At 46.8% G+C, this 72,089-nt stretch overlaps 2 protein-coding genes and 2 pseudogenes across 3 annotated transcripts; 1 reads left to right on the plus strand and 3 right to left on the minus strand.

Annotated features, from left to right (window-relative positions):
• Positions 1-5,118: 5,118 nt before the first annotated feature.
• Positions 5,119-6,459, minus strand: LOC144098719 (uncharacterized). Its single transcript, XM_077631551.1, has one exon. It carries the CDS (start codon positions 6,457-6,459, stop codon positions 5,119-5,121), a length of 1,341 nt encoding a protein of 446 aa, XP_077487677.1.
• Positions 6,460-15,070: 8,611 nt separating this feature from the next.
• On the minus strand, positions 15,071-21,541 carry LOC144098723 (uncharacterized). 2 transcript variants are annotated; one of them, XR_013307232.1, is made up of 3 exons: positions 21,333-21,541; positions 19,755-19,974; positions 15,071-15,173 (listed from the first exon to the last, which is right to left on the minus strand). XR_013307232.1 is itself a non-coding variant. In XM_077631563.1 (3 exons), the coding sequence occupies exons 2-3, from the start codon at positions 19,833-19,835 to the stop codon at positions 15,097-15,099; spliced, it is 345 nt and encodes a 114-aa protein (XP_077487689.1). In that variant the 5' UTR covers positions 19,836-19,974; positions 21,333-21,541; the 3' UTR covers positions 15,077-15,096. The 2 variants fall into 2 exon arrangements, 1 of the variants encoding a protein (XP_077487689.1); XM_077631563.1 differs by having other exon boundaries at positions 15,077-15,360.
• Positions 21,542-32,240: 10,699 nt separating this feature from the next.
• On the plus strand, positions 32,241-39,309 carry LOC144120305 (uncharacterized; annotated as a pseudogene).
• A 12,412-nt stretch (positions 39,310-51,721) lies between these two features.
• On the minus strand, positions 51,722-52,730 carry LOC144120311 (uncharacterized; annotated as a pseudogene).
• Between the last annotated feature and the right edge of the window lie 19,359 nt (positions 52,731-72,089).

Raw genomic sequence — 72,089 nt, forward strand, 5'->3', positions numbered from 1 at the left:
CCAGTGCCTCAAGCCTCTCAAATGGGGGTAAAAGTCCCACAATCAGTCCCGTGATTCCCTTTTGATTACAATTTTGAAGTCATGAATGTCACAGCATTCAGAGGACATTTGCTTTTGAGACCCCACTCCTGACACCAGTGTGATGACCCCCATAATGCGCAGGTCCACACGGGACGGAGAGGCAAAGAGACACCGTATGGCTCAGTTTAAACAAACAGGTATATTCAATAATTACACATGATTAAGGTTATACATCAGAGGCTGGGGCGTCCGAGCTTACGTGCCGACGACTTCATGGGGGCGATAGAGTGGCTCCGGAGTTGGGCTCGAGCGGTTGCTGGCAGAAGCTGCACGCCGTCGGGCTTCGGCGCTGAAGGCCCTCTTCGTAGCGATGTCGTCCTGAGCGTGGATGCAGTAGAATTTCAATAGTCGTCCGTTTCTTCGAGGATGGATCACAAACCCTTCCTCTAGTGTCGTTCGGCTTGGAAGATGAACAGGAGGCGAGCTTGTAGATGATGACAGCAGAGCATAATTTTACAACAGAACAAACTTTGCACTACTTTACTCATCGACCGGGCAGGTTAGTGCCTAAGTAGCATCACATTACATGCTAAGCATGGAGCCCCAGCTCAGACTGGACTGCATCCGTTTACATGCGCTTTTAAGCACTTGATTAACAAAGGACTAAGGGCGGTCATTTTCAGTGGCCCGCCCAAAGCATCAATTCTCCAATCCAAAATAACATGCGAGATGGGGACCACCCCTTGGGTGGGGCTTAGCCTCGAACCCAGAGTCTGTTAACAATACAAACTAAATAAACAACAAAAACGCCACCACTCTCTCTCAAGTGAGAGTATACACAGGCTCTCTCTTCGGAGCTAATTCACTAGCGCCTGTCTTTCCACATTCTTGGCGAGTCTTGCCTGTCCGCCATGACAGGTGTCCGTCACGGCCCTTCTGGGAAGCTGTGGGTGCCTTCCCGGCGATAGCCCACGACAAAGGGGGGGGAGGGAAAGAATGTTGTCCCAGTGGCCCGGAAATTGGGGAGGATAAAGCCTGTTTCCCCGGGGCGGCGGCGGGTCCGGTTGTTCTGGTCGTCACTCAAAGAGCATGGCATAATGTGCCCGGAAATTGGATAATTGATGATGCCGCTGTCACGGGTCTCCGTCTACGCCGCGCCGTCGAACGTGGATCCTCGTAGCATACACGGAATGTCACAACATAAGGTTCAGCTACAACAGAGAGCGAATAGAAGCATCGATGACTTGCCAGAAACTTCGGATAGATGCAGGCGCGTCCTGCGCTGTGCGATAACACTTGTTAGGTGGCGAAACGTGGTCACCCGATAAAGATAAGTACCCGTGTCATTACCCCCCTCTTGAAAAGCATCGACCCGATGCTGCAAACAAACGAAATAAAGAAAAGCACTCATAGCAAAGAAAACAACAAAAATAAGGAAGTTCGTCAGCGTCCGTAAAAGGGTTTAAGGTGCACCACGTGGACCACTTCAGATCGAGCGCGGCGCCGCTGTGAATGCGAAATGCCGTCTGGCATTCCAGTCCAGTGAGCCAATGCGTCGAATGTCCTTGTAAGGTCTGAAATAGCGTCGCAATAGTTTCTCACTCAGTCCTCGTCGGCGTATCGGGGTCCATACCCAAACACGGTCGCCGGGCTGGTACTCGACGAAGCGTCGTCGCAGGTTGTAGTGTCGGCTGTCGGTACGCTGCTGGTTCTTGATCCGTAGGCGGGCGAGCTGTCGAGCTTCTTCGGCGCGCTGGAGATAGGTAGCGATGTCAAGATTTTCCTCGCCAGTGACGTGCGGCAGCATGGCGTCGAGCGTCGTCGTCAGGTTCCTGCCGTAAACCAGCTTAAATGGCGTGATCTGTGTTGTTTCTTGCACCGCCGTGTTGTAAGCGAATGTTACGTACGGCAGGACCGCATCCCATGTCTTGTGCTCGACGTCGACGTACATTGCTAGCATGTCGGCGAGGGTCTTGTTCAGGCGCTCCATGAGACCATTTGTCTGCGGATGGTAGGCAGTTGTCCTCCTGTGACATGTCTGGCTGTATTGCAGAATGGCTTGCGTGAGCTCTGCTGTAAAAGCCGCTCCTCTGTCGGTGATGAGGACTTCTGGAGCACCAGGTTGCAGCAGAATGTTCTCGACGAAAAATTTCGCCACTTCGGCTGCGCTGCCTTTCGGCAGAGGTTTAGTTTCAGCGAAGCGGGTGAGATAGTCCGTCGCCACGACGATCCACTTATTTCCGGAAGTTGATGTCGGAAACGGTCCCAACAAGTCCATCCCGATCTGCTGAAAAGGTCGGTAAGGAGGCTTGATCGGCTGTAGTAATCCCGCTGGCCTTGTCGGTAGTGTCTTGCGTTGCTGACAGTCTCGGCATGTCTTGACGTAACGGGCGACATCGGCGGTTAGGTGCGGCCAGTATTATCTTCCTTGTATCCTTGATAGCGTCCGGGAGAAGCCAAGGTGCCCAGAGGTCGGATCGTCATGTAGGGCGTGCAGTACTTCTGGACGCAGCACTGACGGAACAAGAAGATAGTTGGCGCGGACTGGTGAGAAGTTTTTCTTCACGAGTAGGTTGTTTTGAAGCGTGAACGAAGACAACCCACGCTTAAATGCCCTAGGGACAACGTCGGTGTGCCCTTCCAAATAATCGACTAGGGCTTTTTTAGCTCCGGGTCTCCTCGTTGCTGTTCGGCAAAGTCTTCTGCACTTATTATTCCAAGGTAGGCGTCGTCCTCCTCGTCACCTTGCGGCGGCGGGTCAATGGGGGCGCGGTAAGGGCAATCGGCATCTGAGTGTTTTCGTTCGGACTTGTAGGCTACAGTGATGTCGTATTGTAGTCTGAGGCCCCACCGTGCCAGCCATCTGAAGGGTCCTTTAAGTTAGCTTGCCAACACAATGCGTGATGGTCACAGACCACTTTGAATGGCCTGCCACATAGGTAAGGGCGAAATTTCGCTGTGGCCCAAACGATGGCGAGGCATTCCTTTTCGGTTGTAGAATAATTGCCTTCCGCTTTTGATAACGACCGGCTAGTGTAAGCTATCACGTGTTCATTCCCATCTTTTCTCTGGACTAAGACGGCACCGAGGCCTAGGCTACTGGCGTCAGTGTGGATTTCGGTATCGGCGTGCTCGTCGAAGTGCGCAAATACGGGCGGCGACTGCATGCATCGTTTGAGTTCTCGAAATGCGTCGGCCTGCGGCGTTTCCCACTTGAACTCGGCGTCACATTTAGTTAGCTGTGTCAGCGGCTCAGCGATGCGTGAAAAGTCCTTGACAAATCGCCTGAAGTAGGCACACATGCTAAGAAATCTACGCACTGCCTTCTTGTTGATGGGCTGCGGGAACTGTGCGATAGCAGCTGTCTTCTGCGGGTCAGGGCGGACTCCAGACTTGCTGATGATGTGGCCTAGGAACAGAAGCTCATCGTAAGCGAAGCGGCACTTTTCTGGCTTCAGAGTGAGCCCTGATGACTTGATGGCCTCTAGTACTGTGGCAAGTCGCCTAAGGTGATCGTCGAAATTTGCGGCGAAGACAACGACGTCATCCAAGTAAACGAGACAGGTCTGCCACTTCAATCCTGCTAAAACCGTGTCCATCACGCACTGGAACGTTGCAGGCGCCGAGCACAGTCCAAATGGCATAACCTTGAACTCATAGAGGCCGTCTTGGGTGATGAAGGCGGTCTTTTCGCGACCTTCTTCGTCGACTTCTATTTGCCAATAGCCAGACTTGAGGTCCATCGACGAGAAGTATTTTGCGTTGCAGAGCCGATCCAATGCGTCGTCTATCCGTGGGAGGGGGTATACGTCCTTCTTCGTGATCTTGTTCAGACGACGATAATGGACGCAGAAACGTAGGGTTCCATCCTTTTTCTTCACCAGGACAACAGGGGATGCCCACGGGCTATTCGACGGCTGGATGATGTTGTCGCGCAGCATTTCGTCGACTTGTTCTCTTATAGCTTCACGTTCTCGCGACGAAATTTGGTAAGGGCTCTGGGGGAGTGGTCGAGCGCACTCCTCAGTGATTATGCGATGCTTGGCGACTGGTGTTTGTCGAATCCTCGATGACGTCAAAAAGCAGCCTTTGTATCGTCGGAGCAGACTTCTGAGCTGCTGTTGGTTAATCGCGGGGAGACTTGGATTAATGTCGTAGTCTGGTTCGGAAACCATGGTCGTCGGGGTAGATGCGGCGGAATCCGAGAGGACAAACGCATTATTGGTTTCCAGAATATCCTCAATTTCGCGATTGTCGTGGCCTTGTTGATGTGCTTGAACTCCTGGCTGAAGTTTGTCAGCAACACTTCTGTTTTCCCTCCATGCAGTCGAGTGATCCCTCTTGCGACACAAATTTCACGGTCTAGCAGTAGACGTTGGTCGCCTTCGATGACACCTTCTACGTCAGCGGGTATTTCGGTGCCGACCGAAATAACAATGCTGGAGCGAGCCAGGATGCTCACTTGATCTTCGAGCACACTCAAGGCGTGGTGACTACGAGGGCTCTCCGGCGGTATCGCTTTATCTTCCGACAGCGTTATTGACTTCGACTTCAGGTCGATGATTGCGCCGTGTTGGTTCAGGAAGTCCATACCGAGCATGACGTCTCATGAACACTGTTGGAGGATAACGAACGTGGCAGGGTAAGTGCGGTCATGAATGATTATTCTTGCCGTGCAGATTCCAGTCGGCGCGATGAGGTGTCCTCCAGCAGTCCGAATTTCAGGGCCTTCCCATGCGGTCATAACTTTCTTCAACTGGGCGGCGATGTGTCCACTGATTATGGAGTAATCAGCTCCTGTGTCCACTAAGGCGGTAACTGCGTGGCTGTCGAGAAGCACGTCGAGTTCGGTGGTTCTTTGTGTGGCGTTGCAGTTAGGTCTTGGCGCCGGATCACGGCTGCGTCGTTTTGAACTGAAGTTGGAACGTCGCGTCGTCAAGTTGTCTTTCGTCGGTGTAGTCTTGGCTTCCTGACTTCGTCAGGATGGCGGTGTGTCGTTATTATGTCGTCGAGATGGTCTCTGCGTCGTCTTCGTCGGCGGCGGAGGATCTTCGTCAGTTCGACAAACAGCAACCGCACCCCCATCAGTTGCTGCTTTTAGTTTTCCGGATATGGGCTCGCAGCGCGGCCCCGTACTGGGCCAGTGTATGGACGGCGCTGCGGCGACAGGTAGCGGCCTGGTGACGGCGACCGGGACGGCCGTCGAGGGCTCCACTGAGTAGCGGCGAGGTAGTCGGCGATGTCACGAGGGCGTTCGCCTCCCCGAGGGCGTGGTGCGCCCACGGCGAACCCTCGCAATCCCAGGTCGCGGTATGGGCATTGGCGGTACACCTGGCCGGCTTCCCCGCAGTGGTAGCAGAGCGGGCGGTGGTCAGGAGAGCGCCAAACGTCGGTCTTTCTCGGGTAGCTGCGCTGGGTGACGGGTGGGCGTGTTGGCGGCGGCGGTCGACGGAATTGCGGCATTACAGGGTCCTGGCGCGGTCCGGGAGGGGGACCTTGACGGCGGGCGATGGCGGCGTAGGTCATCGCTTCTGGCTGGGGCTGCGATGATTGTGGTTGTACCTCGGGAACTCCCAGCGATCGCTGGAGTTCTTTGACAATTTTGGCAACTGAGGCCACTTGAGGTTGCGATGAAGGGAAGATCCTTAGAAGCTCCTCTCGAACGACTGCCCTGATGGTCTCGCGCAGGTCGTCGGTGGCCAGTGACTGAACTCCGGCGTAGTTTGGTGAGTTCGTGCGGCGGTTGAATTGTTGGTTCCGCATTTCGAGTGTCTTCTCAATGCTGGTGGCCTCACGAAGGAACTCTTCTACGGTCGTCGGTGGGCTTCGTATCATTGCGCCGAAAAGTTCCTCCTTTATACCACGCATCAGAAGGCGGAGTTTCTTCTCTTCGGACATTTCCGGGTCGGCGTGGCGGAACAGACGGCTCATTTCCTCAGTGAAGATTGCGATCATCTCATTCGGCAGCTGCGCTCTGGTCTCCAGTAGAGCTTGGGCTCGCTCTTTTCGCAGGACGCTTGTAAATGTTTGCAGGAAGCTGCTTCGGAACAGGTCCCACGTCGTCAAGGTGGCTTCTCGATTCTCGAACCACGTCCTGGCGGCGTCCTCCAATGCGAAATAGACATGTCGCAGCTTGTCGTCGCTTGCCCAGCTGTTAAACGTAGCGACCCTCTCATACGTTTCGAGCCAGCTTTCCGGGTGCTCAAATGTGAAACAGCGGAACATCGGTGGTTCCCTGGGCTGCTGCAGCACGATGGGGGACGCTGGGGCTGCCATTGGGGTTGCCTCGGCCACAATCTTCTTGGTCTTCGCAGGTAGAAGTCCGTGCTCCGGGGGCAGCTGTTGAAGACGGTGGCTTGCTCGATTGTCCGGGACTACGTTGGTGTTCTCTTTGCGGTCCGGGCTTGGATCACGGCTTGTCGGGGGCGTCCGGTACATGAACAAAAAAAAAGAAGCACCTCCGCCAGATGTCACGTGGCGGTGACATTGAAGAACACAGTAGCATTACTGTGAAAGACAAAACTAACTTTTATTGGGCGAACCTGTGCCCACAAAAAGAGGCTACACTTACAGCACAACGGCTGCGGTGAACACGGTTGGCGGTCGTCGAAAATCTGATCCGCGGGTCAAGCGCGTCGGCTGTTATATAGCAGTCGTCGAATGTTCCAGACTAATCGTTGGGACCCGTGTGCCTTCCATAAAGTTCTACACCATTCGCGTCAGGCGATGAAATAAGATAACATAAAGTTCGGCTACAACAGACAGCGAATAGAAGCATCGATGACTTGCCAGAAACTTCGGATAGATGCAGGCGCGTCCCACGCAGTGCGATAACACTTGTTAGGCGGCGAAACGTGGTCGCCCGATAAAGATAAGTACACGTGTCAATATTTCAGGGCTCTCATGGCTAGATTCAGAAAGGTGTTGTAATCCACCATTTTACTGCTCTAAGCCATGAAAGGGTTTACTGCGACTACTTTAAATCAATGTAAAATAACTTTATGCATGAGAAATGTTTACATATTTCACAAGCATCAAGTGCTGGCATACAGAGCTGTAATTACTAGGGGTCTGCGAATATTCGAAATTGCAAGGACGAATACAAATCTGATATTCAGGTCACATTTAATTTGAGGAATTGATATTCAAGATATTCGAATTACTCGAAAATTCCCGAACATTCACCAGCGATCAATTACCGTGCAGACTTTTACAAAAATGACTGTGGTGAAACCACAATATCTGAGCAAATTACCTGAAGATGGAGTTTAAAGTTCCAGAAAGACAATAGAAATGCATCCTCTTCATTTTTTATGGGCAGGTGTAGTGTCTCCCCAACTGCTGCTCAAATGGGGCAGAAGTAGGGTTGGAAAATTTTTACGTTTGCTCCACCTTTTCTTCCATACTTCATTACCTCCATTGTGTACTCACCGACAGGTTTTCTTTGTTCTACTCGAACTATCTCCATATAAACAAGTGCTCACCACTGAGAGTTTGAAGCAAAGTGCTAGATGGCACCCCCACACTCATCTATCATCATTTTCATTTGATTAAGTATTAATTTTAATGCAAAAGCATAACTAGTCCCATTACAAGAAAGTCGGCAACATGTGTTAGTGTATTAATGTGTGCACTCACAGATTGCACAGAAAATCCCAGAAGAGGCAAGAAAAATAGAGCGACATCAAACGGTAGTATGACACACACGGCAAGCTGAGCACCGCCACTTCAGACAATCCTATACATGTTGTTCGGCTACATATACTCGCCACTGGTTGACCTCTATGGGTGCCAGTCTTTCCGACAAGATTCGTACCAAAATTTTGACGCAACTGTTTGCTATACAGCACTCCGTGCTATGTCATACGATTTCTCGTTGCATATAGCTTACATGTGATATTCAAGTTGGAGGCTAGCTTGAGACAGGGACTTGAACCCACGACATACGCACCTTTAATTGTATGCCTTCCCAGAATTTTTATCTTTTCCCTTAAGGCATGGCTGAGGTCTCCACGAAGATGTGAGACAGTTATTGCACCATTTCCTACCTTTCCTCAAAACCAATTTCTGTATCAAAATTGTGAAGCAATGTTGTTCTTCGTGTTCCAGGTGGTGTTATAGGCACGTGTGTGTGTGTCCATGCACCCATGGACAGTAATGCTTTCGCATTACCACATTCCCACATGTAAGCAGTTTTAAGTGTCTGTGCCAAGTTTTTTTGGTTTGTTTTGCAGCCCAAAGAACAGCTGCAGTAGTCACACATAATTCCCCATCACTCCTTCCCCACAGCGGGGCTTCCTTCTCGGAGTGAAAGCTCTATTTAACCCCCGCCAATGATGAACGCTATGCCCGTGACAACTAGTCCTGTTGTCAAAGCGTTGGCTAAACACATTGAGGCTCGCCCCTGAGCAGGCCATCGGCCAACATGGCGGCCTCCGCTCTTAGGGGCTACGATCCATCTACACTGTCGTGGACCGAAACCGTGCCTGCTGCCACTCAAGACACTGCAGAATTGTCGGACGTTATTTCTGACAAGAGCCTCTTTACGTTAATCGCGCTGCGCAAGCGTGGCCAACGCGCCAAGACGGCCGCCGCCGAATTTCTCCTGCTACAAAAGTCAGCACGCAGGATCCGCCGGCACAGAAGCCATTGTGGCGGCTGCACAGGATGCCTCGCTTCGAGCAGGAAGACATCATTGTGGTGGTGAACCCACGAGCCACCATCGACTTCCGCCAAGCTTTCAAGACCGGTGAACTAGGCCTAGCCCTTGCCTCCTATGTTGGCGCTGAGGCAGTGAAGGCCCTCACTATCTGGCCCCTCTGGGATCAGAACATATTTCTCTGCACCACCCAAGACGTCGCCACGGCCAACAAGCTGGCCCAGGAATTCACCCTTAACTCAAGTGAGGGTCAACTTCCTCTCATTGGCCACATGAAACTTAACGGGGAGGTGTGCCGAGGAGTCATCACCGTTCACGAGCGGGAGACCTCGGCTACTCTCCACGACAAAATCATCTGGCGTGACAGTGATATCGCCTTCGCCCGCAAGCTCGGAAAGTCATCTCTTGCGCTGGTCACTTTTGATGGCCGAAAGGTGCCACACTTTGTCCTCTATAACTCAACGGTCACGCCAGTGTGAGAGTACAAGCGCACCATCCCTGCTTGTTACCGGTGTGGAACGATCGAACACCAAGTGGACATCTGCCCTCACCCGGTAGAAGAACGCTGCGGCCATTGCGGCCAAAACGTGGGGACGGCTGCCGACGGCATGGTGCCTCACGAGTGCAAGCCGGCTTGCATGGTCTGCGGGCAAGCCCACCTCACGGGCTCCCAGGCCTGCAAAGGAAAATTTCGCCGCCTCCAGCAAGCTCCGGGAACCCCCGCCGCGCGGAGCCTCAAGGGGCCTCCAGCTACACAGCATTCCGAATCACCGGGCATCGTGCAAGGAGGTGCTTCCGGCAGCAAGGCTGGCAGCACGGCGACCAACGACGCGCCGCCACGCACCAAACGCGCGCCGGCCAACCCGAAGACGCCACATTTATCCCCCAAGAAGCCATCAACGAGGACAACACCAAAAACGTCACATGACCAAGGTGCTACGGCTTTCCAGGCCGGGGATTTCCCAGATCTCGGAGGCAGCGGCCCGTCAACGGCTGCGGCTTCAAAGAAGTCATCGAACAAGGTAGGCAGCTGGGCTGGGGTCGCGTCCTCTTCCGCCTCTTATCCTCCAACTTCCCTTCCCCCTGAAATCGTTGAGATGCGCCGCGAAATGGCGGCACTTCGCGTGCAGGTAGCTCAGCCAGCTGCAGAAAACAAAATTTTACACTCTGCGCTGGCAGAATTACCATACCCGCCGTCGTCGCCGGCGGTGCGACCTGAGGAATCTGAGCCTATGTGAGAGCCCTCAGGAAAAGGTGATGAACAGCCGTTTAACGGCTGTAGAAAACACCCTAGCCGAGTTGGTAGGCCAGCTTACTAAGTTTCGTAAGCTAGGGGAAGACATCACTCAGAAGGTGACCATTGCGGTCACCAGTAACATTAAAACATGGAAGAATGAGACTGGCCCGCGCCTTGGCCGCAGGCCTAGCCCACTCAAGGACGTTAGCCGTCCACCAAAATTTACCGGGAGTATTGACCTGAGCGAAATTGCCGAAGATTCCGTGCAGTCCCTCCTAGTTCAGGGCCTGGGAGGCGTAACTGCGGAGTCTAGCCCAGCTCAACCCCAAATTCAACATGGCAGTGGGAACTAGGCCCCCCCGCCCCCCCAAAACATCAGGCTTTCTCCGTCGTGCAATAGAACTGCCGCGGTTTCAAAAACCATAAAAAATGAGCCCACTTGAGATTATATCTAGACACTTTTGAGCATACGTCAGCATTAGTCGCACTCCAGGAACCTGGGCGGCGGTGAAGCTGTCAGGTTACAACACTTTCCAACAGGACCCGTCCACCTGTTTTTGTCCACAAAAAGGCTTTACCTTGCAGGAGGTCGATCTCCAACTAAATCTATCCTATTCGTACGTGATGGTGACAGTCCTCCCCCTGCATCGTATTGACCCACCTGTCCACATCTTAAATATATACTGCCCCCCTAAACTTAAGTACGTTAAGTTCTCGGAGATCTTTTGTAAAGCACTAAAGATAGCAGGTCGCGACCCCCTTCTAATTGTGGGTGATTTCAACTCCCCCAGTCGGCTGTGGGGCTATCGCAAGGAAGAGTCGCGTGGCAGAAAGCCTGCGGAACTAATCTCCACGCTGAGCATTACTCTCCATACTGACCCTGTCTATACAACACATGTGGTGACCATGTCTATCCAACACGTGTGGGTAACTCTGAACTCGAGACATCTGTCCCGACCTCACCCTCCCGTGCAACATAAGACACGCAGACTGGTTCAACACTGAGGACACCCTTGGCAGTGACCACTGCATTATCAACACTATGATTTACACTCGCCCCTTACACCGCTCCATAGCGCAGGTCCACCTGCCAGGCTGGACGACTTTCCGGCAATCCCTGCCCCCGTACAGTCTGCTCCAAAACGACTATTCTTCCTGGGCCCACACCCTCCTCCGAACGCTACACAAACACGAAAAGCAAATACAACTCACAGATAAGGTGACGGATGTGGACAACCATCTCCTTCATCTTTGGGAAGCGCGGCGCAGCCTCACTAAGAGGTGGCACCGTCAGAAACATAACAGGAAACTCCGCTTGCGGATTCACGACCTCATCCAGAAGGCGGCTGAGTATGCTGCCCAGCTCGCCGATTCCAACTGGGTGGATCGCTGTAACTCTGTTGCTAGACAAATGTCTAGTCACAACACTTGGAAGCTATTCCACAGCTTCACAGATCCAACTCAGACCGGCACAGAAACACAGAAACATCTGCAACGAGCGATTCATAATTTCAAAGGTAATACGGACCAACTTGCACAGACTTTACGGTATCAGTATCTGTGTCAAGTCCAAGACCCCTGTGGACAGGAATATCTCTATGCAGGCAGAGATAATCCGGATCTGGATCGTCCGTTCCAGCTCCACGATCTGTGGGCGGCTCTTCCTAAAATCAGACCGGGTACCGCGCCGGGCAGGGACAAGGTTACGATCAAGCTTTTGGCCAACCTTCCTGAGCCGGCGTATGAGGCCCTGCTAGAATACATCAACGCAATCTAGAAAAACGATACACCCCCCTTAGAATGGAAAACGGCTCTTGTCACCTTCATCCCAAGGGCAGGCAAGCCCATCAATACCGATCATATCCGACCTATCTCTTTAACCTCTTGTGTGGGCAAGCTGATGGAGGCCATGGTTCGAGATCGCCTCTCTCAATATCTGAAGGCCCGTAACACTTTCGCAGACACGATGTTAGGATTCCGGCCTCACAAGCCGGCACAAGACATTTTGCTTCAAATCAGCCACGAGGTACTCACGCCTATCGAGCAGCCTCACAATGACAAGGTGGTTCTCGCCTTGGATTTGAAGTGTGCCTTCGACAACGTGGAACACAGCGTCATTCTCACCTCAGCGAGACACACTGCGGACCCAACACTTTTAATCACATTAAACATTTCCTAACGGACCGCAAAGTCATTATCCGCATTCAGGACAAGGAGCACGGTCCTTACACTATGGGCACACGGGGCACACCACAAGGCGCAGTGCTGTCCCCACTACTCTTTAACCTCGCAATGCTCCATCTCCCTGCCCAACTGGCTGAAGGTGAAGGTGTACAGCATGCGCTGTGTGCCAACGACATCACCATTTGGGCAACAGAAGGCCACATTGGTCAACTAGAGGACCGCCTGCAAACAGCGGCGGGCATAGTGGAACGCTATGCTACGTACTGTGGTCTCCAGTGCTCTCCTCGAAAATCAAAATTCGTACATCTCCGCCCCTCGCAGAGATGCAATACCCCATACTTCTCTCTCTGGCTAGCAGACCCATACACGAAGCCACTGAGATTAAGAGTCCTCGGACTATTTATTCACCAGAACCGTCGCGCTGAGACAACCATAGCCAAGCTTCGCAAGGTTGGCGATCAAGTGAGCTGCATGGTCCGCCGCGTCTCCAACAAGCATGGGGGCCTCAGAAGTAGGGATGCGATGCGACTCGCACATGCTTTTGTGACGAGTCGAATTCTGTATTCGACTCCATACCTGCACTTGCACAAGCATGATGAAGACATCTTGGAGGCTACTCTCCGCAAGATGATCAAAAGGGCGCTCAACCTCCCGATCTCTACCTCCAATGCGAGCACCTATCGGGAGCTGCGCGAGGCGCACCTCACTAATCAATACATGACCATCACATTGAGGAAAGGGTACGAGTGCCAGAACTATGGAGAGGTGCCCTCCGTGTTCGACTCCTTCCTACCAAAATGGACAGAGAGAATCACAATGGACGGCGTCAGGCACGAGCGAATGCCCTGCACCGCCATTATGGCTCCAAACACAGCGTTTTCTATGCAGATGTTGCGGGCCCACATCATTCCAGGGGAGGATGGTACACGGCCGCAGTCGTTCACGAGGGAAGACAGGTGAACGGCCTCACTTTTAGGGCACTTAGCACAACCCACGCGGAGGAGGTAGCAATCGCCCTAGCCGCCTCCCACGCTCAATCTAAATTCATCATATCCGACTCGCGAGGGGCTTGCCAGAATTATGAACTGAACTGGATAACGCCAACAGCGCAACGAATACTTCGGAGAGCAGCTCGGGATCAGGACCCCACGACCCGATTTCTCATTTGGACTGAAGGCCACCAGGGCCTACCAGGGAATGAGGCCGCCAACTCGGTCGCCCGTGCACTCACTAACCGGGCCCCCGACGTAGACCCTAGCGATCTGGGCCAGGACTCCTATCCTCTGTTAACTTTCAAAGATATATCCACTTATTACCGGGACTCGCACCGTCAGTACCCGGCTCCTCTCAAGGGTCTAGGGAAAGCGAACGAGAGAATACTGCTTAGACTTTTTACTAACGCTCTACTGTGCCAGGCAGTGCTCAAATATTTTGACACTTCTTTCTCTGGCCTCTGCTCTTTCTGTGGGGAGGTGGCTGACAAGTTCCACATGGTCTGGGCATGTCAACACAATCCTCTTCCGCCCCTAACCCCTTCCCCTATCCGAGAGGACTAGGAGGCGGCCCTGTTCAGCTGCCTGGACCTACCGGCCCAACAAGCCTTAGTTCAGCGAGCTCGAGTGGCGGCCCAGACCAATGGGGCTCCTGAATAAGGGACTCCACCTAGTGCTGTAAGGGGAGCGGCCCACTAGAGATTGCTCCCCATGCAAACTCTCTGCAATTTTGAAATAAATGCTTTCACCACCACCACCACCACCCCTGAGCACTTGTTCACTTTGCTTTGTTTTGTGTAGTCAAGTGCAAAGGAGTTAGATGAAAACTGCACACCCAAGCAATTCCCAAGGATGCATCCAATGGCAAATCTGCCGCTTCACGTCCACGCCCAAAAATGCCACATGTTGATGCTTTGTAGTTTTGTTGGGTTTTATGGCGTATAAGTGGCGTATGGCTACTGCACGTCAAACACGAGTTTAGAAATATATGTGACTGTTATGCTACGGACAACTAGTTTTTAAAATGTTAGTCTGTTTATGACATGCCCTTCTTTTAGGAATCTAACAACCCATGACAAGTCTACAACTGCATTTACTTTTTACAGCAAGTTCGGAAACAGGACCAAGAAAAAGAGGAATGACTCATAGCAGGGAAGGAACGGAACAAGAACAGCTGTGCCACAACCACCCCTCTGCCATTCCTGCACCAACTGCAAGACCCAAATGGGCCAGGTCCACATACATAATACCACCACAGACAGCACATACTTGACAGTGCTTGCCCTCATTAAGATGAGCAACCGTCAGTTGCGTTAGTGTGTAAGCATGTGACATCTCAATGAAACACCACTCTCTCTATCATTCCCTTTTCTCAGCCACACCATTGCTCTGTCAGAGCTCCTTACCATGAAACAGCTGGAGGTTGCAGCTTCTGTGTTTGTATCATCCATATTGGCGTGGAAGCATGTTTGAAAGACCTGAAATTCTACACATTGTGTGCATTACATGAATTAAGTCTATTTTATGCATTCATATCATAATGAACTTCATATTAGCCACGATAGCACCACTGAAATTCTATTGTATTTCTATTTGAAGTGCCTATCATAATATATTAGTACTGAAGAGTTGTTTATTGTAACGCTGAAAGGGCTGGTGGCGTAACCGTGGCACGAACTGACCCAGCAGTGGCGGCACCAGTACGGACTTCCAGAGCAAGCTCGAACTGTCAAATGCGCGCGGCAGCCGGTCGCCGAGGTCGGCCATACCTCTTCGTCGTTAGTGTTGGCACACTGTCGTCTTCTTCATTGCAGTACATCCATTTATCAGCATTTCTACGTGCTGCATGTCAGTTTAACATGCCATTTTCAATAAAAAACAACAAAATCAGCCTGCAAAAAAAAAGCCTATTCTAATCATCGTAAGGAAAGAGTTAAACTAAAATCAGAAGAACAGATACCATCTCCAGATACATACCTTGGGATCAGCTAGCACCCATAACGTCAGCCTCTTCTCACGAGGTGCCAGGGAGCCCAGTGCCCCAAGCAGGTTGTGCTCCTCTGGGAACCGCACAAGCGCCCTGGAGAGAGGCAGCGCATGGCCTGAGGTTGTGCCAGCACATGCTCCCAGGTCGCGACACGTGCAGCAGCTTCTTCCTCTAGAAGCTCTAGGCGCAGGTCCTGACACGAGAGGCACTCAACAGGTGCCAAAGAGCTTAGTTCTGCCTCCAGGGATGCGCATCGCTCAGCTATGCTCACGCTTTGACTCTGCACACATAAGCCCATCACAGAGCACAGCTGCAGAAGTCATGTGACAACAGTCCCGGTTCCACAAATGCAGTTACACACAGCCGCTAGTACAGACTCATCACAGCTGCCTGGAATTAGCAAAAACCACATTAGCACACCGCTTGCTAATGACTCTGCTGGCCTAGCGATGCATCATGTACCCAAACCAAATGGTGGACAACTGCGCAAACTCAAATATCCCGTCACAAGGCAGTGTGTGGTGTGGGACACAATGACAACTCAGAAAGGAAAGGAATTGAAAGCCCAACATGTTCATGCCATGCCATTACTGGAAACTGACAGGCTACTGCAGTGCTATGACAAAAGATAAGAACGCTGTTTCAACCACAGCTTGGTAAGAGCCGGCACTCTTCTCACAAGCTGCTGTTGTGCCACATTTTTGTGCAAAACAAGTTTACTCAGCTCTCCTGAGCACTAACCATTCTACTTCCAGCACCAAAAGCTACAAATTCATGAAAACTCATTAACTCGCACATTCACACAGAAGCCCGAATTGGCAACGTCAGCTGCTTCAAATTTTTGCAAAACCTACCTACACTCATCTAAAAATGGCAAACGTCATGGTTCTTTTTTTTTCATATCTTCAGGCAAATATACTCACACCTACCAGAATAGAATCCGTTTACTATAAACAGACAAAAGAGAAGGTACTGCAATAGTGCCAGGTTGTTTTAACAGCTGAAGAAACAAAATAAACATTAATGTTTTCCGCACTTGCATATAAATCATTAGATGGCAAGTCAAACTACCACACAGTATACTGACACAATGGTTAGGCCCTTTAGTAGCCACTTACATGCGTTCCAAGTGTTATCTTAACACTGTGATGCCCTGCACACCACATTCAATATGGACTGTACTAATGCCAATACTTTTGACTTCTACAACTAGGAAAATATCACACCACTACAGTATTATATTTCTTAACGCATTTCTCTAAACAAACTCAAATTGTCGGCTGCCCTAGATAAGACCTGCTGTAAGATTGCTCACACCAAAAGCACTCTCCTGGCAAATCAACCTAAAATTTCAATGGATATACTGCTACAAGAAGAGGAGATGGAATGGCTAAAATTTCACTGCTTACTTACTGCAAGGGCTTGCACATGCGTGTATAGTTTTATCAATAAATCCATTCAAAAACTAGCCTAACGTGCTAGCTTTTATTTACACCACTTTTATTTACACAACAAAAAGATTAATGCTACAAAATTTCTATATTCCATTTTCATTGCCTGAGAATTATAGGGTTAAATAGCCATAATCTAACTTATTCACTTTAACCGGTTAGAAAAGTCTTGACCATACTGTCACATAGCTTTTTAATGTCCTTTGTTCATGTGCAAAGCCACCGGCACGCAGCTTTGTAACTTTACTTCTGGTGAGGGATGCAACGAGATTTATAGGAAATGTTTGTAGCTGTGCGCAATGCGTTCTACGTTGTTCGAGAAAGCTGAAGGTAATTACCATGCCTTATCTCAAAAGTTCGTCAGCTTTAAACTGAGCAAGGCCGAGAACGGCAGTGATTGTGTAGTACCATTTATGATGATGTACACATATGAAAATAAATAAGGTAATTGTGAAACCTCGTTATAGCAAATAAGTAAAGAATCGTAAAATAGTTCAGTACAGTCAAAATTTGCAATACAAAACTCCACCAAAAACTCGAGCTCGAGGTGCAGAATTTAATCAATGAAAGCAAGGCAACTTGGAGAGACCTTTTGCATAGCTTAGGCACTGTTTCGAAGCCGCTTGCGGCGAGTGCGGAGGCCGCAAAAAACAGTGACAGACGGCAGTTAAGTTGGCTTTCCTGCAAAGCAACGCAGCACATAATGGCAACAAGTCAAATGTCAGCCAGGGTGGCTTCCTTGCACTACAGCGCTGTCGCGTAAAAAATCGAATGCCTAGACAAAAGCTATTGCCGTTTACGCCACCTCTGCTCCATGACAGTCGACATGAGCAGAGGATGGCTGCTGGAAAGCTACGACAACCAACCATGTCACTGGTTCCGGGGCACTATCAACAAGTCCTCGAGGGTAGCATTGGAATCGTACTTCATATGTGTTGACCACCGGTGATTGATGCATAGTGGTGCGGTAACGAAAGAGTTAAACAACACTGTTTATTAGCACGGAAGTAAATGCAAAGCACTCTTTTCACGTGTTTTCTTAGACTAGTACACCTGGCAGTTGTCTCTGAAATCACTGCAGTGTTTGGCAGCATTTTCATTTTCCACACTCTCAGCACAACTGGTGACATCACCATAGAAACCTTGATAAGCAGCTTAGGATGGTATTTACTATGATTAAAGAAACAGGGACATCAACGTTCTCATCGGAAGTACTTTTATTTGAAATGGTGCATGAGATATTGCTGTGTACCAATTACCTGTGGAATTTACCTGCACCTGCTAATTAATTTATAAATTTTTTCCATGAAGTTGTTTCGGTTTACTGCCAAACAGTGGCCATGATGTCATGCATGAGCCGAGACAACATTAAGGTCACATGAGACATAGAAAAACTGCAATAAAATTGCTTTGTTGTTTTAATTCACTCCGCCTATCACTCCAGCCCTCTTCAACAGCCATAATGACAACAAATGAACAAACTATTACAATAGAATCCCTCTAAGAAAAACTGGAAGGGACCAGGAAATTTATTCACCTTGTCAGTAGTTTGTCTTGACAGAAGAGCCCCTAATAAAAATATGTGAATGTGCTAGGTGTGGCCATATATATGTTATATGAAAACAATGAATAAAATAGCCTTTGAGAGAGAGGATAATAGCAAATGGAGCATTTATCGTAATATGCATGAAGTGAGCTGAAGACAGAGCATGAAGCAAGCTTACGCTATCATACTTGAAATGGCATTGGTATAGTTTTCTTTTCTCACCACTTCTTTTTTCTCACTAAATGCGGCTGCTATTTGTGTGTGTTTGTGTTATTTGGCTGTATAAACCTTACTCCAAGTGTTTCGAAGGTGCGCAGCAGTGTAGCCGTGCACCTCTCTCTAATCTCTCTCCTTCTGCAACATAGCTGTTAATAACTCCACGAGCAGGCACATCTCGTGCCTTTCTGTACTCCGCAGGCAATGTGAGCAGCACTAATATCTGGCTATCTCGGTGCTGGAATCATGCGTGTTGCAACACCGAGCCTGTTGAAAATGCGGCCCCAAAGTTTTTAACCCTTTCTGGAGCTTAATTAAACCTTAAAGGTTTAATTAATTAAACCTTAAAGGTTTAATTAAGCCCCAGGTCGACGAGCAGGTGCACTTTGCGAATATGCTCATTTTATTCTATGGGAGACAATGAGCGGCACATGACAAGCGTGCGATGCCGAGATGTGACATGCAAGCGCAGACATGATGGTGCCATGTCAATTCCACACCAGCAAGAGAACGTTCCCCCAAGAAAGCGTGTTCCTGTAAGACGGCTTCCCCACAGTTTTGTTTGAAGCGCAGAAAGCATCTAGTGGGGATGCTCTTATAGAGAAGCATTTTATATATATTTTTTTTCTTTGCTCAATGCTGTGTGGACGCCCCGTGAGTGCCGTTACACGCAGTCGCTGCGAAAGGTCATCGTAACCAAAGTACACGTGAAACAGTACGTCTTAAGTGGATTTTTTTTTACATTGAGTCCTATGGGAAACCAACCAAATTCTCTCACTTGTTCACCTTATCCAAGAATTCATCTTAACAGAGTTCGTCTTAATGGGAGTCGCTGTAGATAGCAATTTTTGCGTCCTTTACATAACCTGAACATTGTCTCAACACACCTGCGACGCCATAGCCACCATTCAGATGACTAAACCAAAACAACATGAGAAAGAAAACTTTATTGTAACTTATTTCCTGGGCTTAAACGAACTCCACGTCACGATCCACAACAAAAATTTGGTGTGTCTACTACTTTAAGACAGGGTGTTTGGCTCAACTTGGGCATGGAGTGCACTGCTGGACATCCAGCATACTCAAGACACAATACTCAATCAAGGACTATGAAAACAACATGAAATCAATTATTAACGTACCAGTGCATGCAAGTAGTGCCAAATGCAGTGGCAAAATTTTTCTTTATAAACAATAAACAATTAAAAGCTCTCAACCATGATCAAATGGTCAGATGACCTTTTGTCAGCTTATTTTCCAATATACAACCTTAATTCTATTAAGTATGGCATGCTTATCCTGTCAGCGAAGTATTCCATTTTCTTGCAGATTGCAGTTTAAGTTGCGGCATACATGTTCCACCCATCATGAGTGCCTTTAAAGCAAAACTTCCTAGGTTTGGTCAGAATAAAAAAGCAATGAAATGAGCAGTTTTAAAAGCCTCTGCCATCCAAAACAAACCTGGTTGGAGTTCGCACGGATTGAGTCTTTCACCATGTCCTCCACACGCTTGTTTGCTTGGGCCTTGAGATTAAGGATCATGGAATAGGTAACATGGAACCGCAACTACAGTTCTGTTGGCCGACCCAGCCACATGGTCTGCAGCTGCGTTGACTCCGGCACATCCCCTTTGCATAACAGCAACACTGTGCCCGTCTCATCCTTGCCACGACGCCCAGCCCTGCAGAGATACTTTGCACATGAACTGAGATTTCCAGTTTAAAAACAGGCAATGCTTCTTTTTTTTTTGCCACCAAAAATTGCTGGTATGATAGGTTTTCACACAGAAGTGCAAACAGGCACTGTGTTTTTACCTTCATTTCTATGGCCACTAGAACAGGCTTCTAATTTAACATTTGGGGCAGCTACTATCTCTATTGACCAGTATAACCATGCCATTCGTGTCGCACTTTCCACCCTGTAGGCATCACAATGGCCCAGCAGAGTGAATACAAAGCTTTTGAATTTCATTTTCCACACACCCTAACATAATAACTGAAACCTAATCAACATGACTGATTAAATTACAACACCACACTTCGTGTAAATCAACAGAGGAGGAAGCCGATAGACGACGTTACCAAAAGTGCACTTTCATTAGCTGCAACCACTGGACTCATTAGCAATGATGTATCATTACCATAGTGAGTAAAAATTGTCCATAAAATTTACCCACAGAGCTGAAATCTTAACTGCTACTTTGCTGACATATAATAAGCACTGCAATGCAAACATGCAATCAACAGTGCACATAGTGCGCTTGTTCAAAAATCAGTGTGCACAGAAAACATGGAGCTGATGATTATGGATTTTTATGGCGCAAGGGCGTCTATGGCCAAAGAGCGCCATGGCATTTTCCAAGCATTTCACCCCTTACTAGCCGAGCACAAGGCCAGGGGAAAGCTTGTACCCATTGTACCAACGGTGGGTACCCGGCGGCACTGGGGATCGAACCCCGCATGCAAGGCAGATGCTCAACCACTCGGCCACCGCTGCGGTAGAAAACACGGAGCTGGCAAGCACTATATAGTAAATAAAAAGGCATATGACCCACCTCCATGATACGCTGGTGCATCATAAATAATACAGTAAAAGCTCGTGAATTCGAACTCGAAGGGTACTGGACAATTGTTCGAATTATCGAATGGGCGCTAGAATGAGCGGTTATAGCACCCTACCGCGCGGGCAGAACCCGAAGCAGTCGCATCTAGACTAGTTATCGCGAGCTAGGCGCTACTACACATTTGTGGCGGGCATATTCTGAGAATTAAATTCATCCGGTCCTAGTGGCAACTGAAACAAGCTGACTGGACAGTTATGCGCCAGAAAAACGTACTGGAATGCATTCGCGTGAGCAGCTAGCTTTAGTGCTGGATTATAAGATGCTATTTATGCTCCAAAACATGTTTATTGGAGGGGAAGGGGCGTCAAAATTGAAAGTAATCGGCGAAGTGCATTTACTTGCCTTTTTTCTGCAGAGACTCGATCAGCATCATCTGCAGCTTGTCCAAAGCTCTAGTGCAACGTGAGAGTACTCACCGACAGAGCAGTGGCGTGCTGCAACATCGAGCGCATGACACTACTTTATGTGCACTTGACGGTGGCACAGTCTCGTCGCCGGCGTCGGGCTTATCACTGTCGGCTGTTCTCACTGCATGCGAGCCCTGTGACATCTGCTGGCAACATGCAGCCCCAATTATATCGGCGTCACTCAAGGGCTCCAACATCTCCAAGCTGCTGTCCACGTAACTCGCGTTCGCGGCACCATCAAAAGCTGTCTTCACCCGCAGCGCCATACTACGTTGTTTACATCACGTGATTGCGACCCAGCGACCGCAGCACAACGAAAACGTGGAACGGCTCGCGCCTACTCCTGAAGAACATGCAAGGTAGATGTACCGCCTTGGAGCGCAGGCGACCTGATAAAGCCAAAATTGTATGCGCCGACGGGGCCGTATGCAGTGGCGGCGCCATGCGGCGCCTCGTAGAACCCGCAGCGAAAAAAAAAAAAAATGCAGCGCCGGGCAGGCGGTTCCGGCGGCGTGCGCTCAAAGCAGACGACACGGGGGTTTGCTTCAGCGGGCACTCCGTGACGTTGTATTTCTGCGCCCTTTAGTCAAACAGCAACAGTTCTTGTCGGTGTCTGTCCGAGGGCCGTAATACTAACAGCGCTGCTACGCGCAGTGCGGCCTCCTTCGGAATTTGCTAGACTAAGATGAGACGCAGGTGTTTTGTTCGAAATTGACAAAGCGGTTACAAGTGTTGCGGGGCCGAGCGGGAGCAACACGCTCGACCGGTTGCCTTGGCAACCGGAACGGCAGTAGTTTCTTTCCAGGCGGCCAGGCGCCGCCAGCATGATAGTGACAGACAGCGGAGTTTCCACTCCTATATAGTCTTCCTCCGTGCCCTCTAGCAGACGACACACAGGCAGCACAGAATTTTCTTGTGACTGCTGTTGAAGCAAAAAGTATGCCTTCTGGTGCGCTGTTTCTTATATTGTTTGTGTGGTGTATTTAGTGTTACCGTTTGACAAGTGACGCGTCGATGACTGCAGTTGCTAGAGGGAGTAGCAAGGAAACTGCATTGCTGTTGCGTTCCGTTTTGAATGTCCAGTCAGCGGAACAAGAACCCTGGCGTTTCGTTTCATGAAATTTCTGCCGACTTAGAACTCCGGGAAAGAGTGCTCAAGGTAATTAGAAGAAAGAACTGGCAGCCAAACACAACATCAAATTATTCTGCAGTTTGTAGCTTGCATTTCCAGCCAAGGAAATGCTACTGTAGGCAGTTTTACTGCCCATCAAGACAAGGGCGGGCTCTTTTAACCGACTTCAGCGCTCCTAAGAGTGTTACAGGGCCTCAAGAAGTTCGTCGATATCATGCTCAAAGACCGAAAGCATCTTCACAAGACCACTGGACACATGCTTGCTCTACAGTGTGAATAAAATCACGGGTATCCCTGTCCTGATCTGTGGGAACAAGGATAGCGTCATATTATATGCAAGTTCATCAAACCGTTGCTAACAAACCATGCACTTGACATAATAGACAAGAACGCAGTTGCGAAGATGTACATGTGCAACAAGAAACCTCTTTCCCGAAAGTTCTTGAAACTGCAATAATAATAATAATAATAATAATAATAATAATAATAATAATAATAATAATAATAATAATAATAATAATAATAATAATAATAATAATAATAATTGGTTTTGGGGAAAGGAAATGGCGAATTATCTGCCTCATCTATCGTTGGACACCTGAACCGCGCCGTAAGGGAAGGGATAAAGGAGGAAGTGAAAGAAGAAAGGAAGAAAGAGGTGCCATAGTGGAGGGCTCCGGAATAATTTCGACCACCTGGGGATCTTTAACGTGCACTGACATCGCACAGCACACGGGCGCCTTACGTTTTGCCTCGATAAAAACTCAGCCGCCGCGGACGGGTTCCAACCCGAGAACATCAGATCGGTAGCTGCGCCTAGAGTCACTAAATAGTCTTTATTTAGTGACTCTAGCTGCGCCCTAACCACTGAGCAGAAAGAAACGAATTCCGCCGCCTTCATCGCACCGACGCATGTCATTTTTCTTTGTAAGTGCGGACGTGTCTGTGCCTCCAAGCGCAGTTTTTTTAATATTCACACGTCGCTCGCCATGTCTGATACTCCCCTTGTTCCAGTTGTCATTTCATCAACGCACGTATGTGCTTGTCATTTGCAATTGTAGAAATCCGGTCAGTCAGGCCTGCTGTGTTACTCCCGACGTCACTGTGCGCGTGTACAGGAGCCTAGTGAGCTGTGCTTCTAGCGAAAAGAATAGCGATGAGGGGCTTGAGTCTATTTGAAATTTGTCAACGTTATTCAAGGCGGTACCGTTCGGCGAAAGCTCGTCGGAAAAATGACTAGAAACAACGCAGCTAGGCTGCCCTCCAAGATCTGCTTCACCCGATCGAAACATCTCTCGCAATGCTCCGCAGCAAGATTGCGAACAGACGCGCGCTTCCCAAAGTTCCAAGAACATTAGATATGAGGATCGTGCCCCCTGCGGGCCAGCGACTCCCAAGGCAAGTTACCGCGACGTCTCAGCTTCCATCCATTGAGCGCCATATGTAGTCCTCCTATGTCACGGGTCACCTGGCTACAATTGAGAGCTCAAGCAATTCCGGACTTCCTCCTGTCCTTATTCTATCTCATTGATTATTTTCCATTTTTGCTTGTCCGAAGTAGTCTATTTCTTGCCATTGGCAACAGTACAATGTATACGACCATGCATCATGCAGTGTAAATACTTATTTTGCGGCATTTATAGCCACTTCAAGCACTTGCTGCAATATGGATGTTTCGAACACGTTCCATTTGTTGTAAACCGTCCAAACGTTACTGGTTATGCACCAGACAAAAGGTCCTAACGGCATGATAGAACGGGGGCACAGCACGCTGCTAGGTTTCGAAATCGAAACTGATGATCCTCTCACTAATGTTGTAAACCGTCCAAAGGTTACTGGTTATGCAGCAGACAAAATGTTCTAACGGCAAGATAGAACGGTGTGCACCGCACGCTTTTAGATTTCGAAATCGAAACTGATGTTACTTTTTCAGTAATATGTGGAAGTTATCTCAGACTTTTTAAGCATTTGCTGCACTGTGAGAAATTCAAAAACATGTTTTCGCCATTAAAAAATAAAAGTTGTTGCTCAACACCCGAAAAGAGAATGAAACAGAATGATCGGGCGCCGCACATCACAGTCTCCCAGCCATTGAAACCGAAATTGAGGGTCATCTTTTAGCGCCGCCTAGCGGCCAGTCTGCGCAATGTTGAGGCGATCTTGGGGCCCATTGAAATCGAGGAGACGCTTCACAGGCATGTTCTTCAAGAGGCATTGGCTACTACTGCATCATCGGCGCGGGCGAGTACTCCGGCAGCAAAAACGTGCTACGGCATGCACCGGATCGCAGGCTCCGTGAGCCTCGTGCCCCCGGATTTTTTTTCCATAGTTTTACATCTCTGGTAAATTTGGAGCGTGCTTTACTTGTTATGGGTCAACTTCTATCTACGAAGAGCGGTGTCAGCCAGTGGCTCCTGGTTCGAATTAACCGTAGCGGATGCTGACTTGTTCGAATTATCGTGAGTTTTCCCCCATTGCGATTCCCCCATATGCAAGCACGGCACTGTCAGAATGCGCAGTTGTGGGCTGTCCTGGCCAGGCGAGAACTGCATGCAAGCTTCCACTGCATATATGCAAGTTTTTCCCCCATTGAAGGGTAATTTCCGCTGGGATCGCTGCGAATCACTGATCTCGACTAGGTGGCTGGATGCCGCATTCCCGCTTTCCGAAGTAGGCGCAAGTGAAGCCATCGGAAGTTCGGTTGGATGTCCCGGAAGTTCGGTGTCTGTTGTGTATTTCAATGCAAAAAGTCGCCTTTTTCGCCCTTCCGTTCTTAGTTTTTCGCGTTGTTTTCGTGTAACGTCTACTGTAATATCAAAGGAATAAGCAAGCTCAACGCGAGAAATGTGTGCATTGTTTGGGGAACCCTGTAATTTCAGAGAAACCGAAGAAAACAGGCATGCAGGTCTCACCATGCCGCAGCAAAGGGGTACGTGCATTAAACACTATTTTCTGATCTGGTTCTTGTCTTCCGAATGTAATTAGGGGAAGAAGTGGAACGATGATGAGTCTAGGTCATCTTAAAAACAAATTTTCGTGTTGCAAAGAAAAGGCAATGGCGCGGAAATCCTGACACTCGAACTGCCGCTGTCTCAGTTTCGGTTTGGTGGCGGACGATGTCTCTTCTCATCGACGGCAGCTGATGTTTATTGCTTTAGGGTGTCATTTACCTTCCAGACGTTCTTTTAATCTAACTCAATAGCCACGTTTTGTCTACACAGCGCGAGAGAAACGACTGACGAGAAAGGCGAATGCAGCAGCGCATGTGACAAGTGCTGTTAGAAGTCAACTGCACCAAGCATCCCGAATAAAAGCCCATTCAGGCATAATTTGCTACAGTACAAAACAGTACTTGATACGCTCCGTCGAAACAGTAGCACCATACACCTTTTGGACGCGTTAATGCGAACCAGCAGAACGCCGACGGTACCTCACCAGATTGCGGCCTCGCCCTCGCTCAGGTTCGGTCTAAACATAATTCGGTAAAATGGTCAATGCAAAGTCCGCTGCCTAATGAAGGTTTGTACCCATTCTTTCTTACATTTATCCCCCATTGACGGTATAACTTGGCCTTTGAGCGCGACGACGTGCATCACAACAAAGAGCAGAGCTAGCGACGCTAGCGCAACGGGACAACACAGAGCTGAGCAGACGAGGCTCCGTACGTACTGTGTGTAGCGACGTTCAGTCGTCTGCTAGTGTCGTCCCATAGCGATGCAATGGACCCTTATTTTTGAAACGTCTTTCTCGAGGACTTTGCTGCTCTCCTCATGCAGTTGACGGCGCAACAGGTAGGCATTGTCATGAAAAAAGACGAGAACGTCGAAAAGACAAGGTGCTAAGTGGAAAACGAAAACTAAAACAGAAAAACCGTGCTGAGGTCCGAATTCATGCACTGCCAAAGGCTGACTTCCGGGACATGCTGCCCAGCTTGCGGTGGCTTCACTTTCGGCCGCCCGATGCGGCATCCAGCCCCCTAGTGGAGATCAGTGCTGCGAACGTTATCCTTCCCTAGTTACCTTCAATGCCTCCTGACGAACATGCCTGGAGCGTCTCCTCGATTTCAATGGGCCCCGAGATTGCCTCGACACGGCGCAGACTGGCCGCTGGGGGCACTGAAAGATGACCCTCAATTTCGGTTTCAATGGCTGGGAGACTGTGATTCAGGGTGCCCAATAATGCTGTTTCATCCTTTTTTCGGGCTTTTAGCAACATTTTTTAGTTCTTTAACTACAAAAAAACATGTTTTGGGATGTCTCAGCGTGCAGCAAATGCCTAAAAAGTCTAAGCTGACTTCCACGTATTACTGAAAGAGGATCATCAGTTTCGATTTCGAAATCTAAAAGCCTGCTGTGCCCCCCCCCCTTTCTATCAAGCCGTTAGGACATTTTGTCTGCTGCATAACCAGTAACTTTTGGACGGTTTACAACAAAAGGAACGTGTTCGAAACATCCATATTGCCGCAAGTGCTTGAAGCAGCTGGAAATGCCGCAAAATTAGTATTTACGCTGCATGATCGTATACATTGTACTGTTGCCAATGGCAAGAAATAGACTACTTCGGGCAAGCAAAAAGGGAAAATAATAAATGAGATAGAATAAGGACAGGAGGAAGTCCGGAATTGCTTGAGCTCTCAACTGTAGCCAGGTGACCCGTGACAAAGGAGGACTGCATATGGCGCTCTATGGATGGAAGCTGAGACGTCGCGGTAACTTGCCTGGGGAGTCGCTGGCCCGCAGGGGGCACGATCCTCATATCTAATGTTCTTGGAACTTTGTGAAGCGCGCGTCTGTTCGCAATTTTGCTGCGGAGCATTGCGAGAGATGTTTCGATCGGGTGAAGCAGATCTTGGAGGGCAGCCTAGCTGCGTTGTTTCTAGTCATTTTTCCGACGAGCTTTCGCCGAACGGTACCGCCTTGAATAACGTTGACAAATTTCAAATAGACTCAAGCCCCTCATCGCTATTCTTTTCGCTAGAAGCACAGCTCACTAGGCTCCTGTACACGCGCACAGTGACGTCGGGAGTAACACAGCAGGCCTGACTGACCGGATTTCTACAATTGCAAATGACAAGCACATACGTGCGTTGATGAAATGACAACTGGAACAAGGGGAGTATCAGACATGGCGAGCAACGTGTGAATATTAAAAAAAAAACTGCCTTGAAGGCACGGGCACGTGCGCACTTGCAAGAAAAAATGTCATGCATCGGTTCGATGAAGGCGGCGGAAATCGTTTCTTACTGCAGTTTCATGCATTTTCGGGAAAGAGATTTCTTGTTGTACATCTTCGCAACTGCGTTCTTGTCTGTTATGTCAAGTGCATGGTTTGTTAGCAACGGTTTGATGAACTTCGTGCATATAATATGCCGCTATCTTTGTTCTCACAGGACAGGACAGGCGAACCCGCGATTTTGTTCACACTGTAGAGGAATTAATAAGCATGTGCGCAGTGACCTTTGAAGATGCGTTCGGTCTTTGAGCATGATACCGACGAGCCTCTTGAGGCCCTGAAACACTCTTAGGAGCGCTGAGGTCAGTTAAAAGAGTCCACCCCTCTCTTGGTGGGCAGTCAAACTGTCTACGTACAGTAGCATTTCCTTGGCTGGAAATGCAATCTACGAACTGCAGAATAATTTGATGTTGCGTTTTCCTGGCAGTTTTTTCTTCGAATTACCTTGAGTCGTCTTTCCCGGAGTTCTAAGTTGGCAGGAATCTCATGGAACGAAACGCCAAGCTTCTTGTTTCGCTGACTGGACATTCAAAACGGAACGCAACAGCAATGCAGTTCACTCGCTACTCCCTCCAGCAACTGCAGTCATCGACGCGTCACTTGTCAAACGGTAACACTAAATATACCACTCAAATAATATAAGAAACAGCGCACCAGAAGGCATACTTTTTGCTGCAACGGCAGTCACAAGAAAATTCTGTGCCGCCTGCGTGTCGTCTGATAGGATAGATGGATGGAAGGTAGGAGCGTCCCCTTTGAAACGGGCTGATGGCAGTTGCCACCATGCTCAGTTTTTTCCTTTATTTTTGTTTACCTCTTCTGTGTGTCGGTAATAAAATTCGCCATTTTCTTTAAAATACGTCTTCCTACACTTTAAAACTTATGTCACCTCTCTGCTTTTGATCCACCAATCCTCCAATCGCTTTTTGCTAATTTCCACCGGAGATTTATTTGCATGACTATTGTCATCTCTAAACCCTAATGCCTCAGGAAGAGTGACTGTGCCTGCATCGACATCGGGATGGATACCATCACATTTTAGAATGAGGTGTTCTATTGTTTCTACCGATTTATCACACACAGCACATGTGTCACCTTCGTTAAATTTCTTTTTGTAGCTGGGCGTTCTAAGACACCCTGACCTAGCTTGAAAGAGGAGGGCACTGCCTCTTGAAATATCATAAAACGGTTCCTTCCTGATCTGCCTTTTGCAGCATCGATATAGTTCTACACTATGCTTCTTTTTCATTGACTCTATCCAATTTTACCCTCGACGTTTTTAACCTGTCGTTTAATGCTCTTTCTTTCTCCTTCCTCGTCTCTGGCAAACTTACTGGCCAGCTTTCTAGTTCGTTTTTAGCCACTGTGTGTCAACGCTCTTTCTGTACAGGTATTTAAATACCTTAGCTGCCCACCTGTTATCGTCCAACTTCCTCAGGCGTTCCTCATAAATGGATGGATGGATGGATACGGCTGAACCCTTTGCATTGGGCGGTGGCTCAAGCCACCTAGCCATGTCTTGTGAAATTTTACTCCTGTCTTGTTTTTAGCCGCCAATCAGATAACCTTCACTTGGTTACTTCTAACCTCTTAAAATCCACTTTCCCTTCACTATCCCTAAACCCCAATGCCTTGGGTAAGTCAGCCCCGCTGCTTTCTACTGTAGGGTGAAGCCCTTTACAGAAAAGTATCAAGTGTTCAGCCGTTTCCTCCTCCTCTCCGCACGCAATGCACCAAGTGTCTATCTCCTGGTACCTGACTCTATACGTCTTAGTCCGCAAAACTCAAGTCCTGGCCTCAAACAACAAAGAACTTCCCCTACAATTATCATAGATATTTTCTTTGACATTTTCCTGTTTAAAGGTCCGGTATGTTCCCAGTGCCGATTTCGTCAGCATCCCTGTTTTCCACAGAGCTCTCTCTGTTTCTTTAACCTTTTTCTTAACCGATAATTGCTGATTTGCCTCCTTACTGCTGTCCAGATATTTGCTTGTCAATTTTCTAGTTCGCTTTCTCCATTTCGTGTCAACATTCTTTATATACAGGTATCTGAAAACTTTCCTAGCCCATCGCTTTTCCTCCATCTTTCTCAATCGTTCCTCAAATGCTATCTTACTGCTAGCCTCTCTGCTCTCGAAAGACGCCCATTCCATATCACCCTGTACCGCCTGATTTGGTGTATTGCCATGTGCTCCCAAAGCTAACCTCCCTACTCCCCGTTGCCTAATTTCCAGCCTTGCTTGAACATCTGGCATCATACACAGGACCGCATTACCGAAGGTCAGGCTAGGGACCATCACCCCTTTCCAGATCCCTCTTACCACCTCATACCTATTGTAATTCCACAGTGCCCTATTTTTCATGACAGCTGCATTCCTACTAGCTTTATTCATTACATATTTTTCATGCTCTGTCAGATACTCAACACTGTTATTTATCCACACCCCAAGATACTTGTACTCATTCACTACTTTTAGCACGAACTCCTGTATTCTATGCTCGCCGCCCTCTTCATTAAATATCATGACTGCAGATTTTTCTTTACTATACTTGAAGCCTAATCTATCTATCTCTGTACTGCATATGTCTAACAACTTCTGCAGGTCTTCCTTGTTGTCAGCCATTATCACTATATCGTCCGCGTATATTAGTCCCGGTAATGTCTGTTTAATCAATTCCCCTTGCTTGAAAAAAGATAGGTTGAAGCCTAGTCCGCTTCCCTCTAGTTTGGTCTCCAACCCTTGCAGGTACAACATGAACAACAAAGTGGACAGAGGACATCCTTGTCTAAGCCCCCGCTGTATCTCTACAGGCCCTGATACATTTTTTCCCCATTTTATGAGCACTCTGTTACCTCTATATATATCTTTTAAAAGATTAATTACTCCATTTCCCACATCCAATGTGCCCAGTATGTCCCACAAATGCTCCTGACGTTGTCATAGGCTCCCCTAATATCCAGAAATGCTAGCAATAAGGGCCTATGTTCCTTTTCCGCAATTTCTATACACTGTGTCAATGAAAATAGATTGTCCTCCAACCTCCTTTGTTTCCGGAACCCATTCTGTAGTTCCCCTAACACCCCCTCGTTCTCCACCCAAGCCTGCAGTCTATCCTTTATAATTTGCATCACCACCCTGTAAACCACAGATGTCACTGTTATGAGACGATAGTTACTTACGTCTGCTTTGTCCCCCTTTCCCTTATATATCATGTTCATTCTACTTCATCGCCATTCATCGCGGTCTTTCTCATCCACTATCATTTTGTTCACTACCTGTATTAATGTTTGCTTGGATTTTGGTCCTAACTTCTTTATCAACATAATCGGGATACCATCTGGACCTGTTGATGTGCCACTAGGAACCTTCTTCTCTGCTCTTTCCCACTCTCCTTGCTCAAGTGAAGCTATTGCTGTAACCGGTCTATCCTCCTTCGATAAATTATGTACCACGTGCTTTGCTGTAAATTTTTCCGTCATCTTTGTTCCTATGTGTTTTATTGCTTCATCCCCTTCTAGTCGAATACCCTCATCTGTAACAATAAACCTTTGTTCTAGCCTAGTCTTATTACTCATTGCATTTAGATGTTTCCAGAATTTTTGGGCTGCTTTTCTATCCTTTTTATTTACTTTTGACATCCATTGGGCACCCTTTCTTCTAATTTTCTCATTAATCAAATACGATGCGCCCCTTCTACACTTTATGAAGGTATCCCATTTTCTGTCTACTTCGGGCTTTGGTTCCCCCTTCTTCTTAGAATATCTGTGTTCCCTGGGCGCTTCCTGGCGCTTTTCTATTGCCCTCTTGACCTCCTCATCCCACCAACTCTTGGGTTTGCATCTTTTCCCTTTTTGCCTTACTCGCACCTTAGCTAGCTCCAGCTCCAGTAATCGAGTTAATTTGGTATAAGTCCATTTTGTTTCACTATCCTCAAACATTACTTTCTCGATTTGTTTGGCTGCTGCTTCCAATTGCTTTTCTGAGTAAAAATTCCCCCCTGATTGTTCATCTCGCTTCAGTCCTACATTGCTTTTTCTTCTGAAGCTCAACTTGATACGCTTGTGGTCATTACCTAGACTTCTGGAACCATCTTCATCTATGTTCATTACCCCTAATCTATTATACATCCTCTGCGACATTAGTGCATAATCTATCGTCGAGTGCAGACTCCCCGCCTCCCATGTTATGAGCCCTTCACACTTCTCGGTGCTGTTGCATACAACTAAATCATGCCTGTCACACATGTCCTGCAGCATGCTTCCTGTCGAATCCGCGTACCCATCCAGGTCTTCTATGTGTGAAGGGTCATCTGACAGCGCCGCCATACGGCTGACGCGCGCTCTACAGCAGGCAGGAAAACCCTTGACGCTTCAGGCAATGCCTCCTGAAGAACATGCCTGAAGCGTCTGCTCTATTTCAATGGGCCCCGAGATCGCCCCCACTTTGCGCAGACTGGCCGCTAGGCGGCGCTAAAAGATGACCCTCAATAGCTCCCGAAGGGAGCAGAGTTGCGCGAAGGTCCGCCATTTTGTTCCAAGCTCTGCGGGAAAGATGCTCTGCCACACGAGAAGGCTGTTTAGAGGCACCCCTCCTCGTCCCTGTGGGGGCTTCACAATACCCCCTCAGTCGGATAACAAAGCAGACAGCACTCAAGATGGGGAGCCCCTGGCCTCATCCTCGTCCAGGTAAGACCTTCACAATACCCCCCGTCGGATAACAAAGCAGACTGTGCTCAAGATAGGAGGGGCTGTCCCCCTGTGTAGTATTCCTGTGGGAGCATATACAGCAACACTATGCCTGTGAAGTAAGTTTCCCCGCGGAAAGTTGAACACTTGACGTCACGAAAATCATGTAATCGCCTCTCGGCGAATGGCGTTCGGAGCGGCAAGAAAAAACAGACGCGCAACTCTGCTCCCCGCGGGAGCATATACACGAAGGCTCCGTGCGCTGGTATGGTGGCGCCAGCAGCGACCACGTCGCCAGCGCCGCCTCGTGGCACTCGCCGCCTTAACCGGACGCTCAGTCACGGCCGGTCTCTCGTAGGGAGAGCGCGCGCGCCCTCCTCGAGACTGGCCCTGGCGGCCCTGAGCCTTCCTCCATGCCCGATGCGTTCGCGCCAGCCTGGCCGTATAGCAGACGCGCACTGACTGCGATGCCATTCTAAGTCAACGCCTGCTTCTCTGCGGATTTCAACGCATTGAAAGCCTTGACGCCACCACTTCTGCATTTCGTTTCAATTGCTTTCAGGTTGGGCCGATCACTCATTCCAAGCAACCATGATTGTGTTGCATTCCTGACGGCTCTGCAATATCCGGGAGCGCAGTTGAGCTTATTGAGATTAATTATGTACCTTTACAGTTTGAGAAACAAGCCTCTGACCCAAATAATGAATTCAGCTATGTAATTTACATCCACTGTGACATCGACTATGTGAATGGTCGGCTAGAATTGCGAAAAATGCAAAGTTACAGCACATATATATCAAATGATAGGGCTCTATATCCTGCAGGGTCGACAGTGCTTTACTTTGTGTATTCCTCTCAGAGAAGCATAGCTTTAAGCATACAAGAAGACGATGGGTTTCTTCCTAAGTATCTGCCACAGGACTTTCATTTCAGGAATTTCATGAATACACCAATTACATGAATTAATTTGGCTGTATTTCTCTTTTGGTAAAAACTTAACTATAAAAAGGCCGCCGCGGTGGCTCAGTGGTTATGGTGCTCAGCTGCTGACCCAAATGACTCGTGTTCGATCCTGGTTGCGGCGGTCGCATTTCAGTGAAGGCAAAATTCTAGAAGCCCGCGTACTCTGCGATGTCAGTGCACGTTAAAGAACCCCCAGTGGTTGCAATTATCTGGAGCCTCCTACTATGGCGCCCCTTATAGTCTGTGTTGCATTGGGACGATAAACCCAATTAAAATCAAAAGATTAATTCCCGGAATTAAGGGTTTAGTGATGTTGTGAAATCCAAGAAATAAATATAGAGAAATTTGAACCACTCTCTATTTTTCTTTTTATTCGTCCAGAACAGGGTCTGAGATCTCATAAATGCAACAAATAAAGATACAAAATTTTAAAGCACTGAAGGAAATAAAATGATGAATTAATACGCAAAAGCTTAGGTGAAACAATGTGAAAAACGACATAAGCACTCTCAGAAGTACGACGTCGCTCCCACTGCATACACACACGCACGAAAAAAAGCTGGAAACAAAATTGAAACTTTGCACCACAGAGGAGCATAACAAACGAAGAATTAAACTTCAGATGCCAGCTCCAAGAACTTCTCCGTAGACCATTTCCTGTGACTGACTGAGCGCATTCCTTCGCTCTACATAAAGACATAAAGCAGCTCCTACCAATGATATCGCATTCAAAACAACAAAGTCAATGTAAAACCTTTCCCAGTTCACACTCATGAATTTAATTCCACAGTGCAAGCAGTCATAGGACATTTTTTTCCAAACGATCCGTCGCCACACTCTTCTGGGGCGGACAACTGAGGACATGTCTGAAACAATACGTTCATATTTTCTCGTTTGCTAAAGGCTTGTTCCGCAAAAAAATTATGCACATGGTCAGAGTTTCCCCCTGAAAAGTTTTGAATGGACGTTGATTGATAGTACGATGCGACACCTTGCTGATTATTCAGCAAGACATCAGTCGTTTTTATTGGTTTTTCTTGGAAAAAATAAAAAAACGGTACAGTGAAATTTGTAATTGAATAAGGCAACATAGCAACAACAAATTTCAGTTGCTAAGTATACAAAAACCTTAGTTTTTCCTTCCGTTCAAAGCATGAAGGAAAAGCAATAAAAGCGACCGATTCACAAAGAAACCTGAAAATTTCAACTCTAGATTACGGCTTCATTTCAATGCCACTATTAAAGCCCAACTCAACTAAGGGTAGTCGGAGCAACACAGGCCGCCTTTCTCGCTTCAGCGGAATTGTCTGCTCCAGTTGCCAAAAGACGCTGGCTTGTGCCTTACTCCATAGTCGCTGGCCAAGGCTGTAGACCTCTCATTAGGTACTGGTCAGGGCTAGTTGTAGTAAGTGGTTTTATTAAAATAATAAAAAGGAAGGAAAAGATTTGTGCTAGCCCCGGCATCTGCCATCGATACGGAAGCACCTGAGCTGGGCAGCGGAAATAAAGAATAGCAGAAAGACTGGAGAAATGAAATGAAAGAGGTGAAGGGACAGGAGGAGAGGATTTGACTCATGTTGAGGAGAAAGGCGCGCGGCAGGCAAGCTCTCATCCCCGCTGCTGTCATCGAGAAAGAGAAAAGAAAGTAAGCTCCAGGAATGCCTGCCCAGAAGCACGCGTGACGAATTCTGCTTATCTTCTGGCTATACGTGACGGCCACCAAAACAGCATATTTTCCCCAGTAGGGATTTACTGAAAAGCGATACCAAAAATAAGGGGCCTCTTCTTGACGACAGTGTACTGACGCGCTTAAGGTAGGTACGGCGCCGGGATATTCGAGGTGAACTGGCGCCAAGAAGTAGATGGGACGAGAGGGGGGAGGGGGTTCCGAAAAAGTGAGTTCCGGAAAAGTGGGGTAGAAGGTGCATTTTGTACCGAGGTGTCTCTAATCGGGAGGATAAAGGCAGCGGGAAATGCTGGAAACATGCTAAGCCAAGGCGGTAGTGAAAAATTTGCGCGTCATGTCGCGCCCCTTTGGCGCCACACAATCGGGAGAAGTCTATTTAATACCCCTGTCACACGGCCAGTTTCAATCACCCTCGAGTCGAGGGTCTTCGAGATTCTCAATCGCCATCGAACTCGCCGCTGCTACACGGCAAATCTCAATGGCCATTGAAATGGTTCTTGTGTCTTACGCCACGGATGTGTGGCGCCACAATCGCTACTTTGGATTTTGGAAAAATAACAAAAATATTTATTAAATGTATACTAAATGCTGAAATACAGACATACGCGAAAGTCGTTCAAAACCCTTTTAATTACACGTACGCGACGGACATATGCATACACTGCTATAGCCACACTAATACAAGACGAGCCAAAACCAAGCCAGTCCAACTGCGTCGGAGCGCTGCTTCGTCAGGCTTAAGACGTGGGAAATCGCCATGATAGCTGAAAAATAAGAGCTATTTGCCTCTTGAAACTTTATGCGAGGGTAAGAATGGGCAAATTGAAGGCGAATACAACAGCTTGGAACACGATATTGCTTTGAGGGATTAGCGACGAAGCTGTTATCGCTGTGAAGCGGGCGGGCAGGGTGCCGCCATGTTGTCAACGTTAAGTACGCAAGCAACGCAAAGACTGCAACGCAAAATTAATGCACTTAAAACCAGTCTAATATAATTTTAAAATAATTTTACAGGCTGCTTGATTAAATTTTATGCGAATAATGTTTGTTCATGTTTTTGCACCGTGGATGTGTCGTGTACGAAAGTGCGCTTGGCGCCGCTCGAAGCAACGCTAGCAACCTTGGGCAGCGCTCGAAGGCCCTCGAAATCTCGATGGAGTTCTGCGCTACTCCGTTGACTCGATAGGCTATTGACTCGATCGCCATTGAAACTGCCCGTGTGGCAGCGCTCGATCGCCTTTGAGTCGATAGACTATCGGTTCGAGGGCCCTCGAAATGCCCGTGTGACAGGGGTATTAGAGTCCGCGCTTGGGTCTTGCTCTGTTCGTGGCACTACCGATCCGGCTGCTTGAAGTGAGCTCGTGTTGTGTGTGTGATGAAGCAGTCGCTTATCAAGCTATGACGGGCTGTTGTGTCCCCAGCACTAGAAAAGGACAGCGGCTATTTCGCTTTCCTCGAGACAGTGCGCGCAGAAAAAAGTGGGAAACGCAGGTCCAACGAGACGGCTGGAAGCCAACAGACTACTACAAAGTATGCGAGGTAAGGCATGCGAAACGATTCCATTTCAGAACAATATTTGCTGGGGCGGAGGCATAATGCACAACTGAAAAGTTGCACCTTCATAATTACCGAAATTAGCAGTCGTCAAAGGCGACTTGTCGGTCTTCATTTCTTGGCGAGCGAAGCAAAATAACAGGGGATGGAGTCCTCATTATCTATCTATCTATCTATCTATCTATCTATCTATCTATCTATCTATCTATCTATCTATCTATCTATCTATCTATCTATCTATCTATCTATCTATCTATCTATCTATCTATCTATCTATCTATCTATCTATCTATCTATCTATCTATCTATCTATCTATCTATCTATCTATCTATCTATCTATCTATCTATCTATCTATCTATCTATCTATCTATCTATCTATCTATCTATCTATCTATCTATCTATCTATCTATCTATCTATCTATCTATCTATCTATCTATCTATCTATCTATCTATCTATCTATCTATCTATCTATCTATCTATCTATCTATCTATCTATCTATCTATCTATCTATCTATCTATCTATCTATCTATCTATCTATCTATCTATCTATCTATCTATCTATCTATCTATCTATCTATCTATCTATCTATCTATCTATCTATCTATCTATCTATCTATCTATCTATCTATCTATCTATCTATCTATCTATCTATCTATCTATCTATCTATCTATCTATCTATCTATCTATCTATCTATCTATCTATCTATCTATCTATCTATCTATCTATCTATCTATCTATCTATCTATCTATCTATCTATCTATCTATCTATCTATCTATCTATCTATCTATCTATCTATCTATCTATCTATCTATCTAATCTATCTATCTATCTATCTATCTATCTATCTATCTATCTATCTATCTATCTATCTATCTATCTATCTATCTATCTATCTATCTATCTATCTATCTATCTATCTATCTATCTATCTATCTATCTATCTATCTATCTATCTATCTATCTATCTATCTATCTATCTATCTATCTATCTATCTATCTGTCTGTCTGTCTGTCTGTCTGTCGGTCTGTCTGTCTGTCTGTCTGTCTGTCTGTCTATCTATCTATCTATCTATCTATCTATCTATCTATCTATCTATCTATCTATCTATCTATCTATCTATCTATCTATCTATCTATCTATCTATCTATCTATCTATCTATCTATCTATCTATCTATCTATCTATCTATCTATCTATCTATCTATCTATCTATCTATCTATCTATCTATCTATCTATCTATCTATCTATCTATCTATCTATCTATCTATCTATCTATCTATCTATCTATCTATATATATATATTGATACGTGTCACTGTGGAAGAACAAGAAAAAGCGCCTGCATCCGTGGAGAAAGAAGTTTCCCGCTCGCGCGCTCGGACCACTTAGGGACCGCCACAGTTTTACGTCTCGTCTCCGGAGGTTCTCCTTCGAATTGCTTCGTAACATTTGATGGAGGTGCGAGGTATCCCGACTACCGCACTCCGCACAGCATCACAACGGACCTCACACCTGTCCACTAGCGACCCAGCCGCCGTGTCCGCGGAGAGTCGCCCGAATTTGGGCCCCTTCCCCCGCCTAAAAGAACGACGCAGCCTCGGTCACCGAGTCTGACATGGCCACTGGCACCGGGTGCCCGGAGCCGACCCAGCCTTGCCCGGTGAGTCCAACTGCCATGGCCACTGACCCCGGCTCCTGGCGCCGATCCTTTGCCGCCCACCGCGAACACCGCCATCTTTTCACGGTGACGTTTTCGAAGACGCTGAGGATTGGCTGGAGACCTTCGAGCGGGTCGCCCGCTACAACGGCTGGAGCGGCGAGCGCAAGCTCCACAACGTATATTTTGCTCTGGAAGAATCTGCCCGGACGTGGTTTGAAAACCACGAGACTACCCTTCCCACCTGGGAGACGTTTTGCCAGAATCTCCTGGCTACATTCCCCAACGCCGACCGCTGGGAGAAGGCTGAACCTGCTCTGCACTCCCGAAACCAGCGCACGAATGAAAGTGTGCGCATGTACATCGAGGACATGGCCCGTCTATTCAAGCGTGCCGATCCCAACATGACTGAGGAGAAGCTTCGCCATCTGATGCGAGGGGTTAAGCAGGAGCTCTTACCAGGCCTCGTACGCAGCCCACCCCGCACTGTAGCGAAATTTCTCACCGAGGCGACCACCATGGAGACGACGCTCCAACAACAGGCCCGCCAGTACAATCGGGACATCAACAGCATTGTGCCCGAAACCTTTTCGTCGTTCCTTGGCTGCAGTACAGACACATTGCGCGAACTGATTCGGTCAGTTGTCCGGGAGGAACTCCAACGGTTCCGTCGGCCCCAGGTTGCGCCTGGGCCCCTGGCAGCGCTGACAGAAGTCGTCAGGGACGAAGTGCGGCAGGTTGCGCAGGCGCCTCCTGTTCCCGAAGCGCCGCCCCAGTTCGATTCCCGATCCACATATGCATCCGTTGTACGTCGCTCGGCTGGCTACGGTCCCGCTACTCCGACACCTGACATGAGCAGCATTGGCACATGTCATGCAACCGCACCTGGCTCCGCTGTTCCCTCGACGTCTGCTGTCTGTAGCACCACCCCATATTATGCAACTGCCCCTGCTACAGCTCAACCACGTCCTCGGAAGTCAGATTTGTGGCCTACACCGGACCCTAGGCCTCCGTGCTACCACTGTGGGGAGCCCGGTCATCTCTACCGGTTTTCGTCCTGACGCACCTTGTCCTCAGAACGGTGAACGACCGCCTGAGATTGCGGAGCATCTCTGGGCGCGCCAGAACCGTGTTTACTCTGGAAGGCGCGAGTCCCGTTCGCCTTCGCCTCTCCGCTATCGTGCGTCCAGCCCCGGCCGCCAGAGTAGTTCCGCTGGCCGTCGCTCGCCCAGTCCTCGTCGGGAAAACTAACACCGGCGACCTCTGCAGGCAAGGCCGCTGACATCGAGATGTGTCAAGATCCTGCATCGCGGAACCATCGAGCCGACGATACCTGGACAGAGAGAGGCAGCGACAGTACCCGATACGCTGCATCCGATTTGCGGGTCACAATAGATGGCGATGGAACTGAGGTTATCGCGCTGCTCGATAGCGGTGCTGATTATTCCGTTATGAACCGTGCCTTTGCTGGAGACCTTAAAAAGGTTCTTACACCGTGGTCGGGGACCCCCACGCGCACCGCTGGTGGCCACTTAATTTCCCCTGTTGGCAATTGCGCGGTTAGAGTTGGAATTTGTGGTTTCACGTACGTTGGTAAATTTGTCGTGCTCTCTGAGTGTTCCAGAGACTTGATTCTGGGGATCGACTTTCTGCAGGCTAACGCTGCTGTGATTGACTTTACGGACGCACGTGTCACGTTCTCGACCAAACAGGCCGTGGCCCGCTTTGACTCCCGATATCCTTGCAGCAACGCTCTGCGCATTGCCCAGAATGACGTCACGGTGCCGCCGCGGTGCAGTGTCCTGGTGCTCGTACAGAACGACCTATTTCACGACTACGAGGGCCTGACAGATGGCCATACTCCACTGCTGCTTGAGCGGGGCCTTGTTGTTGCCCGAGGTCTCGTCCAACTACGCGACAGCCGTACCAACGTCCTCCTGACCAACTTTTCCAACGAATATCAGCACCTCGTCAGAGGCACGGCTATTGTCTTCCTTCACGACGTTGCTGAGGTCCCAGGTTTGTGCACCGTGGGAGGATCCACTCCAGAGAATTCTGGCCCACACCACGCTCTTCAGTCAGTCAAAATAAATCCGTCCTAGCCACCTGATCAGAAGGATCTTCTTTCGGACCTCTTGGCAGACTTTGCGGACTGTTTCGCTACGTGTTCGAAGGTCGGCCGCACTCCACTCGCTAAGCACCGTATCATCACTGATGCGACTACGCGACCCGTCTGCCAGCGCCCCTACCATGTTTCGCCGATGGAGCGAGAAGCCATTCCAAATCAAGTTGCTGAAATGCTTGTGGACGATGTCATTCAGCCGTCCACCAGCCCATGGGCATCGCCTGTGGTTATTGTAAAAAAAGGACAACACTCTGAGTTTCGTTGTTGACTATCGAAAACTTAATAACGTGACCAAAAAGGGCGTTTACCCACTGCCCAGGATAGGCGACGTGCTCGAACGATGGCGGGACGCCCGATACTTGTCGTCCTTAGATCTTAAAAGTGGGTACTGGCAGATCGAAGTGGACGAGAGACCGGGATAAGACAGCTTTCGTGACGCCCGACGGCCTCTATGAGTTTAAGGTGCTCCCATTTGGTCTCTGCTCAGCACCGGCCACGTTCCAACGCATGATGGACACCGTTCTCTCCGGCTTGAAGTGGCAGTCCTGCCCGGTGTACCTGGACGATGTCGTTATATTTTCGACCACGTTTGACCAACACTTGGAGCGGTTGCGCATTGTGCTAAAGCACTCAAATCCGCACAACTCACCATCAAAGCCGAGAAATGCAATTTTGGCTTTGAAGGACTTCGCTTTCTTGGTCACGTTGTCAGCGCACAAGGTGTTCGCCCGGACCCTGACAAGACCGCTGCCGTCTCAGGTTTTCCACGCCCAAGTGACAAGAAGGCCGTTCGCCGGTTTTTGGGTCTGTGCTCGTATTATCGGCGCTTTGTTCAAGATTTCTCGAGAATCGCCGAACCGTTAAACTCACTGACTCGAGACGACACGCCCTTCGTGTGGGGAAGCGACCAAGAGGCTGCATTTGTCGAGCTTCGCAACCGTCTACAACGTACTCCGATACACGCCCATTTCGATGAACACGCTGCCACGGACATCCACACTGATGCCAGCAATGTCGGCCATGGTGCGATACTGATCCAGTGGCAAGACGGTGCAGAACGGGTCATCAGTTATGCCAGCCGAATACTTACGCGCGCCGAGACCAATTATTCTACGACGGAGAAAGAGTGCCTTGCAGTGATATGGACCATCAGCAAGTTCCGGCCGTACCTCTACGGGCGACCCTTCCGTGTGGTAAGCGACCACCACTCCTTATGCTGGCTGGCGAGCCTCAAAGACCCCTCAGGACGCTTGGCTAGATGGAGCTTACGCTTGCACGAATACGACTTAACAGTCGTGTACAAGTCGGGCCGTAAGCATCAGGATGCGGATTGTTTGTCGCGTGCGCCTATCACAATCGGTCCCGAGGAACCCGCCGATGATTTTCCTTTCCTGGGCGCTATTAGTACCACCCAAATGGCACAGCTTCAGCGGGCGGACTCGGAGTTCGCGCCGCTCATCGATTACCTCGAAGGAGTCGACGCTCGCATCCCGCATGTTTTTCGTCGCGGGCTCCACACCTTCATTTTACAATCTGGTGTTCTCTACAAGCGCAACTTTTCCAGCAACAGAGAAGCGTTCCTGCTTGTCGTACCATCACAGCTTCGGCCAGAGATTTTGAGTGCCTGTCATGATGCACCCTCCGCCGGCCATCTCGGAGTAAGTCGTACACTCGCGCGCATTAAGCAGAAGTATTATTGGCCTAGGTTACTCCCATCAGTGCGGGCCTACGTAAAAACATGCCGCGACTGCCAACGTCGTAAGTCTCCTCCGTTGAAACCAGCCGGATTTCTTCACCCCGTCGAACCACAGAAGACCCCTTTTCACGAAGTGGGCACGTTCCTCCTTGGCCCTTTTCCGAAGTCTTCACATGGAAAGCGTTGGATCGTCGTTGCCACCGACTACCTCACACGGTACGCTGAGTCCACGTCTCTTGTCAAAGGCACTGCTGCTGAAGTGGCGCAGTTCTTCGTACACAACATTGTCGTGCGTCATGGAGCCCCCGCCGTTGTTGTTACTTACCGGGGAACTGCTTTCACTGCCCGCTTAACCGAGTCCGCGATGACTCTGACGTACACCAGCCATCGACGTGCTACGGCCTATCACCCACAGACAAACGGATTGGTAGAGCGACTCAACTGCACTCTAGCCGACATGCTTTCTATGTATGTTGACGTCGAGCATCGAACTTGGGATACCATTCTTCCATACGTAACGTTTGCCTACAACACCGCCCTGCGTGAGACAACCCGACTGTCCCCATTTCAGCTTGTCTTCGGTCGGCAAGTGACCATTCCATTGGATGCTATGTAGCCCGTTGACCCCTATTGCGACTCTGACGCTGACCTCGACGCAGACACCTTCGTTCAGCGTGCTGAGGAAGTGCGGCAATTGGCACGCCTGCGAATTAACCGCCAACAGGACACTGACGCCGCTAGGTACAACTTCAGACGCCGCTTCGTCAGTTACACGCCTGGCGACTTGGTGTGGGTGTGGACACCTGTTCGTCGCCGCGGCCTTTCTGAAAAGTTGCTGCGCAGATACTTCGGCCCTTACGAAGTAGTGCGCCGCATCAGTGATGTGACGTATGCAGTTACTCCCGCCCAAGCGGCTTGCTCATCGCGGCGGTCGCACCGTACTGAAGTCGTGCACATTGTTCGCATGAAGCCTTACCACGGCAGACTCCCTGACTGAACAGCGGTTCACTGCAGCTGTATTTTGCTGATATTTACCTCTTGCCGCATCGTGGCGATGCTGCAGAAGAGGGGGCAGTGATACGTGCCACTGTGGAAGAAGAAAAAAAAAGCGCCTGCATCCGTGGAGAAAGAAGTTGTTTCTCTCCCGCTCGCGCGCTCGGACCACTTAGGGACCGCCACAGTTTTACGTCTCGTCTCCGGAGGTTATCCTTCGAATTGCTCGTAACAATATATTTGCGAGCATGTCAAGGTGGTGCATATATCTGTGTTAATAGTGAACGTACTGTTTATGAATTTACTATTGCATGCGTTTTGCCGCGATACCCTAAGAATATATTTATCGCAACTGCTCCTGGGTATCACTGCTTTTTGTCGAGCTGATGACGCCACGAGCCTTACATCTGACTAATGAAAGGCCTCAGTTCCTCGTATTACCATGCATTACTTTATTTCAGCTTCATTTTGACCAAGACCAAAATGAAGCCAATCGGCAGGATGGACGGCGCCTGCTTAAATCCACAGCTGTGCCGACGATTTTTGAATTCACGCGTAAGGAAATATATACTTTCTCGAAAGAAAACATTTCGACTCAGAAACGTCGGGTCACTGACCCCTACTTATGCTGATGCTATTTAAATACTCTCCAAGCAGTGTCTTTATGTACTGCGAGAGGATTCTATTACGAAATGCTGATGGCATAGAAAAGTCGGAAGAAATAATAGTGTCATTTTCTCGCTGATCTGCCCAATATTTCCTGCAGTTCAGATGGCGGAATTAAGCATGTCGAGTCGTGATAACGGGTCTGTGTTTGCTAGCTTATGCATGTCGTTCGAAATCCGATGAAGGGAACCATTTAAAACCATATGCGAAATTCAAGACAAGTTCAGTGCTTCGTGTCCTCAATGTAGTTTGCGTGTTTTTTTTAACATTTTCAGCTCGACCTAAATACAGAAAGCCGCCTCGTCAACGAACGTTCCCAGCTACCATTGTCAGTGATAGTGACCAGAGCTCATCAGCCGCAGAAGAATGCTGTTCTGAGAGCGCCGACAGTGATGTGAGCGAATAGCATCAAGATGCAAGGGAGAGTGGAGCACGAGCAGCAGATGTTATGTCCGCAACTGAGCTCGTGAAACAAGTACAGGACCTTCAGAATAAGAACTCGATTTTGAGGGAACGATGCTGCCTGACTTAAAAAAAAGCTGGAAAGAAAAATTATAACTACAAAACGCCTTCAGAAAGAGCTATGTCTACTTTGACCTCAAATCTCAGCTTCCTGAACGAAGATAAAAAATTCGCCCTGCAGAAGCACAACAGAAAGGGCTGTTCATGGAGTCCAGCGACAGTAAAGAAGGCTTTGCAGCTGAAGTTTGCTTGTGGCTCTACAGGATACGATGTTCTGCTGGAGCAAAGCAATCTGCTGCCGTAAAGGAGAACACTCTGCAGAAGATCTTCCATTCCACCCAGGCGTGCTCACTAAAAATTTGAAATAATGAAGACCAAGGTATCTATGATGGCCGATATTGAAAAAGACTGCATATTGTTCCTGGACGAAATGGAGATCAGAAAAGGGCGAGAGCTAGATCGAAGTTCTGATGTTTTTCTTGGAACGACGACTCTGTCGGAGTCTGATCAACCAGCTAATCATGCTCTTGTGTTCATGGTTGGAGGCATGAACAGCCATTGGAAGCAAGTGGTAGCTTATCATTTTACAGGTGCTTACGTTTCTGGTGACACGTTGAGAGATTTTGTGTTTCGCCTCATGCGACTCTGCTCGGAGATCTCTCATCGCGTACTCTGTGTTACCTGTGACATGGGTGCCTCCAACCGAACCATGTGGAGGCCTTTAAGTCTGTCGAGCTCACGTAACTCAGTGACTGTGTGCAGTGTTCTCCACCCTTGTGATGCAAGAGAGCTTCACTTTCTGCCCGACCCTGCTCATGTACTTAGGAATATTAGAGGACATCTTGTGAGGAAGGATGTCATGCATCTTAGTGAAAAGATTCTGTCAAGATTTAATTTGCCGAGCACTGAAATTTTGATAGGGCATGTTGAGAATTTGAGCATCAGCACGACGAACAGCTCAAGGTTGCTTCAAACCTCGGTGAAATTTATTTTTCAGATGGTCAGTTCACAAAAACGAAGGTCGGATTCGCTGTGAAGCTATACAGAGAAGCACCTGCAAGAATTAGGTACCTTGTAGATCAAGGAGCGTTACCATCGGAAGCTGAAACCACTGCTTGGTTTTTGAACTTTTATGCAAGTGGTACACGATAATGACAGCTCGCCATCCGTTGGTTGCCTTAAGCATGACTGAAAAAAAGTATGAGCGAGCAGTTTCAATTTTGAACCTTGCGTCAGAAGTTGTCTCGGAACTCAGCATTGGCGTGCGAAAAATCTGGGAGCCCTGCCAGACAGGCGTAGTCATGTCGACAGATGTTGTGCTGAATTACACTTTTACCCCCTGAAAGACTGCGGGTAAAAATTTGTCCTGACTGGCAGGCTTGTCCAAGACTGCTTGGAGAATTTATTTTCTGTAATCCGAATGCGGGCGCCTGTGCAAAGCTCATATGATCTAAAAAAATGCCTTTAAAATTGTGTCAGTAATCCAGTTTCTAAAGGTTCCAAAAAAATCTGGCTACGAAATTGACGACAGTGATTATCTAGTTGATTTTCTCTCTCCAGAAATACAGCTTGCGAGGCAGTGCGAATCTGACGAAAATAAGGAAGTCATTGGTCGATCTGCACACAGTGTCTTATATCGAGGGCGACATACTTTCTCATTTAGCAGGATTCTTAGTTAGGCCAATTTGGTCTACTGTGGAACACTGATTGGGCTGCATGCGCATGCTGGCCGCGGAAGAGCCCGGAGAACAGCACAAACTCGTTCAGCTGAAAGAGTTTGTACAAGGTGGGAAAAATTTAACTTACGCAAGGCAAGAAGTTCTGAAAATTGTTGAGCAGTGCGAAAGGACATTTAAATTTTTTTCTGAAACAAGGGATATTAGTCGTGTCAAAAAGCCAATGAAGACAGTAAGACAAATGATTATCAGTAGTGTGGCCCTCCCACAAGTTTCGTGCACACAGCACTCAGAAATTTTCCAGAAACTTGTTGACCGTTTTGTGTCCCTTAGGCTTCGCATTTTCGCACGATGGCTGAACACACCTAGCTTCCTGATCGATTCTATGGAAGCAAAACAGTAGCAGGCGCAGGCCTTCAGTGAATACAAGTTGCCTTTTGTTTATAAACGCAGTGCGGAATGTGTACATTCAATATCATGTATATTGTAAATAAATGGATTGTTCTTTGCTGTTCTGATATTTATGTGCTGTGTTTCACTCAGCAACACCGACTCCTATGATCAGTGTATTTGATGTCCGCCGTATTCCGATGGCGGAAAGTGCGGAGGCATGGAGTAGCGACACACAAAATATATCTTTTAATTTGGCTTTGTTGAAGGGGACAGGCTGGTCATTACGAGCTGGCATTGCCTTGAACCTTCCCAAAACTGAAGTCAAAATTAAACGGCGAATAAGCAGTGGTTATGGCTATCACGCTCTTCAGCAAAGTGAATCATACACATGCACAAGCTAATTGTAGACTATGAAAGAAAACCACGCAGTAGCAGATTCAATAAAGGTGACCGTTTCACACATTTCTTGAAAGCAAGACAAATTATAAAATAATGTGAGTCAATTTTGTGCTACCATAAAACAGTGAGACTCCTACACAGTTCACTGGTCTGTTTCAACTGCACCCAAACACGAGGTGAGCAGTGTATGTCAAAATCTTCTGAAAGTTGTTATGCTTTCATATATTTATCTCTTATATACTGCCACTGCTTTGTCGCAATAGCAACAGAGGAGCAAGTTAATGCCCAAACATCCTCGAAACTGTCGTTGACAGGAAAGCTTGATATTCTCATTAGAACTGCCCGAGTGGCAGTGTTTGGCGATTATGAAACTCCAGCTCTAATTAAGCAATTCTGACTGTCGGTAAAGCAATCGAGATGTAGAGTACACGGGTGTACAGATAGCGCTGGAAATGTTGGAACCGCTGTGAGAATGTAACGAATGTTCGCAAGGCGTCGAATTTCTCAGCAGATGAGCTGCGAAACATGACACATTTTAGCTTAACTAACTCAGATTCACGGTTTGAAACATCTCTGGTACCACCCTTTTTTGTCAGAACCCCAGGTTAGCGGATTTTCACGCGGTAGTGGCAGTTTTGTCTTCCGAACGGCCCGCCGCCGCATTGCGCTCTATGCAGCCGAACGGGAGAGTGTGACCCAACATGTTGCCGTCGCGGGCAGTGTCCTCACCCTGAAAGCGGAGGCGAGCGGGCATCGCTGCACCCTAACTAAGATGGCTAGAGTGGGCAGGTGTGTAAACCGGCCGGGGAAGCATGGCCCGCTGACGGCAGAGGCGCGGTAAGGCGCGCAGCCGAAATGAGCGCATCGCGTAGGGTAAATTTTTACCACTGAGGCGAAAATGAGCCCGTTTCGCTTACCGCGAGTTTTCTGCGAGTGTCAAAGAATGAATCTCTACCATAAAATAATGTTTCGTCAACTCGCATCCTTATTCCCGTGAAATATGCTGCTTCACAAGCGCAGTTTGCATTGGGCAGCTGGACTGAAGCGCGTATTGTGCGTGCTCATTTCGAGACGATGCCCAGGATGTGAGCGACGCCGTAGTGGAAGGTTTTGGAATGATTTCAACCACCTGGGTTTCTTTAACGTGCACTGACTCTGTGCGTTGCGCCGCTATCGAAACGCAGCCACTACGGCGAGAAGAGCACGTTGTAACGCGTGCCGTAGGACCGATCGCAACAGCAGTCGCATAGGCTGAAAGAGCCCCAATAATAATAATAATAATAATAATAATAATAATAATAATAATAATAATAATAATAATAATAATAATAATAATAATAATAATAATAATAATAATAATAATAATAATAATAATAATAATAATAATAATAATAATAATAATAATAATTGGTTTTTGCGGAAAGGATATGGCGCAGTATGTCTCATATATCGTTGTACACCCGAACCGCGCCTTAAGGGAAGGGATAAAGGAGGGAGTGAAAGAAGAAAGGAAGAAAGAGGTGCCGTAGTGGAGGGCTCCGCAATAATTTCAACCACCTGGGGATCTTTAACGTGCACTGACATCGCACAGCACGCGGGCGCCTTAGCGTTTTGCCTCCATAAAAACGCAGCCGCCGCGATTGGGTTCGAACCCGGGAACTCCGGATCAGTAGCCGAGCGCCGCCCCAACACACAAACCAGTTTTTGTCGCCGCTTGCGAGCCTGTAGCATGTGTGCCATCTTGACGCTCATGTAAGCTGTAAGCAATCTCCGACGATTCTAGACAGTGAAGCAACACATCTGGCCATGAAATCGTTTATTTACAGCTTAAGGCCCCACTTCAACACGCAGCAAACCAGAATTGGCTCCCTTCTGGGACCAGCAGACCCCAGCTCAAAACTAGAAGGCTTCCTTCTGAGACCAGTAGATCCAAGCAAAACACCATTGGGTGCCCTACAGGGACCATTTCAACCAGCAGCAAACGATCTATAACGGCTTCCTTCTGGGACCAGATGAAACCATTAGAAAGCAGAATCCTATTAACAAATTTTCACCTGGGGAGGGGGGGGGGACTTTTGCAGAATTTGATCTACAACACACAAGGTGACAGGGTTTTCCGTTTCTTCTCACTATCCTCATACCCTTAAGCAAGAACTGAATCCTTCTGAGGCAATAAAAACGTACACCTGATGCTGTCAGTGCAACAGAATGCTCAGAACAACCAATTTTTGTCACATCACCAATTGACTGTAAAATCTCTGCCGCAGCTTCGGCATGCAAGAGCGTTCGGATGAACGCAAGTTTGTCTTCCAGGACGTTGACAAGATCGTAAAATGAGACTGACGAATGTAAAAGGCCCCCAAGGTCCAACTCGTTAGTTGCCTCAGCTGGAAGTTTTTTTGGTTATGTTGCCTTTTTCACAGAGACATGCTGTTCTGCTGGGATTCCGGAAGTTGTTTTCTTAGAGTGGTGGGCAGGTCTTCGTATTTTTTAGTTGTTTGTCTGTTTATTCCATCTTTTATTTAAATGTTTAATTATTTTATTTCGTTTTTGTTAATATTACTATATTTCGCTGTTAAAAAGTATATTTGTAATGCATATAAAACCTGAATTGAAATGGGCAACTTTACGTACATATATACAAAAATGTACAGATGAGGAGTGATCGACTGCATTAAAAAAGTTTGTTCATACTTTTTCAATGCTAGTATAATCATGCTCATGAACAGAGTTCAGTCAATTAACCATTTCTTCTGGGACATGATTGATTTAGGTTACTGATATTAAACGTTTTAAGGCTGGATATGAAGCGAACGAGCTCAGCCTCACTCTGATTTACATTTATAACGTCCTGAAATTGAAGTGTTTTTCAGAAATCTGATCTGAGTGCAAGAAGTTGGAGACTTGGAGGAGGGGGGGGCGCTGCCCCCTCTGGAGAAATGCTGGGGGGCAACCCCCCCCCCCCCCCCCCCTCCTGTTCCGGAGTCCCTGGAGCTTCTGCAGGCTTCACAACGAGTTGTCAAAACACCCTTCTTAGCCACATAGCCTGCAATGTAATATATCAGCCGCGTATCGCTGTGTCGCTCAGCATAGCTGTGATGGTCTACAGCCACTTCCACTTTTTCCGCGGCCACTTTTGATGTTGAAAGCATCTCGCCCTCGCATAAAAAAACGCTGCAATACAGGCGACGAAACGAACGACTAAAACTGCAATGACGTGTGCAAGGCCGACGCGGCTGAGCTTACCGCGCCGCTAGCTGCAGCGCCGCATTCCCCCTGGCGGCATCGGTGCGCAGAGGGTTCACGCGCGGCCGAGGGAAAGCGCAGCGATCTTCACACCTCCCCAGTCTAGCCACCCTACCCTAACCCTCAATTTCGGTTTCAATGGCTGGGAGAACCCGCCGCGGTGGCTCAGTGGTTAGGGCGCTCGACTACTGATCCGGAGTTCCCGCGTTCGAACCCGACCGCGGCGGCTGCGTTTTTATGGAGGAAAAACGCTAAGGCGCCCGTGTGCTGTGCGATGTCAGTGCACGTTAAAGATCCCCAGGTGGTCGAAGTTATTCCGGAGCCCTCCACTACAGCACCTCTCTCTTCCTTCTTTCACTCCCTCCCTTATCCCTTTCCTTACGGCGCGGTTCAGGTTTCCAACGATATATGAGACAGATACTGCGCCATTTTCCTTGCTACAAAAACCAATTATTATTATTAATGGCTGGGAGACTGTGGCTGCGTTCCAATACTCTAGACGTCTAACAAGACGTATAGTGTGACGTCTAGGAAGCCGTCTACATGTCCATATAATTGGAGGCAGTGCTCTACATTTCCGTCGAGCGGCGGTGACGGAGCCCCGCCCCACAAAAAAACGTGCCAGTCACAGCGCGAGCTCACCTCACGTGAACCATGGCTTGCTTGCTGCGAGCGAGAGATGGCGCTGGCGAGCGTCGCGGCTTAGGGTGCCTCGATGCGCGCGCCCTCTCCGCCGCTCCGTGCAGGGTGGGGACAACCGCGTCGTCTGCTGCAGTGTCCGCCATATTTGAGCCCACTCGTTTCAGAACACTGGAGGTAAGCTTCTCTGCGCAGCGAAGGCCCCTTCACCATCGCGGCGAAACAGGTTTTGGAGGCAGAAATAGGGTGCATCGCTGGGGACATCTATTGTTGCCGAACCCTTTCCTACAGGCTTCTGCCCTGTGTTGCTTTCACAATAAAGAGATTAGGGGCCGCTCTCCCAAGCCATTGCTGCGGTTACAATGCACCCTCCCCGGGCTGCATTCTTGAAGGAAATTTGAAACGCAGCTGTGCCAAGGTGCTCGCCTGGCCGTGCACACCATAACATAAAGGAATAAAAGTCGTTTGCGCTGCACCCAACTCTTCTACCTCGGACAGTTCGCGTCGCAATCGTAAAGGTGTTTTTTTTTTATGCAGAAAAGCTGACTTACGGAGTTTTGTAAATTGTCTGGGACTCAGTGCGCTGACTCGCAAAAACAGAGTTTATCTCGTTCGCCGCAACGTATTAGTCAATATTAAATGCTGAGAATGATAAGGCTTATTAATGAAACATTTTACCCCCTCAGAATCAAATGGACGCAATCTGTAGGCCCTTGGACATTCGTAGTCGTTTGATCCTTGGCATCGCTTGTTTTTGTTTGTTAATTTGTGCAGGTAAAAAAAAAGAAACAATGCTGTGGTACAGGAGTTTGCACTGTAGCTGTAATATACAATGCAGCTGCATAATTCGTGCAGCTTTTTTTCATGTAAAGTAACCACTTTAACAAAGCATGGGATAATTTCGGCGCCTTCATACCTTCACCGAAAACATTAAGTGAACGCAAACTTGACTGTGAAAAATACTCTCATGAAAAGGCAAAAAAATAACATCTATCAACAGAGCCTATATTGGGAAAATGCGCGTGTCTCATCGACTGAGGAAGTTTTTCTTATATAGTGTGAAGAGTTAATGAGAAACGTAAGTGCATAAATTTCACTTACTTAGGAGTTGTAATAATGCAGTTTATTTATGTTGTAAATTATTAAAGCTACTGTCAAAAAATAGGAGACAAGCGAACTATGGTGAATTTGACATTTATACACAATATTTACAAATCTCTTCACGGCAAGCTGACGCCAGCACACGTTTTGCTTGCATGTCCATTGACTTTTTTTTCTTCCAGTTGTCGCAGGTGAATTCGCAGCCTCGTTCGAGCGTAGGTCGAGTATAACAACTTCTGAATGATTTCGTTGTGAACCTGGCATGTTTCAACATTAAACGGAACCATTTGTCTTAGGTATGTTATCACAGCCTGCACTGGAGATTTCATAGTTAGAAGGCTTTCCGCCCATTCTGTGATGCCCTTAAAATGCTCCTCGCACGACTTCAGCACTTTCATCACTTCAGGACTGGGGTAATGCAGGTTGTCGCCATTTTCGAGGTACTCCTTCAGCCTTGTGAGATATGCATTTTCAGCGTCACTAGAACCGAGCAGAGTAGCTTTGCACTGCTCGCAATTATTTATGGCTTTCAGAATACCTTTAACGAGGAATCCGGCAATATGGAACAGAATGCTGCATTCAGTCGATGTTAGCGCTTCAATGAAAAGAACCTCCGAGTCATCGATTTCCTTTACCTCGGCTTCAGCGAGTTCACGTTTCCCGTTTGACAGAAGGTCAACCAGGTACTCAGAATCGTCAACACTGTAGCTGGTGGTAGACGGCGTGTGCAAAAATTGGCTTATGCACACAAGTTTCAGTGCGCATTTCATATCATAGGCGTCTGGGACAGGCTTCCTGAGACGAACCACAGAGAAAAGATTCTCAAGGCAATCTTGTAGCAGCCTGCTGGTGAGTAAGAAGCTGTAGCCCTCCGAGTTCAAAAGAATGTCTTGCAGGCGAAGCACGACCGTTGTGGAGATCAGGAGGCCCGCCTGCGATGGCTTCCACTGAGACGTGCTGCCCATGCTCATCCCTTGAAATGTGTTTAGAGCCAGGTTTAGAGTTTCCAGAGCTCTATGATGCTTCGCCACATCGTGCAGACTTAGGGCAACAGATGGATGACGCGACGACATTAATGCGTACCATCTTGATACCAGCTCTAAAAACCAAGCTGTTGTTTCTGCCTCTATGTCCAGCACTTTTTCCTTGATGAGGTATCGGATTGCACTGGGAGCTTCTCTGAAAAATTGCACGGCAAGTCCGACTTTCATTTTCGTAAAATGTCCAGATGAGACATGGGCTTCAGAGAGCTTCGGTGCGAGCTTTAGCTCCCTTTCCTTGTCAAACTCCAGCACAGCATGCACATGATCCAGTTTCACTTCACGTGAGGGAAGATCGCACTGGCTGGCTGTTGCTTCACTTAATGTAAATGCATGAGATGTTATCAACTGACCTTTAATATTCTTCAAAACATGAGCAGCGTCTGCGTTCAAGAACAACTCCATATCATTGAGCGAAGGGTGTGGTATTGAGCAGGTTGTCTTCGAATTTCGGTGGCTAGAAAATCCCAGCTCACGCCACATCGCTCGATTTGAGGCGCCCATGTCGGACGTTACAACCCGAACTCTGAGGGAAATATCGGCGCAGAGTTGGACAACTTGCAGAACAATGTCCTTGAGCGTGCGGCCATCCACATGGCTTCCAGTGAAATGATAAGCTATCACCTGCTTCCATCGCTGGTTGAGACCTCCAACCATAAACACCAGAGCGTGATTAGCAGGCTCATCTGGCTTTTGTGGCAATGTCACTCCCCCATACACAATGTCTTCAGCGCGGTCAAGCTGAAACCCTCTGGCAATCTCCATCTCATCGATAAAGAGGACGCAGTCTTTTTCTACATCTTCCATGCCTTGTGCCTTCGCTTGGAGAAGTTCTACAACGTCTGTAAGAATTCCTGGTGAGAACTTGAGCCAGTGGAGGCGACGAGATAGAGTTCTTTCTGCCGGAAGTGGATAGCCGAGCTGTCTGAGAGTTCTGTAACCAGACTTCCCACAAGAAAACTTCAGTTGAAGCCCCGGTTTAATAGTCTGCGGCGACCAGATGCTTCCCTTGTTGCTTTTTCGGGAAAGTGCACGAACTTGATCTTTATTTAAAAATTTTATCCTTTTTTTAAAGTGCTCTACGGCGCTTTTTAGCTTTCGCACCTTCTTTCTAAGAGAGTTAATAGTCAAGTTGGCTTTTTTATGCACTTCTTGAAGTTGTCTGTGGTTCTTTCTCACATCTTCCAGTTGTTTTCTCAGTTGAGCGCAACAACTACTGGATGAATGTGCATCGCAGCCTTCATTTTGCTCTGTTTGTCCATCGCTAGGCTGATAGACAACCTCTTCACTTAAGTTCGTTCCCCCAGGCTCATCGCAATCCGCAAAAACGCCAGGTCCTTGTTCCTGCACTGTTGAGTTTGATGTAGTTGGTAGAGCGGGTGTGCCTCTCTCCTTAGGAGCCTTTCTTTGGTGGTGGACCATAGCTGCACAAACAAAAGGAAATGCAAGAGCAGAAATGAGTGAAGTTCGTCAGAATTGCTCAATGTCGGCAGTTATTTCATAGCTGCGCGAACCATAACCTAAAAGCGAAAATTTTAAGCTTGAAAAGTTCCAATTCCAATTCAATTCCAATTCCAATTTATTTCAACATCAATACCCACAGACACTGATGTCACGAACAGTGGGCAAAAAGCCACAAAAATAGGGCTTGGCAGCGCCCACTGACCGTCTTCTTGACAGCGACACAGCAGTGCAAATATACATTAGATATGAGCAAGACATGAAATCAATGAAAAGAACTTGTGCAAAAAAACTAGGCAGGTAACACTTTGCATACAAAAAATAATGATAGGAAAGTAACAATATCACCACACATCTGAACAAACAGTCAATAAATAAGTGCAAAAAACACAGAGGCGAACGCGTTGTAACTTGAAAAAAAAATATATATATATATATATATGTGTGCGTAATCAGTTAAGTAATTTCGGCAGTTGAAATCGCAGCATCTGGTCACCATATTTTGTGCGGTTACACGGAACCTCCCAAGTCTCGTGATAGCGAGTGTCCCGAACATTTCTGTTTAGTGTTAGACTCGATATAATTTCAAGAGTTTTGTTTTTCTTTCTGATACCTGTTTGATAACGCTTTCTGAGAGTATGGTGATAAAGTTCAGGAAGCGGCACTAATTTTAACTCCCTGAATAGTGGTTCGGAATGAGCAAGGTATGGGACATTCATGATCGCTCGAACAGCCTTCTTTTGTATTATATGTAACTGATTAATGTTTGATAAAGTGGTTGTCCCCCAGACTAAATAACAGTAGTTTATTATTGACATAAAAAGAGAGTTATATATAAAGCGTTTTACACATGTAGGGAGGCAATGTCTCAATTTAGAAAGTACTCCGGATACTCTGGATATTTTCCTAATGATTGTATCTACTTGCAGATCCCAAGACGTGTGCTGTTCAAAGAGCACTCCCAAACATTTGGCAACAGGCACAATTTCAATGACAAAGTTTTAAAATTGCAATTGGTAATGCAATTGGTACTGCATTTAGAAGGCCAGATTTTAAGCGCTATTATTCTAACTCATGAGTCACAACAGTGATGCACATCATATTTGCCATCAATAATAAAATATAGTGCAACTTACGTCTGAACGAAAAAATGGTTGGAACAGCGTTTGACTTTAGCAGCTTCCTTCCATCCGCGCGGTGATTCTCGTAGCAGTTGTCTTCGAAATGGGCCTGCATAAGAAAATTAATTCAGGCGTCCAGTATGTAGTACAAACAGAAAGAAATGCCCCTTTTGAAAGATACACAAGTTCTGGCACTGCTCCAGCGATGTTAAGGAGTCGCGCACACTCGGCAGCTGCATTTATCAAATCCTAAAAGTCAGACTAATAATGGCTGCGCACAAGGGAAATAGCCGGCACTGCACAATAACTGCGCCAACGTTAGAAATGCCAGATAGAAGCAACAAGTTCTTAGCGAAGCTACTATATACGAAAGCTCACATTCACGGGAGTTTTACCAAAAGTAACTAATTCCTGGCTTCGTCAAACAGCCTTGGGACAAATAAAAACTCTACAAAACTATTGTCAAAGTTTCTGACGCTTCTGACGCATGTCTCTTGATGCGTTTGCTTTTAGGGCCATTTGAAAAATTAATCAAGAACCTGTCGGCTATAAGCTAACCGACTACAAGCAAGCAGTCTGTTATTGCATAAATGCCGAGTGCTTCTGCAACGCTTCACTGTATATAACTAATATTACCGTTAGTTGTGTTTATTAGCCTGTGCACAGAAATACAAAATCCATGTCCACACCTGCGAGTTATGAAAATGATTTTCCGCCACTCATCTGCTGTATTCTTTCGTTAAAATTTAAGCAGCGCTAACTTTTAGGACGAATACACAGAAGACATGACAGGCGCCCGTCCTGTCATGTCTTCTGTGTATTCGTCCTAAAAGTTAGCGCTGCTTAAATTTTAACGAAAGAATATGCATAACCAACTAGCCCCGCAACGTGTTTTACTAAGTGAACCATCTGCTGTATAATTCCTCCTTATATATGTTTCATAAAAGATGTAGTCACGTAGCGTGCGTAGTTACAGCCTTTCCAGGAACACTAACACAACTTCCAGCGCACATATTAAATGTAAACCTGCAGCGACAGACATAACTACAAAAAATCGCAACCGTCCAAATAATCACTGTACTTACATTGCATATGCGCGAAGAGTTTGCAGGCTGCCATTTGTCCCGCTTTATCTTCACCGTCCAGAGGAGCCTTCTTTTAGGGTCTCTTGGGAATGAAAACATTCTCCAGCCATTTCTGGAGTGGTTTGAGCACAGTGGCACGCAACAGCCAGGCATCTTGCGAGTTTTGAAACCGAAGAAAACTGCGACCGGGCGGACGCGCGACCACGCACGTGCAACCGGCCCGTGGGGAAGCGAGGAGTGGGCTCAAATATGGCTGCCCTCTTCCGCGGCGGCGGCACTGACCCTGTCAAAGGATGGCTCCACCCTGCACGGAGCGGCGGAGAGGGCGCGCGCATCGAGGCACCCTATCGCGGCTTCCCCATCACCGCTTCGGCGGCGGCGATGCGCCGGTGCGTGGGTGCGCGGGCGCAAAAATAGAAGCCCCTCTCCCCTTTTTTTTCTTTTCTCCGTCCGTCGGGAGATGCACGCGTCTTGCGCACCGAGAAGCTCCCGCTGCTAAGGAACAGGGAGCGGATGACGGTTTTATTTCATTTGGAAATATACGAAGCGTTCCAGGTAAGCGAATCTCCGATGAGTTTTGTGTTTGCACTGGGCGCGGGATATACGATAAGCGAATTTGCATCTATTGCGCTCAAGTGGCAATACTGTTGTGTATTTGCATTTCTCGCGCTATCTTTTAGAGCTTGATGCAAAAATAACTCGGATGGCATCTTGCGGCGATCAAGAAGTTAATATTTAAAAAGCTAGCTAGTCAGTCTAAACTTATTAATCAACTTTGCAGTGCGAAAAGAAAGTTAGGGAATGTTTAATCATGGTTATACGAAAGGTCGAGCGAAAGCATTTTGTTAATGGCCCGGACCAGATTTGGAGGTCGTCATCGTGTCGGGCACGCTCAGTTATGATTGGACGCTCAGTTATGGTTGGTCCAAATCGGCCGAGGTCAAATTTAGAGACTGCCATTGCATCGAGCAGATTGAAATTAGTCTGAAAACAGATTTTGGTCCAAATCAATGAAAATAAAATTCCGGTGGTGGGATGGGCAACATTTCGGAAGCGACCCGGGTCTAATTTGGAGACACTATCGCATTGGCCATAGTCAAAATATACTTGGCATCTGACTTAAAGCTGTTGCTATGAAATCGCCAAGTGCGATGGTCACTTCAATGTAATATACGCACACCGGACTGAAACTCAAGTTTTGCAATAGATACTGCAGAGTAGGCCACACGACCCCCAGCAGTACGAACCGATTTTACGCGCTAAGCAAACTCCTTCAATTGTTAAAAACGTGGTTACATTTAGCTGGACACCTATTCAATTTACGTGGAGAGAGAGAGAGAAATGTAGGGAAAAAATTATCTCGGATTTATCACGGATTTATCACGGATTATCACGGATTTATCTCTTTCAGGCACTCATTGAGTTCTGCTATCGAGAAAAATCTGAAAATTTGCGTGTGTATTAGCCGATACGGGTAAAATATTCTCCGAACTGTTTTGCTAGCCTAATTTCTCGAACGTTGGCATAAAGGCCAATCTAGCAAGTCCTGGCAAACCATTCCTGTATTGATAACAGAGTTCATTACCCCATACATATGTTCGATTTTTTTCATATTGGCCAGAATAATGTGACTGCAGTGCGCGCAGCGCTTTAATAGTAGTAGTAGTAGTAGTAGTAGTATTTTTATTTGGCCATATAATACAATATGCCCTCGAGGTGATGCAAAGGGAGGAAGACGAGGCAAACCTCCTGACGAGGCCTACACCCCGAATAATACATCCAACAGTGGCCGCATGGCAAAAAAAAACACACTTTCAAAACAAGCAACAAAAGTTATACGATAGAAATAGCAAACACTGAAAAACGATGCAAAGATAATAAACAGCAATTGGCAGAAAACACGATATGCACACTCGGCAGTAAAGGAAGCAACGCAAAAGACAAAATATACATAGCTGAATTTAAAGAGGAAAAAGAATCTTCAGTTTTTTCTTAAAAGCAGATACACTATGGCTTTCTGCGGAGATATTTATTACAGACTGATAAGCATTACACAATGTTACAATTTGGTTATCTATAGTTTGTTTTCCATAGTTTGTTCTAGGTCTTCCAGAGGATAAGGCGCCCGCACGTAAACCATACGTAACATTTCTTGAATTATAAGCATTTTGGAAAGACCTGAAATTATGTTTTACTATATAAAAAATGTGAACAGCTATACTCAAATTGTAGGAATGAAAGAAATTGCGAACATGAAATGTTTCGAAAAGGTTATGTTCGACAACTGGGCTTGAACATAATGAGCGTAGAGCTCTTTTCTGAAGAGAAAGCAATTTATACGAATCGGTTTTGTTGCAAGTTCCCCACACCAGGTTGCAGTACACAAGATGGGAATGAACAAGGGCAAAGTATAATTGTCTTCTAACCTGTTGTGGAAGTAGATGCCTAATACGATAGATAACACAAATAAACCTGGCCATTTTTAGTCTAATGCAGTTTACATGATCTGTCCACCCCATAACACTGCGAAAATACACACCTAGAAAGCGGCAACTATAAACTTGCTCGATGTTCAAGTCATTAAAAGCTAGTTTGACGCGTGATCTCAAGGTTTGTTTTTAGGATGAAAGAGCATAAACTTTGTTTTGCTGACGTTTAACTGAAGTTGATTAACAGAGAGCCAAACCGCTAACTCGTTAAGCCAGGCATTAGATTGCCGTTCAAGTACTTGAAGATTGGAGCCAGAAAAAAAGACATTAGTATCATCGGCATATATAATAATATTAGGAGTTAATGGAATGTTGACAATGTCATTAATGTATAAAATAAATAAAAGTGGTCCTAAAATTGAACCCTGAGGGACACCGACATTTATCGTGGCAAAAGTAGAATTTGCATCATGAATCAGAGTGTACTGGATACGTGCAGTTAGATAACTATCCAAAAATGCATTTGCAACTCCACGGATCCCATAAGTCTCTAATTTATGAAGTAGTATTGAATGCTTCACAGAATCGAAGGCTTTGCACAAATCAAGAAAAATTCCAACAGAAAAAATCCTATTCTCAAAATTGTTAATTATAGAGTTTTTAATATCTAACAGAGCTGATTGAGTTGATTTACCGTCCTGAAAACCTTACTGTTGGGGACAGATTAGATGCTTAGTTTGTAAGAAGTTATTTATTCGCCTGAAGAGAACACGCTCAGCTAATTTTGAAAGAAGAGGCAATACCAAAATGGGACGATAATTGTTCGGGTCATTTTTGTTGCCACCTTTGAATATCATGGCAACACGTGTGGCTTTTAATTTGCTAGGGAATACACCAGAGAGCAGCATTCTATTACAAATATGCGTAAAGGGACCGGCGATAATAATAACTACAAATATGATAGGATAAACAGCTACTTAGTCGTCTCCAGGTGAGCACGTGTTTCTAAAGGCATTAATAATAGAAAAAACTTCATCCGCTGAAGTGGGGGACAGAAATATAGAATCAGTGCTGCAGGAGGGCAAATAAGTGTCTACAGCCCGAGTTAAATGGCAGCTAACTGAAGGCTGGTATGCTCCGGCAGCTAAAAATTGTTCGTTGAGTTTATTTGCAAGTGACATACCGGCATAATTTACCCCATTAATTTTTAGCTCAGATGGAAGATCACTTTTCTTGTTCCCTATGATGGCGTTAATACCTTGCCAAAGTAAGTTAGGGTTCTGCAAAATAGACGAGAACTTATTAATATAGAAAAAAGATTTAGCCTTCTTTAAATCTCAATTTAAATTGTTACGAAACTTCTTAAACTTAGTTAAATCAAATCATCCGGGCATCGTGTTTCCAAAAATGAGAGAACATTTTATTCTTTTGCTTTATTTGTTTCAAAAGCGCGCCTGTCATCCACTCTTTTCTAGCCTTTCTGTGTTTTTTTATAGTTTGGGTTGGGTACGCAGCGTCGTAACCTTCAAGCAGTTTCTGAATGAATATATCATAGGCACGGGACGAGTCATCTTCACGATATACATCTACCCAATTAATTGTAGACGTCAAGTGACAAAATCTGGAGATGTTATTTTCATCATAAATTCTTCGCGCACGTACCGGAGCATTCGATTGCGCCGTCTCAGGAAAATAGTGAGAAGAAAGGCAAGTGATCACTAATCCCAGAAGAAAAAACACCTGATATGCAGCTGTCGGGTGGGAAATTAGTAAAACACAAATCATTTAATGTCTCAGTGTGTAATGATATACGGGTAGGCAATTCAATAACATTGTCACAACCATGAGACAACATTATTTCATTTAAACTGATCTTCAAAGGGTTGTCAACCAAAAATAACATTGAAGTCACCTAACACAATGACACGCAGCTTGTTTATGTTTGCAAATTTCAGAAACGAATCAATGAACTGAAAAATGTTCAATGAATTACGTTGAGGGGGGCGATACACAACCATTATAGTGACTCTTGGAGAAGCAATGCAGACAGTTTCAAAGTCAGTACAAACTAGTGAATAATTCGACAATATATCAAAGGACAAACAATTTCTGACATATAAGGTTACACCACCACCACCACGCTTTCCGTCTCGGAATACTGAAATAGGTTTGTAACCAGCAAACTCTGTAACATCTGCACATGAGCTAAACCAAGTTTCAGTGAAAGCAATAAAGTCAAAATTAAAGTTAAGTGTAAGTACTTCAGCTTCTACTTCCTCCGATTTATTTTTTAGGCTCTGACAGTTCAAGTGGTAAAGAGACAGTGTTTTGCGAGGATTATAAGAACCATTTTTTAGAAAGTCAGTGAAAGTCTCGGAAGTAAAATACTCCATTGTTGAGCAGGTGTACTGCGCAGCATCGCAGCTGCAGCACTTAAACAATCTTATCAATGTCTTCGTCGCAAACCATTCTTATTGCTCGGGCCCCTGGTTGCTTTCGAACATAAATCTTCCCTTCCTTAGACCAGACGAAGGCGTATTTCAATTCCTTAGCCTTCATTTTGGCAAGCCAGAGTAAATTCTTGCTGGAAGCATTCAAGTTATCAAAAAATCGAATGTCATCTTCGCATTCATTCCGCTTTGAAATCCAGTCTTCTTTTGTGGATATTCGTGTAAATATGTTTTGGTGCTGTACGCGCGGTGTTTCGCTGTAAAAACTGTGGAGTTGCGCAAAGTTATTAAACTAACTTCAAACTTTTGCCACCGCTTGCGAGATCGCATTGTTTTTTCTGCGATAATAGTCAAGCAAAGAAACGCAAGCAGACGACAGACAACTTTCAGCGCACCTTCGGCATCTCCTTCGGACCGCGCCGCCGCCACCGCTGTTTCTTTCTTTTTTTTTTTTACGCGGGAGAAAAAAAGAAGGCACTGGCGTAGAGTCAAGTGGGAAAAGCGAGCGCCAGCCACAACTGGCTTGTCGGTGTCCGGTGGATCTCTAACGTAGAGCAGCTGAGCAGGGCGGCCTGCCAGCTCTCACCGGTAGGTAAAGGGAAAGGGTGGTGAGCAGGGTTAGAGGGCCATGCCCACACCGTGTGCTACACGTCCGAGAACGCGCACCCACAATGCCGGCACTCCCCGTCAAAAGCCGTATTAAAATATTGCAACGGTGCCGGGCACAGTGCCGTGCTCGTATTAAAGGGAAGGAGCCAACGCTCCTCGATTTTGGTTAGCCCTTTCGAAGGGGGATGAAAGCGGCTATGCTGTATTTGATGCATCTGAATAATTTCTCTGTAAATAATAGCCGGATTAGGTTCCTAGCTGACGCTCATGCTCATGGGCTTCCGCAGCACGGCAAAAGTTAAGCGCCGGTGGTACACTCCCTTTGTTCTCAGGACCTAGGGGCCACATCTACAGCCTCCACAGCGCAGACGCTCCTGTCGGTCAGGGACCTTTTTCAGCGAGCTTACGACATTGTTTGTTTAACAATAAGGTGAAGGAGGCCTAATGCGCAGTGGCCAACTGCATGAAACAAATTTGAGCGCCTAGTCCGTTGCCACTTTGCACCCTAAACGAACCCTGGTGCGCATGTTTGTGTGCTCTTTAAATGAGCATTCCAAATTACACCACGATTTAGCCACTATAAACACAAAACAGACCGTTTCCCGGACAAACATAGCGAGATTGTGACTGTGCCAACCTTGTGTTTTCTCTATGACAGTGTCTATTTGCGTGCTCCAGTACTCCTCAGTAGTTTTGTGGAGATCGAGATGTCCAGCAAAGTATGTCAAGGGCACGGCTGTTCATCGCAAGTTCGCAAAAATTTGTGGTGTTTTCTTTCACCTCGGATACTTAAGCGTCAAGCGCCGGATTGTTTCGTTATAAATCGGTTTGTGTTTATGACGCGCTTACAGATTTTATGGAATATTTAAAAGAAAAAAAATCCCCTAGCCGCAAGCACTTCTCTTCCTTGTAAAATTCGACTTCTCTCAGCCTGAGGGCACACAGCTATTGAGCCGGAGTATCCGGATTCGAACCCGGTTGCAGTGGCCGTGTTTCGAAAAAAGCAAAAAGGCACCCGAGTGGTGTGGGATTCTGTGGACGTTAACGATGCCCAAGTGGTCGCAATTTTTCCGGAGCATTACATTTTTCCAGCTCTTTCTCCCATTATTCATTTACACTCTCCTCTATCCCTTCCCTTACTGCGCGGTTATGGCGTCTACCACCATGCGATAGTGTTACTGCGCCGCCTCCTTACCTCATAATAATAATAATAATAATAATAATAATAATATAATTAATAATAATAATAATAATAATAATAATAATAATAATAATAATAATAATAATAATAATAATAATAATAATAATAATAATAATAATAATAATAATAATAATAATAATAATAATAATAATAATAATCAATCAATCAATCAATCTTTATTTTTTCGGTGCCCAGGAACAACCCAAAGGTCTTGGTGCTGGTACACCATTCACACGCACAAAATGTACATTTATTTCACTACAAAAGAAGACACTCAGGGGAGGTAATGCAGCAGTCAAGGCGATAGAAAAAAAAAGACACATAAACTAGGCGCGACAGCAAGCATGAAACAAAAAAGCGAGAACAAGGAAACAGCGAGAACAGCGGTAAATGAAAACAGCTAGAACAGGCAACAGACATATAAATGACTAATAAAACAATAAACAAAGAGAATGAACACAAGAACGACCGATAACAGCCAAGTACAGCATATATCAAAATACAAACAAGAATAAAGCCAATACTAATATGAACGAATAAGAGATCTCTGAAATACAAGCTAGAAATACGACCATACACAATAAGAAATGTAATTAGTGAACGCGTTACAGACAATCAGGCGTGAGTACACAGTATTAAAGAAATAATATTAATGAAAACAAGTACACGTGATGTACAATTAAGGAGAGAAAAAAACAATATAATACCGGTGCAAACGCACAAGTGTAGTAAAGACAAAATGCATGAAAGGGGAAGTTATGTATGAGAAAAAGAGTGCTCAAAGTGGAACGTCACGGACATTCAATATAAAGGAAGGGAGAGAATTTTCGAATATATCAAGGTGAGGACAAAGAGAAACAACTTTTGCATTCTGTCCAGAGGGGAGAGGGAGTGCAGGAGCGCAGAAACTTGAAATGGTTTGAATTCCCTTATAATAATAATAATAATAATAATAATAATAATAATAATAATAATAATAATAATAATAATAATAATAATAATAATAATAATAATAATAATAATAATAATAATAATAATAATAATAATAATAATAATAATAATAATAATAATAATAATAATAGGTTTTTGGGGAAAGGAAATGTCGCAGTATCTGTCTCATATATCGGCGGACACGTGTCCGCGCCGTAAGGGAAGGGATAAAGGAGAGAGTGAAAGTAGAAAGCAAGAAAGAGGTGCCGTAGTGGAGGGCTCCGGAATAATTTCGCCCACCTGGGGATCTTTAACATGCACTGACATCGCGCAGCCCACAGGCGCCTTAGCGTTTTGCCTCAATAAAAACGCAGCAGCCGCAGTCGGTTTCGAACCCGGGAAATCCGGATCAGTAGCCGAGCGCCCTAACCACTGAGCCACGGCTGCAGTTTCTTTACCTAAAAAAAAAATTAATGTGTATTAGCTCAGCCAATCCAGGATATACAAAGCGGAAGATGTCGGCGTTCACTGTGTTCATTGTCGTTGGCGTTGGCGTTTACAATGTTCGAGACGTCGATGACTTTGAGGAAAGGAAGAGCGTATGTGGCAACGTTTAACGCTAGAACTTAATCTAGTGAGGCTAGCCTAGCAGTGCTGTTCGAGGAACTAGCGGGAATTAAATGGGATGTGATAGGGCTTAGCGAAGTTAGGAGGACAGGTTAGGCGTATACAGTACTAAATGACGGACACATACTGTGCTATCGCGGATTAGAGGATAGACGAGAACTAGGTGTGGGATTCCTCATTAATAAGGATATAGCTGGCAACGTAGAGGAGTTCTCTAGTATTAACGAGAGGTTAGCAGCTATAGTAATTAGGCTGAATAAGAGATACAAGCTGAAAGTGGTGCAGGCCTACGCACCCACATACAGCCATGATGACAAAACCGTTGAAAGTTTCTATGAGGACGTAGAATCGGCAATGAATAAAGTAAAATCGCAGTACACTGTACTGATGGGGACATCAATGCGAAGGTGGGCAAGAAGCAGGCTGACGACCACGCGGTAGGTGACTATGGGATAGATTCTAGAAATAGCAGGGGAGAGTTATTAGTCGAATTCGCGGATAGAAATAATTTACGGATCATGAATACCTTCTTCCGGAAACGAGAAAACAGGAAGTGGACCTGGAAGAGCCCTAATGGTGAAACTAAAAATGAAATCGACTTCATACTATGCGCTAAACCTGGCATCATTCAGGATGTGGCCGTCCTCGGAAAGGTGTGTTGTAGCGACCACAGAATGGTAAGGTCTAGAATTAGCTTACACATGAAGAGGGAACGGAAGAAGCTAATGAAGAAGAAGACCATTAACGAGGTAGCCGTAAGAGGGAAAGCACAGGAGTTTAGGATAGCGCTGCAAAACAGATATTCGGCTTTAACTGAGGAAGACGATTTGATGTTCATACAATGCACGATAATCTGACATCAATAATTACGGAGTGCGCAGTAGAAGTAGGCGCTAGGACAGTTCGGCAGGATACCGTGAAGCTATCTCAGGTGACGAAAGATCTGATTAAGAAACGCCAAAGCATGGGGGCGTCTAACCCTACCGACAGAATAGAACTAACAGAGCTATTAAAGTTAATAAATAAGCGCAAGGTAGCCGACATAAGGAAGTTTAATATGGAGAGAATCGAGCATGCTCTAAAGAACGGAGATAGCCTAATAGGAGTGAAGAGGAAACTAGGCATAGGTAAAAACCAGATGTATGCATTAAGAGACAATCAGGGCAATGCCATTAGCAATATGGATAAGATAGTTAACGTACCCGAAGAGTTCTACAGTGACCTGTACAGTAGCCAATGTAATCAGAGCGTTAATGAGAGACAGCAGTGCACAGCAATACGTCATCCCGCCAGTAACGAAAGTAAAGAAAGCCTTAGAAGCAATGAAAAGGGGAAAAGCAGCTGGGGAGGATCAGGTAACAGCAGATCTGTTGAAGGATGGAGAGGACATCGTGCTAGAAAAACTAGCCACCCTGTATACGTAATGCCTATGACCTCGACTGTACCAGAAGCTTGGAAGAATGCAAACATTATCTTAATTCATAAGAAGGGAGACGCCAAGGACTTCAAAAATTACAGGCCGATCAGCTTACTATCCGCTGCCTACAAAGTATTTACTAAGGTAATCGCTAATAGAGTCAGGGCAACGTTAGACTTTAGTCAACCAAATGATCAGGCAGGCTTTCGTAAAGGATATTCCCCAATTGATCATATTCACACTATCAATCAGGTGATAGAAAAATGCGCAGAATATAACCAACCTCTATATATAGCTTTCATTGATTATGAGAAAGCATTCGACTCAGTGGAAACCTCAGAAGTCATACAGGCCTTGCGTAATCATGGGGTAGAAGAGCCTTATCTCAAAATACTGGAAGATATATATAGATATATATAAAGTCAGCAATAAAATTCCAATAAAGAAGGGCGTCCGGCAAGGAGACACGATCTCGACAATGCTGTTCACCGCATGTTTACAGGAGGTATTTCGAGGCCTGGATTGGGAACAGTTGGAAATAAGAATGAATGGAGAATACCTAAATAATCTGCGATTCGCTGATGACATTGCCTTGCTGAGTCACTCAGGAGGTGAACTGCAAATCATGATCAATGAGTTAGACAGGCAGAGCAGATCGATGGGTCTAAAAATTAGCATGCAGAAAACCAAGGTAATGTTCAACAGCCTAGCAAGGGAACAACAGTTCACAATTGGCAGCGAGAGCCTAGAAGTTGTGACGGAATACGTCTACTTAGGGCAGGTAGTGACAGCTGATCCGGATCATGAGAGGGAGATAACTAGAAGGATAAGAATGGGGTGGAGCGCATATGGCAAATTCTCGCAGATCATGAGTGGCAGTTTACCAATTTCCCTCAATAGGAAATTGTACAACAGCTTTATCTTACCGGTACTCACCTACGGTGCAGAAACGTGGAGGCTAACGAAAAGAGTTCAGCTTAAGTTAAGGACAACGCAGCGAGCCATGGAAAGAAAAATGATAGGTGTAACGTTAAGAGACCGGAAGCGGGCAGAGTGGGTGAGGGAACAAACACGGGTTAATGACATCCTAGTCGATATCAAGAGAAAGAAATGGGCTTGGCCAGGTCACGTAATGCGAAGGCAAGATAACCGCTGGTCCTTAAGGGTAACGGAGTGGATTCCAAGAGAAAGTAAGCGTAGCAGGGGGCGGCAGAAGGTCAGGTGGGCGGATGACATTAAGAAGTTTGCAGGCAAAGGGTGGATGCAGCTGGCAAAGAATAGGGTTAATTGGAGAGACATAGGAGAGGCCTTTGCCCTGGAGTGGGTGTAATAAGGCTGATGATGATGATGATGATGATGACCCACGGAGCCGGTTGTGCGCCTTTCCTTTCGTGAAAACGAAGGACCTTTGCAAAGTTGTCAACGCCAATGAAATATGTGCAGGCAGTCTGCTCACTTGTTTTGCTTGGTTTTTGAGGAAAGGAAATGGCACAATAACTGTCTCGCATGTCTCGATGGATACCCGAACGGTGCCGTAAAGGAAGAGATAAAGGAGGAAGGGAAAGAAGAAAAATTAAACTGCAATTCGCAAGCTGGATTTTGAGGAAAGGCGCGGCGCTGCACACCTGTAGCTCGGTGCTACAGTGGCGCATGCGCAGTAGTGACTAAGCAGCAAGATAGAGAGAAATATCTGCGGCGAGGTGCGCGTTGTGACATCATGTGCCTCCTCGGAGCACCGCCACGGCGAAATCGCAAGTACGCGGCCAGTAAAGCTTTCGCTTTAAAACCGAATATATTTCTCAGCATTTTTAGCCGCTGCGGTGGCTCAGTGGTTAGAGCGCTAGGCTGCTGATCCGGAGTGCCCAGTTTCCAACCCGACCGTAGCGGCCGCGTTTCGATGGAGGCGAAAAGCTAAGGCGTCCGAGTGCTGTGCGATGTCAGTGCACGTTAAAGATCCCCAGGTGGTCGAAATTATTCCAGAGCCCTCCACTACTGCACCACTTTCTTCCTTTCTTCTGTTAGCCCCTCCTTTATCCCTTCTTTTACAGTACGATACAGGTGTACGCCGATATGTGAGACAGATACTGCGCCATTTCATTTCGCCAAAAACCACTTTTAATTTTCTCAGCGTTACCGCCGTACTTCGCATTACACCAGCTTTATGTTGATTACCGTCTCCTTTCGACAAGGAGGCCTCTGATTGTTCATAATTATGAAGAAATACTCATTTCTGTTCACACTGTAGGAAAGCAGAGTGGACCTTCAGGCGCCGATAGTAGGCAAAACATGCATTCCTTTAGTGATTTACGAAACTATGCATATTTTGTTTTTGCACGATTCTACTTGGAGTCTCTGCAACGTTTTTAACTCTTCAAAATAATGGTCCTCGTATGCAGCATGTAAAGTTATCTTTAGCTTATTCCCTCATATAGTTTAACATCTCTTCTATTGCCGACTGTGAATACCCTTTCCACATTTTATTATCAGAGATTTCTCAGTAGTTTCACTGTAATACCTCTTCCTACGAATTTATTTTTGGCGAGGTTTTTCTTGTTTTCCGAATTATATATTTGAATCCGCGTTTCAATCGGTCAAAACGATGAAAGTGTAATTACGAAAATATTGCGAGACATCATTAATATTTGCCTGGAACGGAGAATTTTTTATACAAACGGGACTGCGTTCGCTCTAATAATATATTAGTGGTCCGAATCCATGGACGCAAAAGCTGTTTTTGGGTGCGAAAATATTTCTTCGTTCGGTTTTATGAGGCCGACGATGGCATGAAAAGAATGACCTTTGAAACTAAAGGGACCGTCGGGAATTTTAACCCGAGACCTCTCGCACCCAAAGCGAGAATCATACCCCCAGACCAACGGGCCGCATGGCTGCCGTATGCGCTCATCCTACATATAAAGACGCACTTGCGCAAGTTATCTCGGAATCCGGTATTACACCTTTTTTTAAAGCGAAAGCCGTATTTGCAGCGAACTTGCAATTTCGCCGTGGCGGTGCTCCGAGGAGGCACAAGACGTCATAACGCGCGCCTCGCCGCAGATATTTCTCTCTCTCTCGCTCCCTAGTCAGGTGCTGCGCCGCTGCGCAGCACGACGCATTTCCTCAAAATCCAACTTTCTATTTTCACTTTTCTCTTTCTTCTTTCCCTCCCTCCTTCATCCCTTCCTTTACGGCGAGGTTCGGGTGTCCACATGGATTTGTGAGACGGTTACTGTGCCATTTCCTTTCCTCAAAAACCAAAGAAAACAAGTGAGCCAACGGCGTTCATAGAGTTCACTGCCGTTGACAACTTTCCAAAGGCGGTTCATTTTCACGAAAGGAAAGGCGCACAACCGGTTCCTTCGGTCAGTGGAGACCTCAATCTCGCGTTCATGTACGTGGCGTTGGTGTCCAGCTGCAAAAGACTGCTTTGATTGCGTTCCGCACACTGAATTGGCAGCGTGCCCTCCCTGCCACCCTGGGAAGCGGCATGCAGTTAAAGGTTGATCGCGAGAGATTGATCACCAAATGAACGCTGCGGCCTAGCTATTGCTGCAATGCCGCGTGTCAGCCAAAACGCTGTCAGCGATAATGCATTCAGGCCACTTTCCTCTCTCACCACCGCGACATGCATCAAAGCACGAATGAGGCGAATGAGGCATAGCATATCCAGCTATGCGCCTTTCCTTTGCTCAAAGCCAGCGCCGTCTACAACAATGTCAACGCCAAAGAACACAATGAACGACGACTTCTTTCGCTTTGTGTATCTTGGATTAGCAGAGCTAACCCACATAATGTTTTTATTATCAGGCCGCAATTCCTTTTCTACCGCCGAAGATCTTCGCGGTTGCTGTTTATTATTCTAGAGGCTGAGCTTCAGTTCCCGCGCACAACACCGTTAATCGCCTTTATACCAGGCATGTGAGCAAAAGCGCCACTAACTTTTGAAAGTAGTCGTTTTGAGGCATAAAGACGACGTTTGTGTGATAAGAAGAAATTTAATCATGCTAATTAGTAAACTGCTCTACTTAGTTCAAATATTTAGATGTTGGGCTGCTACAATCAGGGGCTGCTACAATCGATGGCAGATGCCGGGGCTAGCAAAAATCTTTTCCTTCCTTTTTACTATTATTTTTTTTAATAAAACCACTACCACCACCACAGGCGGGATGGAGGACGTCACGGGGCACGTGTGCCACGCAGCGACATGCAAAACTGATTGTCGCTGAGCGCGACCCGCCGCGGTGGCTTAGTGGTTAGGGCACTCGGCTACTGATCCGGAGTTCCCGGGTTCGTACCCGACCGCGGCGGCTGCGTTTTTATGGAGGCGAAACGCTAAGGCGCCCGTGTGCTGTGCGATGTCAGTGCCCGTTAAAGATCCCCAAGTGGTCGAAATTACTCCGGGGCCCTCCACTACGGCCCCTCTCTCTTCCTTTCTTCTTTCACTCCCTCCTTTATCCCTTTATTTATGGCGCGGTTCAGGTGTCCAACGATATATGAGACAGATACTGCGCAATTTCCTTTCCCCCAAAACCAATTATTATTATCGCTGAGCGCGCTACACAGACGCGCGCTTTTCGAATGGTGCTAGAGAGGGTCTAGATTTGTTTGAGCCGGAGAACTTGAGGTAATCGCGTCTTTGAAACTCTAAAAGCTGATATGGGTCTGACTAATCCGACGCAACAAATGTCTAATGGCAGCTAGGCAGATGGCTTTAAGAGTTTAAAGTTAAGTGTGAGTCGAGTTTACTGCTTTGTTTTTACAGGTAAGGAAGGTTTTGCGTATTCATTGCATAACGATGAAAACTAAAATGGTTTGCGATGGTTTAGCTTACGGCCGTCATGTGCTTGGGTTTCAATTAAGACAACTGAAGTACAGTAGCATTTAAGTGAGGCCATCGCTTCATTCGCTAAGCAACGTTCTTGTATGCAGCATACGTCTTGAGCAGATTTTTTGGAGCGCTGAAGCGATGTGCGGCGAAAGATTTTGTAAATAAATCAGATGCATGAATGCGTTTGTTGTTCCTGTTTCCAAAAATATAGTTGTTCCAAGTATATCACAAACGGTTGCCATATATCATAAGAAAATAAGTGAAGCCTAATTAGTTAAATTCGTTAACGTGCTGTTAAATTTTGTTTTGTTTGCACCATAGGTAGGCGAACTCACCCATGAGTGGACTCACCTGGGCTCACTCACGCTCATTTCAGATCATGATCTGAGTCGTGAGTGAGTCCGGATTTCCATTCAGATCATGATCTGAGTCGTTGAGTCCGCACTCCCGTTCAGATCATGATCTGAGTCGTAAGTGGGCCCGGACTCACATTCTGATCATGATCTGAGTCGTGAGTGAGCCCGGACTGACGCTCAGATCATGATCTGAGTCGTGAGTCCGGACACATGTTCAAATCGCAATCTGAGTCATGAGTACGGGTTCACATTCAGACCATTATCAGTCGTGGTCTGTCCTGTCGAGTTTCCTGTGCACTCGTAATACTCAAGCTTCTAATCCAGATGATGATGCAAAGCAATTTCATAGTTTCCTGTTGTGTAATTTCTGTGGCTCTTGCACTCTAGGTTATTGAAACACGAGAAATGTTTTTTGGCCGCCGCGCTTAGTCTCGGTGGACCTGTCTGGCTGTAACGCGATTGCTGTAGTTCTTCTTTTGCAGTTTATTAATTAGTTGCAAAACGCATGCAGCGGCTTCAGATCTTTTCGTTCCCTGAGGGGAAGCTACAGGCCTCTAGGCCTCTCAGGCAGGCTTCCCTGCAGGCTAGCTGCAGTTAAGAGCTCATCGAATCGCAGTGTTAAAATTTTTTGCATTTTAACCTTATGTAAGTCATTAGGTCTGAACTTTACACAGTTTTGTTACTTATAGCCCCATATTTTTAACCTTTTTTTTCTTTTTTATGCATAAAATGTCTCAAGATATACTCCGTCCGGAGGCACGGTCACAAGGCTAGGCCTTATCTAGAAGAAAGGAATATGTACATGGGAATGTCGAAACTAAATGCGGATTTCTTTTTTGTTTAATTATTCCGCACCATACCGTAGAAGTGGAAACGCGAAAATTAGCCTTA

The sequence above is a fragment of the Amblyomma americanum genome, chromosome 1 (assembly GCF_052857255.1).
Source record: "Amblyomma americanum isolate KBUSLIRL-KWMA chromosome 1, ASM5285725v1, whole genome shotgun sequence".
Classification (NCBI taxonomy): Eukaryota; Metazoa; Arthropoda; class Arachnida; order Ixodida; family Ixodidae; genus Amblyomma; species Amblyomma americanum.

What these genes read in the sequence shown, in the direction of transcription:
- LOC144098719 (XM_077631551.1), bottom strand. Translation starts at nt 6,459, where the DNA reads ATGTACCGGACGCCCCCGACAAGCCGTGATCCAAGCCCGGACCGCAAA.
- LOC144098723 (XM_077631563.1), bottom strand. Translation starts at nt 19,835, where the DNA reads ATGATCCTTAATCTCAAGGCCCAAGCAAACAAGCGTGTGGAGGACATG. An exon ending in TCCGTGCGAACTCCAACCAG is followed by an intron (nt 15,361 to 19,754) that starts GTTTGTTTTGGA and finishes TTATGTGTGCAG; the next exon opens with AGTCAAAGCGTGAGCATAGC.